The 56,774-nt window shown below is 35.2% G+C and overlaps 3 protein-coding genes across 3 annotated transcripts; 2 read left to right on the top strand and 1 right to left on the bottom strand.

Moving 5' to 3' along the window:
• Nucleotides 1-7,753: 7,753 nt before the first annotated feature.
• On the top strand, nucleotides 7,754-10,245 carry LOC133297551 (early nodulin-like protein 4). Its single transcript, XM_061496719.1, has 3 exons — nucleotides 7,754-7,943; nucleotides 8,058-8,399; nucleotides 10,232-10,245. Exons 1-3 carry the CDS (start codon nucleotides 7,754-7,756, stop codon nucleotides 10,243-10,245), a joined length of 546 nt encoding a protein of 181 aa, XP_061352703.1.
• A 4,212-nt stretch (nucleotides 10,246-14,457) lies between these two features.
• On the bottom strand, nucleotides 14,458-26,462 carry LOC133297550 (uncharacterized). Its single transcript, XM_061496718.1, has 6 exons — nucleotides 25,417-26,462; nucleotides 25,212-25,272; nucleotides 24,078-25,049; nucleotides 23,242-23,882; nucleotides 19,570-19,723; nucleotides 14,458-14,535 (listed from the first exon to the last, which is right to left on the bottom strand). Exons 1-6 carry the CDS (start codon nucleotides 26,460-26,462, stop codon nucleotides 14,458-14,460), a joined length of 2,952 nt encoding a protein of 983 aa, XP_061352702.1.
• A 6,250-nt stretch (nucleotides 26,463-32,712) lies between these two features.
• On the top strand, nucleotides 32,713-43,520 carry LOC133297549 (early nodulin-like protein 4). Its single transcript, XM_061496717.1, has 3 exons — nucleotides 32,713-32,782; nucleotides 42,883-43,080; nucleotides 43,258-43,520. Exons 1-3 carry the CDS (start codon nucleotides 32,713-32,715, stop codon nucleotides 43,518-43,520), a joined length of 531 nt encoding a protein of 176 aa, XP_061352701.1.
• Nucleotides 43,521-56,774: the final 13,254 nt, after the last annotated feature.

The raw sequence follows: 56,774 nt of genomic DNA, 5'->3' as shown, positions 1-56,774 counted from the left end.
CCAGTGAGTTTAGGGGCTACTGACAGAGCACAAGCAAGTGGCGAACCCTGATCGACAACAGGGTGACACGCTTGGAGGCTGGATACAGACTGGGTGACCACACTAGTGAGGCGGCTGATGCTGCTGGTGAGGATGACGATGATGAGGATGAGGACGATGATGATGGGAGGAGACACAATCGGATTCTAGGCAGTAGGGTATGGAGGGTTGATTTTACTAGATGTATTTTGGGTTTGTTAGGCTGTACCTTGAAGTGGTGACATGGCTGGGGTACCCAGGCTTACAGCGCTCGTGTCTGCGTCAAAATTTTCGTCCACGTAAGTGTCTGACGAATCACCTTGTGGAATAGCACTTTCAAGTTCTTCCTCATCTTCGCTGTCCACACACTCCTCATCTTCATCCTCATCATCCTCATCCAATGTTATCTGGCTTAACACTTGAGCAGGTGCAGATGAACGTACAACTGTATCTTCTTGAACAGTACACTATGCAGTGGTTGTATGCACCGGTAAAGATGAAGATTGACCAGCATCAACTTCAACATATATCTCAATCAATTTTAATATTTTCCAGCCAACAAACGCTTCTGTTACGAACTCCACATCTTCATAATCATTGATATCGTTACCAATGTAGTATATTGTATCCATATCCGCTACAGTCTATAACCTGGCTATCATTCGGTGAATGGATTGGATGCCTTCTAACCCAAATTTTTGATGAATTTTCTCATTTAGTTCATTGCATGTAGTGCCCACTTTGATTTTCATCGTTTTTGTTTTTCCTTCAAATCGGACACCGTTGGGACCTTCAAAATTCATTCGATTGTAGTAAATAACTACAGGAAACATGTTTGGACTTGAACTCATATTTCACACAAAAATTGGGTCTAGGGTTTCAGTTTGGGTTTAGATTCAGATTTTTGCAAAAAAAAAATGGGAATATGGAGGTGTGATGCCAATGGGCTTTTTGACTATTATTTAATAATTAATTACCAAATTGACCTTGATTAGAAACTATTTCAAAAAATTAACCTCTCCAAAAAACATAACACCAATCTGCCCCTGTTTGACCGTTGACCAAGAAACCTACCCGGGTAGCCCCCTCTCTACCCGGGTATTTTTTGAAAATTTTACCCTACCCGGGTAGGGAGGAGGATACCCGGGTATATTTCATAAATCTGGAAAAATGCTTGAATTATTTACCCGGGTAGGGAGGCGGCTACCCAGGTAGTCAATGAAATATTCTCAGGACCCATAATTCAACTCAGACTTAAATGGGTTCTGCTAAAGTTTAAAACTTTGGGGGATGTTTGGAAAGTTTGAAGGAAAATGAGGAGGTTAGAAGTAGGGAGAGAATGCCATGGGAGAAGGATGAGAGTGTTGTTCCTCTGAGAATGAAAAAGGAAAAGGCTTTAACAGCTGCGGATTTGACTCTTGATAAGGTGTTGCTGACAAGGTTGAGGGATGAGGCTGCAACAATGAGAATTTGGGTCAAGGTTAAGAAAGCTGGTGTTACACAAGCTGTTGTGGATGAAATTAAACGGACTTGGAGGAAAAATGAACTTGCCATAGTTAAATTTGATATACCTTTATGCCTGAATATGGATAGAGCTCGAGAAATTGTTGAGGTTAGACTTGTCCCTATTGTTGTCCTTTTTAGTATTCTCATGAAGGGAGTATAGATTTCATTTTAACTGTTGCTTCTTGAAGTAGAATTTTGTTTTTCTTCCATGTTAGACATATACTCTAGTATTTTTTTGGCTACTTAAACATTTGTTATTGTTTAATAGAATTTCCAACTTTTAGAAACTAAGGATTCAAAGCACACTGATTTTGCTAGTATGTTTATGGATGTTGTTGAATATTGAAAATTGATACGAGCCTGTTTGACTAATTCCTGGTATCTAATATTTTATAGTGTCTTGTTACTGCTATATAAAGCAGATATACTGCTATATGTGTATTACTTGTATGAATCTTTTTATATTAATCAAAGCGCTTTGACTTGTTGATAATTGTTACTGTTACATGTTATATATGTTTCATTATATTATCCTTCCATGTTATTTGATGGCTACATTGGTGTCCATTTCCTGTTAAGAAATCTACCCGGGTAGCCGCCTCCCTACCCGGGTAAATAATTCAAGTATTTTCCCAGATGTATGAAATATACCCGGGTATCTCCCTCCCTACCTGGGTAGGAAAAAATTTTCAAAAAATACCCGGGTAGAGAGGGTGCTACCCGGGTAGGTTTCTTGGTCAACGGTCAAACAAGGGCAGATTGGTGTTATGTTTTTTGGAGAGGTTAATTTTTTGAAATAGTTTCCAATCAAAGTCAATTTGGTAATTAATTATTAAATAAGGGCTACAGTGGTAAAAATCTGATGCCAATGTCCTCCCAAGATTACGCTTTTTGAGATGATGGGATGAAATACATGTATGATGCTTCAGAATAGAGGAGCTGAGGAAGAGAGATTTTGGGGAAAAAAAACTTACAACTCGTAACAATGGCCGAAACCCATTGATATTGGGGTTTCTGGCTGACAAATACCATGGTACCCCCTGCCTACCCGGGTAAATAACTGCGCGTACCCGAGTATCCCCTTCCTTACCTGGGTAAATATTCAACATGTGTATGAACAGATGAATTTTGCGAAATATACCCGGGTAAGGATGGGGATACCCGGGTATCATAATGGTCAACGGTCAAACAGGGGCAGATTAGTGTTTAGTTTGTTTAAAAGGTTAAATTTTTGCAATAGTTTATAATCAAGGTCAATTTAGTAATTAATTATTAAATAAGGGCTAGTGGTCAAAAAGCCCGAAGCTAAGTCCAAGATCACATCAGAAAATATATTTAGGATTGTGAACAATATGTAAAGGTGTATACTAGATAGCATTGCATGAGCTCAAGTCATTCATATCTTTGCATAATCATAAAGTTCTTGAAAATCCTGGTTTAATAATTCAAAATAACATCAAAAGGTTTTTAACATGATCTAAGGACACAAACAGCCTTGCCAACGTATATACACATGTTCACACTCTTGAAAATCCATTTGAACTTGAAAAAATGCATCTTGAACACTAAGCATTGAAAAATGACAAATTGAATGGTTTAATATGTCAAAATTGGTTTGGAAATGTAACACCCCGTGTATACCCGGTTTGTTAACATGTCATCGTATTAAGCCACGCTTAATTAAAAATGCGGAATATTCTTTTTCTTTTCAAATATGACATCATTATCATTACCAAGTTGAATTACTAAATTCATTTCCAAAACATTGCCTGTATGTAAATGCAAAAGACAGATATCTATACTGAATAACCTCATATCATAAATAAGATCATTAACTGAGTCTCTAGTCACGACACTACAACACGTAAGCCAGACAACCCTGATAGTTTATACAACTCAAATCTAAACAACGATACATAATCGAATGTGGCATGGACAATTCCCATGCTGACCAAATAAGGCAACAAGGCTCAACAAAGTCTCAATTCAATAACATAACATGAAACTAAAAGCATAATAGCAACAGGCATAATCCAGCATCCAACATAAGCAGCAAAACAACATATAAATCAGCTAAGCTCCGGCCTCCTACCGCTAGATGTCTCAACCTCCGCATTACCTGAACCTGAAATATGTGCCCCAAACATGGGGCGAGATCTCTAAACAAAAATCTCAGTAAGACAAGGGGTCCTCAAGGATCTTCCACCCCAAGCTCACTTACATGTGCAATATAAGTTCTAAAAGCAGTAATTCAATATCAGTTCCAAAATCAGTGCAATGCAGCAAATAATCATGTCATGTGTGTTATAACTAATCTACTACCCAGAGAAATACAGGAATACGTCTATTACCCACACTAGTGCAAGACGCCACTTGCACCCACCCATAGTGTCACCGTCTTGTATGACGTCACATACTCAGGATTAGCGTCTAAGTGGAACAACACATACATATTATAAGTCATTGCACATAAAGCTCAATATCATTTTCAATTATCAAAGCATGTAAACACATCATGCATATAAACCATCCCCCCATGGGGTATGGTGGAACCACACAATGGCTAAACCGAGGACACGAAAGCTTACCTTACAAGCTAGCTATCCAAGCCAAAAGTCCACACAAGCTCAAGTCTAAACACAGTAGAATCACAATCTGTTTTGGACCAGCAATCATATCAACAACCATAGCTCATAAGCATATACATAAAGACAACGCTTCTCTTTTACGTTTCATGTCTTAAGGCTTCTCACAAAGCCACAAGCCCTTAATCACTCGATTCTGACTTAGATACGTTATTACAGAAGTCCCACTTCATCAATCTAGGGTCCACAAACCCATAACACCATTCTGTATGAACAGTACCATTACTGTTCACGCAAACCCAGAATATCCGGATATATGTCGGGGCCATATTCGGATATCAATATTCGGATATCATATCCGGATATGCATATCCGGATATCTACAGAGCCCATATCCGGATACCAATATCCGGATATTTCGCGACAGAATGCAGTTTCTGCATTTCGCGAGATATCACTTCCAAGGTTCCATTTTTAACACTTCTAAACGTTAAAGCATGCATCTTTAAACCCCTCTAGGTCAGTTATCACATTGGTTACTTATTTATCTCATTAAACATGCCAAGACTCCACTTTTACTCATTAAACTCATGATCAAAGTGATGGTGAAACTTACCCAAGCTAAAACCAGAGCAACAATGGCTCTTGGAGCTCTCACAACAGCTCCTCAAGTCTTACTTCACAAGGCAAACGAAAATGGCACCCCAAAAGTTGGTCCTTTGCACCCAAAGATGGCTCTTTGAAGCTCAAAGAGTGATCACCCAAGGCTCTCACAACACTACTACAAAGTCAGCACCTAGACTCCACCAAAACAATAACTAGAACTCAGAAATGGTGGTTCTTTTCCCCACACAATGCAAGCTCACACAAGGCCAAGGTATTTTGTGAAGAAACTATGAGCAAAGGTGCTCACTTTGGCTCACCAAGTGGAGAAGAAGGGGTGGCAAGGTGGCTGGAGATGTTTCTGAAAAATGGAGGCACGTAGGGTTGTGATTCCAGACCTAGGATCATGTGCCTCTTAATATTTATAGCCGGTTTAAACTTAATCACACAGTATTAGCACTAATAGCTACGCTTAGTATTTTAATCCCAAACTTAGGATTCTGAACCTACTCATTTTTCTAAGATTTTTCATATTTTTATTTTATTTTTCGCAGCACCTTTCTGGTACGCGCTTTTCCATAGCCAGTATCAGTTCTGACACCAGTTCTCATTATTTTAACTTGAAACTTGTTATACAAGTCCTATATATTATTCTAGTGACATATACACGCTTTTCATAATTTTCCAGGATACTTCATCAGTACGCATTTATACCGAGTAGCAGAACCGGTATCTGCACTTTTCGTCAGAAAAGCGACTTTCAGCATTATTAATCACTTACCATATTTATTTAAGCCATATCATAATTATTAGGGTCAATTATAGAATTATTTTCTAATTCTCATATTTATTTAATTAATTTCCTAAATTAACGGTGCAGGTTCTTATAGGAAAGATATTTACATGACTTAAATACATAGAAATAGTTTCCATACCCAATTACATATGACCAAAATGATAGAAGCCATTTTGTATGGAAAGAACTCAAGATTTCGTGTGAAAGAGCTGCTGCCATGAAATATTCGGATATTGGATTTTTAATATTCATATATCAATATCCGGATATAGCCCCGAAAAATATCCGGATATGTACAGTGTCCAACCGCTATAAACGACTAGTTTTTGTTGGAAATGTCATTATATATACTTGTAGCTACAGTAATCAATGTTAGACAAATATAGATCAATTTTTGAACCATTATTATTCCTTCTAACTAATTATTGCTCATTGATTACATACTTTGATAATCTTGAGCTCATCTTTGATTAAAAGCTATACATTTATTAGTTCTTCAACTTGTATAATTTGTACTTCGAGAGTACTTAGTCATTGTTAAACACATCCATTTGATTTCTTGAATTGAGAGGGGAGTGAACCCTTTATATTTGAGAGGATACCGAATTCCTAAGCAAATTTGGAGTGAAATGTAAAGGAATCCAAGAGCCTGAAGTCTTGAAAGATTATAGTGGTTTATCAAGAACCCTTGAAGCGTGATGGTTAGTGAAAAGGATTGATCAAGCAACTTCAGTCTGGACATAGGTCATGGTGATTCTGACTAAACCAGGATACATCTAGTTTGTAATTTCTGTAACCTTGAACTCTTTACTTTTGTCTTGAAATCGCATTTTTAGATTGTGGTTATTTATTTACTAGCTTGTATTTATTGATCAGACACTAGTACCTGCACTTAGAATTTTTCTCGTTAAATCATTTAATTGGAGAAATACTCTTCAAAATATCAAAGGAGAATTTTTAGATTGTTAAACAATGAAGTGTCCCTTCGTTTTCAGACGTAAACTAATCGGGCTCAATTGTGCCACAATAATTGTCCTTATACAGTGGAGGAGAAAGAGAAGTAAATTATAGAAAATTTTGTTGAAAAATTAATTAATTAAAAAAAATTATAAAAAAATATGGAAGTGTCTTATCGTTTTCAGATTTAACTATTATCTTCCCTTCATCCATTCTAATTCCTACAGTATTCAAAGAAATTTTTCAAAGGTTGAAATAAGTTAATTTGTCTTAATTGTTGAATTATTTTACAAAGTTTGCTATTTCACTATGTTGCATAATATACATACTATTTATTTAGTTTTATTTTATACTTTTTACTTATTACCATTCCATACGGAGATACGGTCATAGACTAGTATATATATACAGCTGAGTTTTGCAAACTAGGTATGGGAGGCCTGCTTCAGGCAAGGATGTGCATGGGTCGAACCGAATTGAATTTTTTGAAAAATTGAACCGAATTGGTTTAAATGGTTCGGTTCGATTCAAAAGTGGTTCGGTTCAAAAGTGGTTCGGTTAGGTTGGAAATTGTTCGGTTCGGTTCAGAACCAGTTCGGGTTGATCCTATTTTGAAAAGAAAAATAATTAAAAAATTTAAAAAATAAAGTTATAAAAATCAATTTGGTTCGGTTTGAAAACGGTTCGGTTCGGTTCGGTTCTTTAAAAATAGGTTCGGTTCTTTAAAAATCGGTTCAGTTCATTAACTGATTTTTAAAAGTCAATTATTTTAAGGACGATTCGATTCGGTTCGGTTCGGTTCATGATTCAGTTTAATTTTTTGGTTATTTTACGTACCTTGATTTCACGCCATACAGGCCTTGGTGAGGCGACACACAGCAGTGACTTGTTACCAACAACAAAGCCTTGGGGGCTGCTCCATTAATACCTCTTCAGTTACGTCTCCATTTAGAAACACATTATTGACGTCAACTTGATGAACAGGCCACTGTTTTTCTCATTAAAATGTGATGACACGTATATAAATCATTGACTACTTTAGTCATGAACTACAAATTGGCGAAGGAGCTGATATTTTCAATTTAATAAAAAATATAATTTTTTATTCAATTATATCTTATACTTCATTAATAAGTTTGACTATATTAACAACTACATAAATGTCAAGTCATCAATGACGTAACATGTACTTGAACGTAGAACTTTTTTATATCACAAGCTTCACACATTCGCTTCTCTAACTCTCTGAATATCAATTTAGCTATCACAGTTTCATTGCAAAATGCAAATGGCAGGGTATAGGTTTTTCGGCCTTTTGCTTTTGATGATAGCGATGTTGTTTCTTAGGTCGTCATCATCATCTCAAGCAATAGCAATGAAATTTGATGTTGATGGCAAAGATGAATGGGTGGTGAAACCTTCCGAAGATTACAATTATTGGGCTCAAAGAAACAAGTTTCATGTCAATGATATTCTCTGTGAGTCCAATATTAACTTAATATAATATTTATATTGATTTTATTTTATTCTTACATAAAAATAATGATACATAAAGAGTTATTATATTGTTATTTTATTTTGGATACATGCAGATTTCAAGTATAAGAAAGAAAATGATTCGATTCTTGTGGTGAAGAAGGATGACTACTATTCGTGTAACGTCAATAATCCCATGCATAAGATGGACGATGGGGATTCAACATTTCATCTCAACAAATTGGGTTATTTTTTCTTCATCAGTGGCAACGTTGACAGTTGCAAAAAGGGTCAAAAGCTGATCGTCCAAGTCATTGCCGTCAAAAACCGACTTCATCAGGCTGAGCCACCGTCCGAGTCACCAGAAAGTGCCCTGCCACCTCAACAAATTCACTCTTCCGATTTGGCTTCTTCCAAAGTTTATGTCTCAGCAAGGCTTCAAGGCTCAGTTGGTGTGGGTGAGTTTACGGTTTTTTTATTTTATTTTATTTTTTTATTATTAATTCTAATAATTTAAAAATAATATTACTAGATAAATACTAATAAAATTACGTAATATATAAATATTTATATATTAATGTTATTATTTAAATTAATAATTAGAGTTGAATTCCTTTATAAGACAAGTTATTACTGGTGGAATAATCCATTCAGATTAAAGATATGTTATAGTTATACAGTTTAAGGAAGCCTAGCCGGATTTCTGTGCTAATAGGTTTTGCTATTTAAATTGTGATCATATTTTTTTTTTTCATATTTTGGTTATGATATAAAAGTTGTTATATGTAATTCATGTTTTACAAAAATATATATTAAAATATTAGCTTGATACCACTAATCTTAATATTAATATTAAAGAAATTATATTAAAATATTGCCTCGAAGTCAGTTTTATTTATATAATCGAATATATAATTTAATTTTGTACTAGAAATATTGTAAGCGTGATGACGGAAATAAATTCAAGTTTATTATATTATTATAATAATATTTAAATTGATATTATTTTAAGTTTTATAACTTTATTCTCTCTCGTTATTAATGTTAGCATTCAATTATCTCTATATTTCCTTACTAAATTAGATTATTTTGTTTAAAATAAAATATTGTTACCATATATGTTCCTTTTGAAGTTATTGTTTTGAGAAAGAGAAGATTGAGTTTTAGCTCAAAAATAAAAAGTGGAGATTCCCTTTCTTTTTTGTTCCTTATTCTTATCAAACAGATAATATACAATGAATACAATATTTACATTTTTTTCTAATCCCACCTAAACTTTTTATGTGTCCAAAAAAAATGTTAACCATTATTTTTCTAAGAAAAATGGAGATTAGAATTTGAAGGTTGAATCTTCATCAAATTACTTGGAAATTTTATGTGTTGTTTTGGTTCTGGCTTCATTTAATAAAACTGAATTCATGATCTTTTAAGTTTTATTTTCAATGCAAAATTAACAAAAGTAATAAGGTGAAAAATGATATTTTGTGTTCTTACTTCTTAGTGTGCTTATTAAAAAGAAAAAGGAAAACACTGGCGCGCGTGTTGGGTAAGTAAAACTTAATTAGTAATGTTTACCAACAAAAAAAAAAACTTAATTAGTAACAATTTTTTTATATATGAATTTCCAATGTGATTTTTTATAAATTTTTGAAAGCGTAATTTTTGTGGATGTCAAGATCAATAAGACTTTTGTAGGTATATATTGGTAGTTAATTTAAAAATCTATCATATCAATGATATGCTGAAATTTTACAAAATAAAGCAAGGAACCATACGTATAAAATTGTAAACTTTGTTCTCATTGCATTTATAGGTGCAGCAACAGGTTTTGAGGATGAAACGTTGGTCTGCCTTGGGCCTTGCAATACAATTTTAAAATGCTACCAACAATGCATGAAAAAAAAGTATAAGGGGTCTTCCTGTCAGCCTCGAAAAGGGTTTGACTATACGTGCTGCTGCAATAAGGATTGAGATATATTGTACCCATAGTTATGAAACTAAAATAAAGCACATACCAAAACTATTCTTTGGTCATGATTGTAAAGTATATCACATAATAAAGCATAAATGGTTCTCTATTGATTCAAACACTTTATCTACGGTATAGGGATAGAAAAAGAGGAAACAACCCGAAGATTTTACATATTTTTTTATTATTATTAATGAGTCAAATTCTACGAGATGAAACATATAATATTGGGTCTCAAACTTTGTCTGATTGTGACGATAACAAATAAATGAAATTATTTTATTTAACAGAGTTATTCATATTTTTAAAAGTGTGTTGCAGGGTCTAACAAGTGATAATTTATATATAAAAAAAATACAATAATCAAAGAATGATTAAAAGTTAGAGTTTAAACTCTAAGAGTATAATGAAGTCACGAATTAAGACTGAAGAACAATTAAATAAATCCTGAATAATGCAGAGGGTTGATTAGATGAATTTTGTTATTACTTTGATTATGATACATAGTTCCGTAATCTAGTTTGTAAATTTATAAAAGGATTTCTCCAATTGAGATGTGGGTCTTTGTTATTTTTGTTGTGGTTGGGATTCAACACATTTTGACTCCTCCATGAAAAATGAGGGTGATCCCTAAAGCTTGGATTATAGGTGTTGCCTTAAGGATGGTAGCTTCCCTTTTGTGGATTTCCCACATTGTTGACTTGGTATGAAGCTGATGTAAAATTTGGTTCAGTGCGTGTTCTTTCTCCAGCGATTGTGTTACGGATTCAAGAATTTGTAAAGGATAAAAGAGAGAAACTAAAGAAACTAACACAAAAACTTCATTATTTAGATATCCTTCTTTGTACATCAAGCTCCCTTTTATATCAGACTACACACAAGTCTACCTACACACTACCCAGGCTTCTGAGTAACTAACTCCTAACGTAATAGGCTCAACCAACTCTCTAACAACCCTCCTTATTTCATGCCACAGCTCTAACTGTATTTCCTCTAGCATGTGACTTATGCAATTTCCAACTAATTACTTACAGAGACACATAACTCCATAATTGCGTTCACGTTCCGTAACATCACTCATCCCTTCAAAAGGGACCTTGTCCTCAAGGTCCAAAACAATGAAAACTCTCTCAGCCATACCCAACGGGCGAAGGTTGTAACACCCCATGTTAACCCGGTTTGTTAACATGTCATCGTATTAAGCCACGCTTAATTAAAATTGCGGAATATTTTTTTTTCTCAATCATGACGTCATTATCATTACCAAGTTGAATTACTTAATTCATTTTCAAAATATTGCCTATATGTAATTTGCAAAAGATAGCTAACTGAAATACCTCTATAGATAAAATAAGTGAGTGTATCTAAATAACGGAACTACAACACGTAGTCCAGACCATAATCCTGATTTATTAATACAACTCGAAACTAAAAAGGACATCGACAATCAATGTGGCATGGACAATCCTCATGCTCACCAACTAAGGCAACATGGCCCAACAGAGTCTCAAACCAAATAACATAACAATAATATAAAGCATGTCAGCATCTATAGCATATCATCATACACAACATATTTCTCAGCTAAGCTCCGGCCTCCTGCCGCTAGAGGTCTCAACCTCAGCATTACCTGAACCTGAAATGTGTGCCCCAAACGTGGGGTGAGATCTCTAAAAAGAAATCTTAGTAAGAGAAGGGGTCCTCAAGGACTCTTCCGCCCCAAGCTCACTTACAAGTATAACATAAGTTCAAAAGCAGTAATTTCAATGCATGTTCATGTTAAGGCATTTATATCATGACAGTATAATTTCTTGCTCAACGAGCTAAATACTACAACTCATTAATCATGTGATGTATGTAGATGCGGTTCGACTGGCCAGGGAACAAGATAGGGATTATGCACGTATGCGACCCATCTAAACATAAGAATCGTAGTCTTATGCCTTACACACCAGAGTCGCAGTCTGATTGTGTATGTAATCAACAGACATATTCACATATCTCAGGCATATATCAATGCATATAATATTTTCATAAAAACATACCATGCATATAAACCAACCTCCTTGGAGGTCGGTGGAACAAACAACAGATCAATCTGAGGACGCGAACGCTTACCTTGCAAGCTAGCTATCCAAAACAAGAGTCCACACAAGCTCAAAGTCCACAAACAGCAAGATCACAATCTGTTTGGACCAATAATCACATCAATATTCATACTCTACACGCACATGACATAAAGACAATGTCTTTCCTTTACGTTTCATGTCTTTAGGCTTCTCACAAAGCCACAAGCCCTTAATCACTTAGATTCTGACTTAGTTTAATTATTACAAAGGCTCAACTTAGCCAATCTAGGGTCCACAAACCCCAAACATCATTCTGTATGAATAGTGCAGCTACTGTTCTTCGAAAATTCAGAATATTTGGATATATGTCGGGGCCATATCCAGATATCCATATTCGAATATCACAAGATCCCATATTCGGATATCAATATCCGGATATCCATATCCGGATATCAATATCCGGATATCCATATCCGGATATTTCGTGACAGAATGCAGTTTTTGCATTTCGCGAGATATCACTTCAAAGGTTGGGTTTTTAAACCATTCCAATGTTAAAGCATGCATATTTATTCTGTTTTAAGTTCATATACAGATTACCTACTTGTTTAACTCATTAACATGCCAAGAATTCACCTTTACACCAAGAAAACTCATGATCAAGGTTGGGGAAGTTTACCCAAGGTTCAAAACTTAGAAAAGGTTTCTCTTGGAGCTCACCACACAATTGCAAGCTTATTTCTCCCAAGGCACACGAAAATGACAAGCAAGGAAGGTTCTTTTTCACCAAAGGTGGCTCCTTGAAGCTCAACAAACAAGGAACAAAGGCTTCCCAACACTCAAACCACCAAGTCAGCCCCCTACACCTCACACTCAGAAGCTGGAACTCAGAAAAGGGAAGTCTCACCCACTCACAAGACCACTTCACACTAATTCAAAGTGCAAAGGTGAAAGTTTAAAGGAAGAAAAGGTCTTTTTGCTCACAAAAATGGAGGAGAAGAGAAGGTGACAAGCTTGGGAGGCAACCAGCTTCAGAAAGGAGGCACAACATGCAATAAAATCTGACCTAGGGACATGTGCCCTCAAATTTATAGGGGTATCAATTTTAATCACACTGTATTAGCGCTAATAGCTAAGCTTAGCATTTTAATCCCAAACTTAGGATTTTGAACCTACTCATTTTTCTAAGATTTATCATATTTTTATTTTATTTTTCGCAGCACCTTTCCGGTACGCGCTTTTCCATAGCCAGTATCAGTTCTGGCACCAGTTCTCATTATTTTAACTTGAAACTTGTTTTACAAGTCCTATATATTATTCTAGTGACATATACACACTTTTCATAATTTTTCGGGATACTTTACCGATACTCATTTATACCGAGTAGCAGAACCGATATCTGCACTTTTCGTCCGAAAAGCGACTTTCAGCATTATTACTCACTTACTATAATCATTAAAGCCTCATAATAATTATTAGGGTCAATTATGGAATTACTTCCTAATTTCTCTTAATTAATTAATTAACTTCCTTAATTAACGGTGCGGGTTCTTACAAAGTTAGCAGGTTAAGCCTTGTGTTGAAGCACCTGCAACTAAACATATGGAAATCTAAATGGCCAACGCCTCCTGGGTCCCAAGTAAAACTCAGAAGAACATGGTGAATGACATTCCAATTACTCTCAATTGCATGTTGCGTTGAACCAAAAAAAAGTCTACAAATGCACTCTGTGACGAACGAAAAATAAAAGTACAAACAGGGATGCCTCTTGGCTGAGTTGATGCACCAAAAACTAATTTTACAGCCACATTTCCCCTAGTGTCAACAATGGGGTACAAGATTTGCGCAGCAGCCTTGTGTGCACCTGGTACATTGTCGTACTTGAGAGGAGAATTCTCCATGGGAATGAACATGAATGCAAAACGCGGATCTGCATCAATGCTCTCAATGGACTTCAACAGCGGACGCGGACCAACTGAAGTTGTCCTTCCGTGGTGTAATGAAGCAAACTCTATTTGCATTAAAGAAATTGAAGATCCTGCAAAGTCAGAGCTATGTTGTTTTTCTGGAAAAAGAAAATGAACAAGAAGTTGAATCTTTATCGATGAAAATGAACTGTAATAGCGGATGCAGACCAACTACTTCAGTCCTTTCATCGTTGCTTGTGGTTGAACGAAGTGGGGAAATTTTGGAAGCACCAAGAACAGCTGTAGTGAGATTCCAAGGGTCATTGTGATCAGCACAATGAGGATTCAAAGACGATGCAGTATCAACATTGGAGTGAAACACAAGTCCACGAAAATTAGGATCTCGAAAATGATCATCAATTGCAAGCACCATGGTGTTGAGTTGCTGCAACTGATTCACTATCATAGACATATGATTCTAGGAATCAGCCAACCTTGATTCCACCGTTAACAACTGCGCTTGATTGTCATCGAGGCGAGAATCAATACGCTGCTACAAGGCTTAGAATTCCTAGGTGAAATCTTGAACTTGCAACATGAAGATGGTAATGTTCAAGAATGAAAGCACCAATGTTACGGATTCAAGAATCTGTAAAGGATAAAAGAAAGAAACTAACACAAGAACTTCATTATTCAGATATCCTTCTTTGTACATCAAGCTCCCTTTTATATCAGACTACACACAAGTCTACCTACACACTATCCAGGCTTCTGAGTAACTAACTCCGAACGTAATAGGCTCAACCAACTTTCTAACAACCCTCCTTATTTCACGCCATAGCTGTAACTGTATTTTCTCTAGCATTTGACCTATGCAATTTCCAACTAACTACTTACAGAGACACAGAACTCCATAATTGCTTTCACATTCCGTAACACACTGCTTGATGAATTGGATTAGTTGGTTGATTCTCGATCACATTTACTTGATTTAAAGTCAATTGTTTTTATTATGGCTGACAATTGTTGAGACATCACTTTGTTTTGTGGAAACGAGGTGTCATTGACATTTAGCTACAAGACTCCTTTCTTCACCGATGGCTTCTCTACATTTGCATTGGCTTGATATTCATTGGGAAGGCATGGTGTCCATTAGTTCTAGTTCTTCTTATGAGGTTTTATTGTTGATTGACATTAATCATCATTCAAAGATGTACAGATATTATCGTAGAAAATTTGCACTTTATGCCAATATTCAAAATGGTGATTTAGCCATCTTACAATGATATCCTTAAACCTTGCCCATTCTTACACATCTAGATCATATAAGTATGGTCCCGTGTAAGTCCATTGCCTAATAAACCAAAAGCAAAGGAAAGAACGCAGAATTCAATTAGTTAGAGATGGAAGGTGTGAAAGACACCACAAGCATGTGGATCAGGTGGTAATGAGTTGTTTCAGTTTAATTAGTAATTTTGAGTTCAAATTCTTAAAAATGCAACTGTGTTCCTACCCAGTTCAAATCGCACTAATCAATGAATCGAAGGATAATAAAAATAAAAAAAAAATGAGATGGAATCGGACTAGTCACTGAATCGAAGGATAATATAAAAAAAAAAGGTGAGATGGAAGGTGAAAGACAATCATAATAGGATTTGTGAATAGCAAAAGAGAGCTAAAGAAAGTAAAAAGAATGCGAAGAGATTTAAAGAGAGTTAAGAGTGGATCAATTAAAAACAAAAAATCACTATGCGTGAGGAAAGTGGGTGGAAGTAATTATGCTGTTAGAAAAGAGAGGAAACTAATTAAGGCTTTCAATGGGAGAGTTATGATACCCGGACACAAATTTTTGTAAATATGCGTGTCGGACGGTGATACGTTCTGACACGTGATCAATATTTTGAGACACGCGGTCAACTCTTTGACATGTTTCGATACGTTTTTTCGGCACACAGTCAACTTTTTTCTACATGCAGTCAACGCTCTGATACGTGTCCGACACGTTTTTTTTTAGTCTTCATTTTATTTTATTAACTAAAGATAAAAAAAAATTTATAAATCAATTTTTTCTGTTATGAAAAATTAACAAGGTACAATTTTTTTTTTTTATATTTACGTTATGAAATTTGAATATTTGATTGATTATATGACTTATTATGGATTGTGATATGTATTAAATTTAAATTATATTATATATTAAAATATTATTTAATATCAAAACGTGTCCCAACGTGTCGAAATATGACATTTTTTAAAATTAACGTTTTGGCGTGTCGTGTCACGTGTTCTGTGTCAGAGTCAGTGTAATCTAGTGGGAGAGTATTCGAAATGATTATTAAATAGGTTGTTTAAAATTTGGTAAGGAGCGCTTTGCCATGAAAGGGAATTAGTCATCTAAATTGGAGGGAACATCTATGGGAAATTAAAAAAAAAAAAAAAAGTTCTTTAAAACTTGGCAGGGAGCGCTTTGTTGTTCATGAGGTCTTATCCGGCTTAAATCAATTTAGTTAAGCAATTAATGACCCATAGATAATATCAAAAAAAATAAAATTCTTTAAAACATTTTTTCTAATGGACAAATAACATGTAATTAAAAGAAAATCATAACAAAAAAAAGCACAATCTTGACTTAAAACAAAAATAGGGTCTAATAAGCTATTAGGGTTGGTCTAAGTGTGAAGGGTTTGGTTTGGGTAGTAACATTTTATGTAATGGACTGATAACATAAAAGAAAACCGTAAAAAAAAAACACAAAACAAAAATAGAATTGAATAAGCTATTAGGATGGGTCTAACGGTGAGAGTTTGAATAATTTGTATGAGGGCGTAAATTCAAATCTTAGTGCTCCCATTATATATATATATATATATATATATATATATATATATATATATATATATATATATAATGGGAGCACTAAGATTTGAATTTACGCCCTCATACAATAATATATATATATATATATATATATTGGTTTATTTTTATTTTTTTTAGTTATTGCAGATAAGTTATTTGCAGTAAGCCCAATACGACATCGTTTTGGGGCAAAAATCATGGTGTTTTTGTAATTTTAATTTATTTCAGAGTTATTATAGTCTTTATAATTAAATTTTTTAATATTTCAATCCCAAAACGACGTCGTTTTGAGAAAAAATGCAGATAACTTATCTGCAGTAACTGCAAAAATATTTTTTTGTATATATATATAGGTTGGATCCTTTGACACCAGTGTCAAATTTAAAATTTGACACCTTATCTAAGAGCCGTTAGATGAAAAAAATTAATGGTGTCACATGCTTACAAATCAGAGTCGCTGGTTTTTTTTTTATCTAATAGCTCTCAGACGATGTGTCAAATTTAAAATTTGACACTGTTATCAAAGGATCATACTTCACACATATATATATATATATATATATATATATATATATATATATATATATATTCGAATTAGTTAAAACAGAAACAACGTCAAAAGCATAATGTGGCCCCAACTTACATAACTGATGGATAATATCCAAAAAGAAGAATAGAGTTTTCAAAAAATTAAATTATTTCCATGTCAAAGGAATAAACTCAACTAACCTCCTTCTATGACAATGATTTGTGGGAAAATCTAATTACTGACAAATTGAATCTTTATTGATTACAAATCAAATCAGAAAACATAAAATGACGATAAAAAAAATCAGAATTTCCTGCAAGAAAAGCACTTTAAATATTGGGTTCTATTTTTCTACTGTTGATGTAGATAAATTATCCACATTTAGTTCAAAATAATGTCATTTTAAGACAAAAAATATGATATTTTTGTAATTATAATTTATTTCAAGATTATAATATTCTTTTTTTAAATTTTTTAATCTAAAATAACATCATTTTAAGAATAAATATAAATAATTTATCTACATCACTATAAAAACATTAAAACCTTAAATATTAGAGAATAAAATTAAAAGACCATATATCATCATTGCAAATAAAGGATATTCTATTCAACATCATTCATATGTGTTTTTCTGGGGTACAATTTTCATGTGTTTTTTATGTTTGTCATTTTTTTTATGGGTTCGTTTTTTTTTTGTAGTTAATGTAGATAATTTATCTGTCATAAGTCTAATACGACGTCGTTTTAGGACAAAAATTATGATATTTTTGTAATTTTAATTTATTTTAAAATTATTATAGTCTTTATAATTATAATTATTTAATTTTTCAATCCCAAAATGACATAATTTTGAGAGTAAAAATAAATAAATTATCTGCAGTAACTGCAGAAATATTATTTATGTTTGTCATTTTTTTATACATATGTTTGTCATTTATATGTGTATTTTATATTTGTCAATTATTGTATTTGAATATATTATTTTTATTTATGTTTATGGTTAATTACTCGAGGAAAAACTATCATTGTCTTATAGATTAATTTTATTTCATTTTTTATTTATTTAAAAAAAAATAAAAACGAATATTTAAAATATATTAAGAAAGAGATAATAGAAATAGAGCACCCATTAACAAATCTATTAACTTTTAAAAAATTAAGGAATTTATATTATCTAATCCTAATTTAATTACATTGCAAAATTGGCAAAAAAAAGTATTATAATATGTTCATCTCAATTCTAATTTTTTTTACAGGGCATTAAATTTTTTTTCCCTAGACAACTAATTCCAGCGGATGTTGAACAAAACACCCTTTATTTGCAACGGTCATATATATCAATCAGCTTGTTAAGTTCGATATTATTTCTCACATCAAGCTTTTTTTTCATTTTTTTTATTGTTGTAAGGGAAAAGTTTAAAAAAAACTTTCCTATGATTTAATATTTTACCACTTACCCCTTTCATTGCTTATCTCTCTTGTGTGTTTTTTATTTTTTAAATTGTTCATAAGTGGAAAATGGATGAATTAGTACAATATTTAATAGCGTTAAAAGTCAACTTGGATGAAAAAACCATAAGGAAGATAAATTATAGAAAAAAAGTATAGGGGTTAAATAATTACGAAGCAAATCACATGGGACTTTTTAAATTTCCCCTTTAAATTAAGCATTAGGATAGCGAACGACTAAGGATTTGATTAATTTGTACGAGTTGGTTCTCGACATTAGCAGGAAAAGAAGAGACCCGAGAATTTCATTATTGGCCCATATTTACTTTCACACTCTTCTTTTCGGGAAAGAAGATTAAGGAAAGTCTATTAATTGCAGTTTTCTTTAGACCCCGAGAAAAGCATGAAAAACAGAACTAGGACGCACACATTCTCGGGAGACCCACTCCATGGTTATTAACAGTGTGGATGACAATCTTTTCGAAATTAATTTTTTTTAAATTTATGTTTTCGGGAATAGAAATGGATATAAAATTCCTGGTAAAATTAGTTTATTTTTTGTTCTCGAGATGAACCGATTTAATTTTTGTGATGGGGAACAGAGAAAAGAATAAAGAAATTCTGTTTTTTTGTTCTCGGGCATAAAATGAGAAACACTTGTTTCTCTCAATCACGCTTCACTACCATCACCATCATCACAACCACCATCATCCTGACACGACCACCGCCATCATCGTTGTTGCCGTGGTTGTACCATCAATGTCATCGCCACCACCACAACGATGTCACCGCCACTATCACCGCCACCATCACGAAGATGCCATCGCCACCACCTCCACCCATCACCACCATGCCACAATCATCATTACCACCGCCACCACTACCACCACCATCACTACCATCATTGACATTGCAGCCATTGCTGTCATCACCACCACCACCATCGTCATAGCCACCGCCACTGTCACTAACCACCACCACCTTCGTCGTTATAACAACCCTAATTTTATAATTTTGAAAGTAGAGGATTATTATGAAGACCTTAGGGTCATAAATTGAATGAGGATGTAATTCTAAGAAGTTTGATATCCTTATTGAAGGTATTTCACACAGATGGATTTTTATCTGTTATTTTTGACTGCTGATGCAGTACAGTCAGTAGAATAGCTCCAATTTGGCAAATTTGAGTTAGAAAGCTATTTTGATGATATGATTATCATTGATGAGGCTAATATATGATTTGATGAAGTTTGATACCCATATTGGGATATTTTGAAAAAGTCACTTTTGCCGGATATTTTGTACTCTGTAGCAGCAACCGCTAGAATCTCAGAACGATAAAAAGATGAGAAAATGGAAAGAAAGACCCATATATGCCTAACAAGTTATAATTAGACCAATAATGTTAAAATTAAGAAGATTATCAAATATGGGTACAGTTAAGAATACCGGTAAAGACTACAGTGCAATTAAGCAGCAGTAAGTGGATCGGTGATCTACTAATCAAAATTTTAAGTTATGAACATGATAATTAGACAAACTTAATATTAAAAACTTAAATTTTGAGTCTTGGAGGTTCCGGGTATAATAACCCTAATTATATGACTTTTAAATTAGAAGGTTATGATGAAGACCTTATGATCATAAATGGAATGATGATGAAATTCTAAAAATCTTGATATCCATATTGAGGGTATTTTACACAGGTGAATTTTCACCTGCTATTTTTGACTGCTGACGCAGTAACAGTTAGTAGAATAGCTCCAAGTAGTAAATTATAGTTAGAGAGCTAATCTAATGATATAAACATCATGAATGAGGTTAGTATATGATTTGATGAAGTTTGATATCGATATTGGAGTATTTTGGAAAAGTCACTTCTGCCGGGTATTTTGTACTGCTGTAGAAGCAGCCGGTAGAATCCCGGAACGAGAAAAAGATGAGAAAATGGAAATGAAGACCAATATATGCCTAATAATTCATAATTAGACCAATAATGTTAAAGTTAATAAGATTATGAAATCCGGGTACAGTTAAGAACACCGGTAAACACTACAGTGTAATTAAACGACTGTTAGTGGATCTGTGATCGACTAATCAAATTTTAAGTTATGAACATGATAATTAGACAAAATTAATGTTAAGTACTTAAAGTTATAGTCTTGGGAGTTTCTGGGTAAAAATTTGACAACGGTTCATATAAAAATTACACCGGGTCTCACTAAAGGATAAAGTGCCACTAAAGTGACATGGCAACCCTAATTAGGGCACCTTCTCCCTCCCTTCTTATTCTAATTCAGCGCCTCCCTTCTCCTCCCTCTCTCTAAAATTCAAATTCCAAAATTTGCTCTCACTTCTCTCTAGGATTTCTCCTCCAAAACCTCTCCAAATCACTAAACCACCGTCACATAGATTGTTCCCTTCACTCTCCTCTTCACAACCATACCATTTTCATGGTGTGAATTGTAAGAACCCGCACCGTTAATTTAGGAATTTAATTAAATTAAATATAAGATTAAAGAGATAATTCCCTAATTGACGTAAAATAAATATGGGAAGACTTGAATAATTATTATAAGGGCTTAATAATGTTGAAAGTCATTTTTCTGATGAAAAGTGAAGATACCGATTCTGCTTCACAGCATAAGAGCGTACCAATGAAGTATCTCGAAAAATTATAATAAGTATGTGAATATTCCTAGAATAATATATAGGACTGATATAACAAGTCTGGAGTCAAAATAATGAGAACTGGCGTCAGGACTGATACCGACTACGTAAAAGCGCGTACCGGCAAAGTGATGCGAAAATTATAATAAAAATATGATAAATCCTAGAAAAATGGCTAGATTCTGAATCCAAAGTTTGAGATTAAAAGGATTAGCGGAGCTATTAGTGCTAATATCGACGCTTATAACTTAATGAGACTATATATAGTGATTTGCACACTACCCTAGGATGATCCTTAGCTTCCTACGTGAATGTGGCTGCTGCATTTTCTCTCCAAGCTTGTCACCTTCCTCCCTTCCTCTTGTGAGCCAAAGTGATCACCTTTTTGTTCAAATTTCTTCATCTAATCACCATAACTTGGTGTGAGCAACCTTATGAGGGTGAGAGTTAGCCCATTTTTGAGTTACGGTCTCTGTTTAGTGGTGGTTTAGGGGCTGAGTTCTTGAGTTTCATGGAAGGAGCCATTGTCTTGGCATTTGGAGCTTCAAGAAGCAACCTTTGAAGAGAAAGAACCTTGCTTGATAGCCATTTTTGTGGACCTTTGAAGTCAGAACCTTGGGGCTGGTTTGAGAGCTCCAAGAGCACTTGTGGTTTCTGTTTTGAGCCTTTGGGGTATGTTCCTCACCTTTGATCATGAGTTTCCTTGTTAAAGATCAAGTCTTGGAATGAAAAATGATGGGATTAAGTAGCTAACATGATCACTGGTCTAAATGGGTTTAAAGATGCATGCTTTAACGTGTATATGTGTTAAAAATGGAACCTTGGTTGGATACCTTCGCGAAATGCAGAAACTGCATTCTGTCGCGGAATATCCGAATATGTTATCCGGATATTGATATCCGGATATGGGGTTGGTTATATCCGGATATGGCCCCGTGAAATATCTGAATATTCTGGAAATTTTGAGTTGGGTACTGTTCTGTTCATACATAATGGTATATTGGGTTTATGGACCCATGATTAGTTAATGTGAACCTCTGTAATAATTGAACTAAGTCAGAATCACTTAGATTAAGGACTTATGGCTTTGGGAGAAGCCTAAAGAGCAATAAATGAAAAAGAAAATGTTGTCATAACGAAATGAACCTTTAGAGTATGAATATTGATAATGTTTCTGTTATAAACAGACTGTGAGTGTGTTGCTTGTGGACCTTGGGCTAGTGTGGACTTTGGCTTGGGTTGTTAGCTGGCGAGGTAAGTTTTCGTGTCCTCTGTTTTTCCCATTATTGGTTACACCATACCTCATGGAGGGATGATTTATATGCATTATGTGTTTTGTGAAATTATGTGATGATTATTTGAAACGCTATTGAGCTGTTAAGTGCAAGTGCCTTATGATATGTATGTGGTGTACCACCTAGACGGTAAGCCTGAGTATGTGGAGACATACAAGATGGTGAATCTGTGGGTGAGGTACAAGTGGTGTTCCTTGTACTGTAGGTTGTAGACTTATGTAATCCCTACATGTTTATTCTCTGTCCAGTAGGATTATTACACACATGACATGATTATATACTGCATTGCACGGATTTGGAACTTATACTATTATATTGCTTTTTGAACTTATATTGCACATGCAAGTGAGCTTGGGGTGGAGAGATCTGTAACACCCCGTGTATACCCGGTAATGTTATCATACTATCGTATTAAGCTGCGCTTAATTAAAAATGCGGAATATCTTTTTCTTTTCAATTATGACGTCACTATACTTAGCCAAGTTGATTACTTAATCAATTTCATAAAATATTGTCTGTATGTAAATTGCAATAAGACATCTAACTGAAATACCTACAACGCTGAAAAGTACCTGGTGCGTTGCAAAGTCCAAAGGGCATCCGCCTGTATGCATATGTGCCAAAGGGGCATGTGAAGGTCGTCTTCTCCTGATCCTCAGGTGCAATGTGGATCTGGAAGTAGCCTGAGTATCCATCCAAAAAACAGTAGTGCGATTTACCAGCCAACCGCTCCAACATCTGATCAATAAATGGAAGAGGGTAGTGATCTTTGCGGGTTGCCTGGTTGAGCCTACGGTAGTCTATACATACTCTCCAACTGTTTTGAGCTCTTGTTGTGATCAGCTCATTATTTTGGTTGGCAATCACAGTGACTCCCGACTTTTTAGGGACCACCTGAACAGGACTCACCCATTGGCTATCAGAGATGGGGTAAATCATGCCAGCTTGCAAGAGTTTTGTTACTTCCTTCTTCACCATATCTAGAATCAGTGGGTTCAAACGCCTTTGGGGTTGTCTCACTGGTTTAGCTCCTTCTTCGAGTAGAATACGGTGCATGCATGTCGAAGGACTAATACCAATAATGTCAGCCATTGTCCACCCAATTGCCCTCTTATTTTCCTTCAGCAAGGTTAACAGTTTATCCTCCTGCTCAGGTAGAAGGTTCTTTGCCACAATGACTGGTAGCTGCTCATTCTCTTCAAGAAATGCATATTTCAAGTGGTCGGGCAGAACCTTCAACTCCAATTTCGGAGGCTGCTCAATGGATGGAAGAGGTGTAGTTGGTGGTGCAAATTCTGCAGAAAACAAGTCAGCAGCAATGCCTGTAAACAAATTCTCAGAAACAGGATTAGGATCATCAATAATATCAGCAGGCAATTCAGAAAATGCAGATTCACACTCATAATCAGAATCATCAATTAGTGCATCATTGAAACCAGAAAGATGAGATGTTATTTCATCACATACAATGCACTCTCGACTATCACCACAACCACAGAAATCAGAATCAAAATCAGTAGAAAACTCAGCAAGGAATGTAGCAGAAATATCCTCAACAACGTCATCTATCACATCTACGCAGAAGACAGAATGCTCTTCCCTGGGATGTTTCATTGCATCAAATATATTAAAATGCACAATGCTATCACCAAATTCCATGGAAAGAGTACCAGAATGAACATCTATCTTGGTCCTAGCTGTCCTCATGAAAGGCCTACCAAGTATGATTGGGGATCTATTAGTAGCAGTCTCACTCTCCATTTCTAAAATGTAGAAATCAGCAGGAAAAATCAGATTATTAATTCTGACTAATACATCCTCAATCAAACCAGATGGGTGAATACTACTCCTATTAGCTAACGTAACCACAATACCAGTGGCACGCAAAGGACCAAGACCAAGAGACTTAAACACAGATGCAGGCATAACATTGATGGAAGCTCCTAAGTCTAGCATGCAATCATGAAAAACAGAATTGCCAATCACGCAAGGGATAGTAAATGTCCCTGGATCTTGACACTTTTTAGGCATGGGCTGGATGAGTGCCGATACATTCTGACTCAGGTTAACCTGCTCATCTCCCTTCAGTCTCCTCTTGTTGGTGCACAGCTCCTTTAGAAACTTGGCATATCGCGGAATCTGCTGTATTGCATCCAAAAGAGGGATGTTCACCTCAACTTTCCGGAAGGTGTCAAGTATCTCTTTATCTTGAACCTTTGCTGACTGCTTCTTTGACTGAGTGGCTCTCTGAGGAAATGACAAAGGGATATGGACATCAGATGTATCAGTGCTCTGCTTCTTGGAGCTAGTGTCACCTCCATTGGATGTCTCAGCAGCAGTGTGGGTTGGCTCCTCCATTTGCTTTCCAGACCGCAAAGTAATAGCACTCACATTTCCGCTTCCTTTTGGATTTGGAACTGTTTGGGATGGAAGGGAGCTGCCACTTGCTTGTTGATTTTGATTTACTGACGTTGCAAGCTGGCCAATCTGTGTTTGCAGATTCTGAATAGAAGACTCAGTCCTCTGCTGGAACTGCAGATTGCTAGTGGCCATCTGTTTCATTAAGTCCTCCAAAGAAGGACCACTGCCACTGTTTTGCTGCTGCACTGGTGGTTGTTGTTGCAACTGTTGGGGAGCAGGTTGCTGGAAGTTTTGTCTCTGCTGTGGAATGAACTGCTGCTTCTGCTGGTATGGAAAATTTTGTTGACTTTGATATGGAACATTTTGCTGATTCTGGTTCCATCTGAGGTTGGGATGATTCTTCCAGCCAGGATTGTAAGTGTTGGAGAATGGATTATTTTGCTGCTGCTGGTACTGTTGTTGCTGCTGCTGTTGGTACTGTGGCTTTCCAGGAAAAATTGCAGCAACAGACTGATCATCTTGGAAATCGTTGTCTTGATGAAAGGAAGGACATGCATCCGTGGGGTGAGAAGGATCACAGCAGATGCCACACAAGTTGCTTATCTGTTGAGCAGAAGGTTGCACAGTCTGTGTCACTGCCAACTGCCTCACCATTGATGTCAGCTCATCAAGTCTGTTCTCCATTCTCTGGTTATCTGTGCTTGATGCTCCTGTTGCTGCTACTGTTGGATTTTGCATTGGAGGAGTTTGCACTTGGAAGACTGCACTGCTGTTGGCTCTAGTTCCAAATTGTTGAGCATTAGCAGCTATTTCAGCAATCAGCTCCTTGGCTTCATTAGGTGTTTTATTGCTCAGGACTCCTCCACTAGCTGCATCCAGAAGGTTCCTATCCATAGGCAGCAGCCCTTTATAGAAGTAAACAAGCAGGAGATTGTCTGGAATTTGATGGTGTGGGCAGCTTGAACAAAGCCTTTTAAATCGCTCCCAATACTCATGCATGTTCTCCCCATTAGCTTGCCTTATGCCACTGATCTCCTTTCTGATTGAAGTGGCCCTGGATGAAGGGAAGAATTTCTCCAGAAACAATCTGGCCATGTCATTCCAGCTTACAATGGAGGAAGGTGGCAGGTAGTACAACCAGTCCTTAGCTCCACTGTCCAAAGAGAAAGGGAAAGCACGCAGCTTGATTTGTTCCTCATCCACCCCTGTTGGCTTCATAGTGCTGCAGACTATATGAAATTCCTTCAGATATTTGTGGGGATCCTCACCTGCAAGACCATGAAACTTGGGCAGCAAGTGTATTAGTCCAGACTTAAGCTCAAAAGGTACAACAGGATTAGTATAACGAATACACAAGGGCTGCTCATTATCAACATTAGGAGCAGCCAATTGCTTAAGTGTTCTATCACCCATGATTTCAGAATCAAATAAATGACCAAACGAATAAACACTATGTAAAGGACTCGAACAAACAGACTCTAAGGTATGCTCAGGAACAACTCTACTGTAAGTCAACCTACGAGCTCTACTAGCAGCATGCAATGATCTATCTATCTCAGGGTCATATGCATATAAATCATCAACACTGGTATTACTCCTAGTCATGCATCATAGGCAAAGCATACAACAGTAAAATCACGAAACGTACGATAAGACACAAAAAAAAAAAAAATTAAATTTTTTTTTATTATTTTTTATTTTTTTTTCAGAAACGAAAATTAAAGAAAAAGAAGATGAAGATGAAAAAGAAGATGATCAAGAATCAGAAAACGATTTAGACCGATGCAATGTCCCCGGCAACGGCGCCAAATTTGACACGAGTTGTCGAACTCGCGCAAATTAAAAATTAATTCTTTAGGGTTCAGAAAATTTGCAGTAAAGTGGAAACCCTAAGTCGTCTCTCAAGGAAATTGTTTTGGTTAAAATCGCTTATGAGAACAGAAAATTAAAAGGGGGATTTTGGATTTTGATTCAATAATTAAAAAGGCAGAATATAAATTTGGAATAAATATTTGTAATTAAAAATAACCAACCTAAGGTTTGGGTTCCATGGACGTCTTTCCTCGGATAAGAAGATATCAGAATCGTGATTGATTTGTCAATCGGATCAGAATCCTTATTTCCAATTGACAACCCTCTCTAAGCGATCGCTTAGCATTTGATCAAAGACGATGCTTCTACTCATACAATCGCAGAGTATCAGCCCGCTTGATTTAAGGTCATAGGGTCAATCAACCTAATCATCAAATCTGATGATTAATCCCTTTCCATAATCGCAATCGCGAACCTCAGATTGAATATCCACGATCGCACGATATCAATCTGAGTTGGGAAGGGAAACAAAACTGATTTGAAATAAACGCAGATCCTCAAGACCAATCCATGGAATCCATTACCCTTAGGTTGATTAAAAGGTTCTTAGCCTCGCATGGCTAAGGTAAACATAATTGAAATAAAAAGAAGAAGAAGAAAAAAGATGAAGAACACAATTGAATAAAAACTCAGAGAGAACTTCTCTGTTGTAAAAACTGACTACCAAGGGTTTCCTAGAGTCCCCTTTAAATAGTCGTCACGCAGGACGGCTAGGGTTTCATCGCTTCAGCCCAAACATAAAATAAAAAAACCGAATAAAATAAAATGAAACAATAAAACTTGGCTTTGGGCCACTTAAGTAATTGGGTTTTAATTTAAATTACAAGCCCAATAGTCAAACAAAACTTCAGCAAAACGCGTCCAACTTGGTGTCCGAAATCGACCAGCTTCTAGTCCGAATTGGGCTTAGAGCTCTGCATAAGAATTGTAGCTCTCTGTGTTATCTGAAAAACCCAACAAGAACGGAGTCAATCCGACAACTATGGACCGAGATATGGCCAAAATACAGAAGTAACGTAAAGCTGAAAAATTCTGACGAAAATAAATTAAACCCAATTAAAAACTAAAAACCTAAATTAACTCTAACAATCATTATTTTATTCAAATAAATCCTAAAAATACTAATCAAGAGTAACAAATAAGTGTAACAAAATATGTGTTATCAGTACGGCTGGAAAATTCGGTTCATGTAATCCATGAACACAGCAGGTGCATTGGTGAGACCGAATGGAATCACCAAGTACTCAAAATGACCGTATCTCGAGCGAAATGCGGTCTTCGGGACATCCTCCGGCTTCACCCGAATCTGATGGTATCCGGACCGGAGATCAATCTGGGAATACACACAAGCACCCCTGAGCTGATCCAACAGATCATCAATCCGAGGAAGGGGATACTTGTTCTTGATTGTCACCTTGTTCAGCTGCCTGTAATTGGTGCACAATCGCATTGTTCCGTCCTTCTTCTTCACAAAGATAACCGGTGCTCCCCAAGGAGACACACTCGGTCTAATGAAATCTTTCGCTGAAAGATCCTCAATATGCTTCTTCAGCTCTGCCAACTCCGGTGGCGACATCCGGTATTGAGCTAAAGAAATCGGCCCCACACTAGGCAACAAATCTATGGAGAACTTTATCTCCCTCTGTGGTGAAAACTCAGGGATCTCCTTAGGAAACACCTCGAGGAACTCCCTCACCACAGGAATGCTGGTGATATCCTCCTGTGTACCACTCACCAAACCTCCCAACATGACATAACCAAATGCCCCTGCTCTCAAGGCTCTCCTAGCCTGCAGCAACGAAATGTACGACGAGGAACTGGCTGTGGAATCACACGGAGACAACACTACACGCTTGGCACAACAGTCAATCATCACACAATTTCTGGACAGCCAATCTATGCCCAGAATAACCTCCAAGTTGGCCATCGGCAATCCTATCAGATCCACCGAGAACTCACGGCCATCCCACTGAAACGCCACATTGCGATGAACAGTGGTAGCATCACATCTTTCTCCGGTGGCGGTGGTCACCCGCAGCGATGGAGAAAGCACAGACATGGGCAACTCAAGCCCCACAACAATCGGGGTAGCAACAAAAGAATGCGTAGCCCCAGAGTCAAACAAAACATCAACAGCTGATGTACCAATCGTAACAGTACCTCTGACAAGGTTCGGAGCTCGATCCGACTGCTAACGATCTAGAGTATAAACTCTCCCAGAAGATGGTGGCACGGCCGGTGCCGAAGTAGGTGGAAGGGGAACCATCTGAAGTGGCACTGCCTGCACAGCAGTAGCCCTCGTCGTCGCCGACAGACAGTCTCTGGAGAAGTGGCCCTCCTTGCCACACTGAAAGCAAATCAACTGGCCGGTAGAACACGGCCCAAAATGAGTCTTCCCGCATCCCGAACACCTGGGAGCAGGAGGTCTCACTGCACTCCCCGGAGCAGAAGTCCTCTTGAACTAATTCGGCGCCTGCCGAGCTGCCATCTGTTTACCCTTTCCCTTGTTTCCAAACTTCCTGTCTCGCCAAGAAGTGGAACTACCAGCTGCAACCTTCGTCGCCTCAGCAACCTTGGCCTTCTTGGCCTTACTCGAGCTGTAGTAATCTTCAATATCACGACACTACTGAACCAGTATCCCAAAATCTCTAGAAGCAGAACCAGCTAGGTAACCAGAAATATCCTCACTAAGTCCCCTGCGGAACTTAGCAGCCAGAAATGTAGGAGTAGGCCTCACCATCCTGAAGTGCGCAAACTTCACCAACTGGTTGAACTTGGCCTATGGAGCAAGGGGTAGATGTCTCACCCGACGTTTGGGGCACACATTTCAGGTTCAGGTAACGCTGGGGGTTGAGACCTCTAGCGGCAGGAGGCCGGAGCTGAGTTAGATGTTTGCTGTTATGATTATATGCTGGATGTTGTTATGTTATCTTTATGATTATGCTGTTATTGTTGAGACTGTTGTTGGGCCTTGTTGCCTTATTTGGTGAGCATGGGGATTGTCTATGCCACATGGGATTATGTTGTTGATTAGATTTGGGCTGTATAAACTATTAGGGCTGTCCGGCTTACGTGTAGTAGTGCCGTGACTAGAAACTCAGTTAATGATCTTAATTATGTTATGAGGTTATTTCAGTATATATGTCTATCTTTTGCATTTACATACAGACAATGTTTTGGAACTGAATTAAGTAATTCAACTTGGTAAGAATAATGACGTCATAATTGAAAAGAAAAAGAATATTTCGCATTTTTAATTAAGCGTGGCTTAATACGATGACATGTTAACAAACCGGGTTAACACGAGGTGTGTAAGAACCCGCACCGTTAAATAAGGAATTTAACTGATTACTTATGAGAAAATAGGAAATGATTCCATAATTGACCGTAATATTTATTAACAGGATTTAATAATTATAGTAAGTGATTCAGAATGCTGAAAGTCGCTTTTCGGAAAAAAATGCATATACCGGTTCTGCTAGTCAGTATAAATGTGTACCGAAAAAGTATCCTGGAAGATTATAATAAGTGCATGATAATTACTAGAATGATATGTAAGACTTGTAAAATGAGTTTCAAGTCAAAATAATAAGCGTAGCAATTAAAGTTAATATTGTGTGTTTAAGTGTGTTTGGGCTATAAATACTCTTATTTTGGGCACAAAACCCTAGGATCAGATTTCTATACATGAGTTTGGGGCTGACCATCTGCTGGTTACTGTTCCATTGGCCTTCCCTTCCATTTCTTGAGCCAAGTTGTGATCTTTCTTGATTTTCTTCACATTTCCTCCTTGTAAACACTTGGGGGTGGCTTTGTGAGGGTGAGAGATAGCTTTGTCTTGGTGTTCCAGCTACTGTGTTTGAGGGTGGTAGGCTGAGTTGGTGAGCTTGAGTTGGTTGAGCCTTTTTTAAGGCATTTTGAGCTACAGAGTATCACCTTTGGGGAAGAAAGAACTCATCTTGTTGAGCCATTTTCGTTTTCCTTGGAAGTCAGAAGTGTTGGAGCTGTTTGGAGAGCTCCAAGAGCCCTTGTCTTTCTGTTTTGAGCTTTGGTATGTTGTACCAACCTTTGATCATGAGTTTAATGCTTAAAGATGGAACCTTGATGCATGTAAAGGTTAAAAGATGATAACTTAATGTTGGGAAATGCTTAACACACTTAAAAATGCATGTTTAGGCTTCTGTAATTGATAAAAATGGAACCTTGGAAGGATATCTTCGCGAAATGTAGAAACTGCATTCTGTCGCGAAATATCCGGATATTTGCCCGTGAAATATCCGGATATGGGAATTTGGATATCCGGATATTGATATCCGGATATTTCCAGAGAAATATCAGGATATTCTGGGATTTCGAAGAATAATAGTTGTGTTGTGTGTACAGTAGGCTATTGGGGGTTTGTGGACCCTAGATTGATGAAGTTGAACTTCTATAATTATTGAACTAAGTCAGAATCATGTGATTAAGGGCTTGTGGCTTCGTTGGAAGCCTTAAGACGTAAAACGTTAAAGGAGAACGTAGTCTTTATGTTAATGCTTTTGAGCTATGTTTGTTGATACACTTGCTGGTCCTAAATCAGATTGTGATCTACTGTGTGTTGGACTTGAGCTATGAGGACTTTTGGCATTGGATAGTGAGCTTGCAAGGTAAGCTTTCGTGTCCTCGGTTTAGCCATGTTGTGGTTCCACCATGTCCCATGGGGGTATGGTTATATGCATGCTGTGTTACATGCTTTTGATGTTTTGGAAATGCTGTTGAGATGTTATATGCTAGTGCCTTTATGATATGCATGTGGTGTTCCACCTATACGGTAAGCCTGAGTATGTGGTACATACAAGATGGTGAGGCTGTGGGTGAGGTGCAAGCGGTGTTCCTTGTACTACATGTAGGTATAGACGTATTCCTGCATTTCTCTGACCAGTAGATAGTGATAAACACACATTGCATGAATATCTGTTGCACTGTATAGTTTTGGAACTGATATTGATATAAATGCTTTTAGAACTTATATTGCACATATAAGTGAGTTTGGGGTGGAAGATCCTTGAGGACCCCTTGTCTTACTGAGATTTCTTGTTTAAAGATCTCACCCCACGTTTGGGGAATGCTTATTTCAGGGTCAGGTAATGTTGAGACCTCAGGCGGCAGGAGGCCGGAGCTGAGTTAGATATTGATGATATTATATGCTGACTTGTTGGATGCTGGATATGCATGCTGTTTTTATGCTTTGAGCTTCATTTTATGTTTATGACTATCTTGTTGAGAGTTGAGACACTGTTGATTTGGTGAGCATGGGGATTGTCCATGACACATAGACTAGTTATGTCTTAGTTTGATTTGGAGTTGTAATAATGTATCAGGATATTTTCCGGACTACGTGATGTAGATCTGTGATTTAGATACTCACTTTATTTATATATTGAGGTATTTCAGTATATGTCTTATTGCAATTTACATTCAGGCGATATTTTATGAAATTGATTAAGTAATCAAGTTGGTAATTGATAATGACGTCATAATTGAAAAGAAAAAGAATATTCCGCATTTTAATTAAGCGTAGCTTAATACGATGTAATGATAACACTATACCGGATATATACGAGGTGTTACAGGGTGTTACATGCCACACAAGACGGTTTCCTTGTGTGAGGCATACCTTGTTGTATACTGCATAAGATGGTTTTCTAATACTTTGTATAAGATGGTTTCCTTATACTTTGTATGTTACAAGATGGTTTTCTTGCGTAATGAATACTTTATGTTTTCTCTGGCCAGTAGAACTATTTGTAATATGGGTTTTCCAATGATGGCTGATGGACCAGATGAATGGCTTGACACTGGTGATGTTGGAGCATCACGAGGCAAGAGACCGTCATTGTGATTTATTTCTTGGCATGATCATTTTGGTGTAGTGTGAGACTGTGATGATCATTTTGCTATACATATTCTCACATGATGATTATGCATTTATGAAGAGCATGATGTGTACCTAAGCATATTTTGTATATAATTGTATATTCTGTTTAGAGGAACACACATAGGGTGTTATTATTATGATCATTCGAATGGCATGGTGCATTGAGAGACCATTATGAGATGTCACTTTGAGATGCATGTATATGGACTTTATGTAAACCTTTAAGTATTTATGATGTTGTCAAGGTTGAATCAATGAGATTACTTAGTATTTATTATCTCATGTTACCTTTTTTGAAAATTATGTATAATTATACAATGATTATAAAGTAAAGGCACAAAGCCCATTATGTACAATCCATGGATGGGTTCTAGGTTGGACTAGTTGATAGTTGAATTTTTTTTTTTTTTTTGATAACAGATAGTTGAATTTCATGTATGAAATTGGATAACTCTCTATTAGGTACATTTTGCTAACGAGGGAAAATCCCTAATGTCTCCAAATACAAACGAGATGTTGTTTGTTTTATTCTAAAAAGATGTGAGTGCAAGAAAGTATCATATAGTTTTGCTTGGTCACAAAATAAATGGTACAATGCAATACATTAGGAAATTGAAAAAATTTATTCACGTTTTGGCATAAGTCTAAATGTGATTCAATATGTTTAGCTTCTGCATTTATTTGATTAAAATATATTGCGCTTAATACCATATGCATTATAGTACACTAGCGGCCGACTGGGTGTTACACTTTGTACCCAAAAGTCCTCTCCATTATGCTAGCCGAATATAAAGGTAACTACGAAATAATCAAAGTTAAAGTAAGTAAAAAGAAAATGATTAAATAGAAAAAAAAAAGAGAAAGGTAAAAGAATCATTTGAGCTGAATCGTCACGCGAGCGAAATCGTGCTGATAACGTGTTGTAAAATAAAAGATATAGTAAACACTCTTTTTGGTCCCTGGCAATATCTACGAAATCCTTTTTAGTCTCTGGCAATAAAAAAGGACCAATTTGGTCCTTAACAGTATGTAAAAAGGGCCACGTTAGTGATGGAGGAGTTGACATAAGGACTAATGTGGCCCTTTTTGCATAATTTTAGGGACCAATTTGGTCCTTTTTTATTGCCAGGGACTAAAAAGGATTTCGTAGATATTGCCAGGGACCAAAAAAGGTGTTTACTCTAAAAGATAATTAGGAGAAAAATATAGAGATAAGAGAGAGATATGAGAATGTATTCTTCGTGTATTATGGTTTGCCTTGAAGCTTTGTACGTGTCTATCTTTATAGGCTCACAAGACAAGGTATGTCACAATAGGATAAATGACCAGTATTGCACTTCATCAGTGGTTACAATTTGGGATTAAATATCCAATGGTCATACCAACAGTCATATCCAAAAGTCATATCCAATAGTCATATTATTTTGGGGTTATGGATATCCAATAGTCATTATATTTATAACAACTTCTAAATAAATTTTTATCACGTGTAACCCCACATAATCTTTGAATAGTAAATTTAAAATATTTTTATAATACTATTCAATTTTGTAAAAAAATATTTCTGCCTTCAATTTTATCTTATACTTCGTCAATAAGTTTGAATATTAATAACTTGAAAATGTTAACATGTTATTGAGTATAAATGTATAAAGAATCTTTTTCATACCTACAATCTTTGTACATTCACTTTCTAACCCTCTGAATAAAAGAGACAGGGGTCTTTGGCCTGGCCTGTCCTGCCTTGTCTATTTTGGTTGTTGGATACAAACTTGGATTTGTGTAAAAGTTTATTTAATAAAAAGGTCTTAGACTTCAATTCAAAAACCTGGCCTTAGAGCCTATCAAGCTGGCCTGGTATACTAATTATTTATTTTATTTTATTGTTTTTATACTACTAATTTATATCTTATGATATTATAACTGAATGTCAAAAATAATCTGAATGTTTTTTTATGTAGGAGGAGGCAACATCGCAATATATTAAATTATTGATATCAATATATTAAATTGTTTATGCAGAATTTAGTCTTTTGTTCTTTTTGATATGCAAAATTTATTACTACTTTAGTTTATTAGTTAAGCAGATTTTTTGAATGATTTTGTTCTACATTATGCTGTTTGAATATACATTGAATTTATGAATCTTTGTGAAATTATTAATGTTGTTAATCGTATATTTTGTTTAGATAAATTTTTATTGTTATATATTTTTTTAATAGGCTAACAATCTAAGCTAGACTTTTATATTTTATAAATAAGTCAGGCCACAAACGATAATTATATTCATAACAGATTACGGACTAAGCCAGTCTAACAAATTTAAACATATGCTTAACATTTTTAGACCAAAGTCTAGCCCGTCCCAACCCATTAATACCCCCTACCTTTGAATATCAAAATATAATACTCTTTGAAATTATAGCTGATTAAATAATATAATTTGAAAAAATAATATAATTTAACTATTTTTAACCATTCAACCCCATAAATATGATCTGATCCTAAACCTTTACTCACTTTCTCATTTTTTAAATTATATTATTTTAATAATTTCTTTTTTCAATTATACTATATTCATCTATCAGCATACATATAGTATATCTTTCAAAAAACTAAATTTTTCTGACACTGCTTCCAATTATATCATGACATTAATTGCCAGCAAATATTTGGCCCATTAATGAAAAGCATTTATACAATATATCTTTGACCCATCTATATTATTCTAAAGTAAAATCGTTTATTGAAAACTTTGATGATGTGTCGCATTCTCCTTGAATCTGAGGTTTGTGTTCACACTTAAAGGAATTTGAAATGTTTCCTGTTATAGTAACTTTTTAAATTGTTTTTTAGGCTTATAATTTTTAAAAAATAAATTGAAAACCGATTAAAAAAATAATTTTTGACACACATAATTAGATTTCCACTATCTCTTTATTGGAAGCTGCGAAAGTTGGAAGCTGCAACAATTTATTGAATCTTATTGGGAGCTGAAAAGTTTTTTAAATTATTGAATCTTATTGGGAGTTGAGAAGTTTTTCAGAGTTATGCCTTAGTGGAAACTGATAGGTTTTTTTGCAATAATTTTTTTTTCAAATCTTTAATACGCAAAATTAAGTTTAATTTACGAAATTATTTTGTGTATAAATAAGATATGTTTCTGTCGCATTCTCCTTGAATCTGAGGTTTGTGTTCACACTTAAAGGAATTTGAAATGTTTCCTGTTATAGTAACTTTTTAAATTGTTTTTTAGGCTTATAATTTTAAAAAAATAAATTGAAAACCGATTAAAAAAATAATTTTTGACACACATAATTAGATTTCCACTATCTCTTTATTGGAAGCTGCGAAAGTTGGAAGCTGCAACAATTTATTGAATCTTATTGGGAGCTGAAAAGTTTTTTAAATTATTGAATCTTATTGGGAGTTGAGAAGTTTTTCAGAGTTATGCCTTAGTGGAAACTGATAGGTTTTTTTGCAATAATTTCTTTTTCAAATCTTTAATACGCAAAATTAAGTTTAATTTACGAAATTATTTTGTGTATAAATAAGATATGTTTCTGGATATTTTCCTGTGCTAATCGTGCACATATTTTTTCCATTCTCTGTCTTTTTATCTTCTTCGTCTTCTAATATTGTGCTAACTAACGCTCTGGCAAACAACTCTTCTCCACCTTGCAATCATAGGGCTTCGAACAACATCTTGGAATCGTAAGCGCCGGATCGGTCGCTCTCACTCTGAAATCCTCAAGGATCTCGAAGCTTCTCATTCGCGTCTCCACAAGCATTTCAAGGTTTCTTCTTCTCACGCTTTCTTGCTCTCCTTGGTTGCATCAGTTCAATAGGGTTTGTGAAATTCTTTGTGTGTGGTTACTGATGACAAATTTTTGATGGAATCTTTTTTGTAGGGTTGAACCCCTAATAGAAGATATATTGCATGAGAGTTGAACCCCCAAGTCCGACGACATCGTTGAACTCCCTCTCTTCCCTCTCCCTCTGGTCCTTTTCCCCGTCGCCATTCTTCCTCTCCAGATCTTCGAGTTATGGTACCGGATAATGATGCACATAGATCTCATCTTCAATGCTCTCTATAGCAATGTTGTTTCGCGAATAAATGATATTGTAATTTGATGATTCATGTTTTGGGTATTGGGGTATTTCTTTTTTCTTTTTCTTGTGTGTTTGTAAGTTGTGAGTTATTGGTTTTATACTTGCTGTAAACTTTGATTACGCCAGAGTTTTGTCTTCCTTCACTTTCATGTTTACACAAAAGCAACCGATTTGCTACAAAAATTATCATTAGATACTCAGCCCAAGGCCTGGGAAATTCCCGAGCCTGCCAAGAAGGTAAATTTTTTGGTTTTTATGTGAATCACTATTCATGATTGAACTTCATCCCTCTTGATGTTAGTGTAGCATTTGAAACATTATAAATTAGCAGCTGAGAATAAAATGAGATCTTTTTACCTGGCTATATGCATTTTCAGTTCTTTCCGTGGTATTAAATTAATTTTTCAAATTCCGTGTAGGCTACTATAGCAATCAATATGGTTCAATTGAATGGCCAGATCCCTCCATATGAACGGTCTGTAACCCAAGTGTTACAAGATTTCATTGATCCCAACATGTGTTATCTTCCGAATGGTTACCCGTCCACTGCCTATTATTACGGTGGTAAGTAATCTGATCTTTTTTTCCCCAAAGGCAACTTAGAGGAAAATCTACATGGTAATGTTTCAGTGGTTTTTTGCTTTCCCTTTTCACCCATCATTTGAATTGCTGGAAGATGGAAATGATGCTAATATGAATTTTGAAATGAATGTAGGAAAGAACAAGGATGGATCTATCTTAACATGGGAAATGAGATTTAATATAGCTGTTGGGATCGCAGAAGCCCTTGATTACCTACACGGGGAAGCTTTGAAGCCTGTTATACATAGAGATGTCAAGTCTTCAAACATTCTTCTTTCCTAAGGGAGCATGTCGTCAATTTTTGATTAGTTTTTTTTTGAATTATAACGCCTCTATAGTCTATATCATTAGTTTGTGCGATTATAGTTACATTAAGGGGCAAAAAAAGAAAAAAAAGAGCTGCGCCCTTTAATGAGGTGGTTTGTTGATTTAGAAAGGCAAAGTTTTTTTTTTAATTTATCCTATAAATAATGCACTAATTATGGAATTGTGTTTATTATAATGCATGCATCGTTGGCAATGGTTGAATATGTGAATAATTTTTGCTTAGCCATTATGTATCATTGACTGAAACCGACTATTAGACATAATTGCATGATTAATTGTTAACCCTATTAATGTCCCACTATTGAGCTTAATTAGTAAAAAAATAAAATTATTTTGTTTATAAATAGTGGCTAGTGACTCAAAACCCAGAATTCAAGTCAAAAGCCTCATAAAACAAATTAGCTAATTACAAAGTCAAACTAAAGGAATTATAGATTAAACAAAAAAATATTTAAAATTATATATAATGTATAGTTGATTAAAAATAATTTAAATTCAAAATTTAAATAAAAAATATGAAATGACATATCTTCTATATCTATACTAAATAAAAATCATTCTTTGGCAAGTTGCTGTCTGTTGCTCTCTCCTCCAATATCCACATTCATATATAGACCACTTTAATTTTTTCAACTTTTAGAAACGTTGCAAATTTGAATTTTTATTTGATAAGTGAGAAAATATTTAAGCATTCATTACAAAATATTTCACTTTTCATATTTGAATTTTGAAATTTGAACTTGATGTGTGGAAAAATAGGTCATCATTTATTACAAATATAAAATTACACTACTTTCTACCTTTGAAATTGAGTCTATTAATTTCGCTACATTCAAGAAAAACTATAATAACAATGAAATCACTCTAAAATGTTTCCTATTTAATAAGTTTCAAATTTCATTTAATTTTGATTGAGCCATGCGTTGCAAATTTAATAAAAATATAATTATAGTATTATACCATTGTGAGAAATAGTGTATTTAGAGCTTAAATATCTTACCTCGAAAGCGTAGTCTAACTTTGTACTTTGTCTATACTTTCAAATAAAGTATATTATTTTACAAAGCAAAAAATAAAATATTTTCATATAAGGGTGGCCATTCATATTAAATTTGGAACATGTGTATATTTAAGCTAACATGTTACGTGTATATTTAACCCGAATAAAGTATATTATTTTACTGTGTAATATAACTAATATAACTCCTTTCAAGTTATGTGTAAATAATAATATATTATTATAATAAATTAATCTCAATTTTCATTAAAAACTTTAAGTGGATTCAAGACGAGAATTCACCAGAAATTAGGAGTACAAGGCATTTTACTTAAATGTACACGAATTAAATAGGGTTAATTCTTATACATGTTATGATTAATAATTCATAAAAAAAAAACCCAATAGTTATACATGAAGTTCAATCGACGGAAGGCAAAGAAAACATTTGGTTCGTTTTGCTGAAAAAGAAAACAGTCATGTCTACAATTGATGCCTCTCATGTTCGATATAATCAACGGAGTTAAAATTTAACAAAAGTCTGTATTAAATTTCAAAATAATCATGTTCGATATAATCATGTTCGATATAAATCCCACTTCTTTTTTAAATTTCGAAATTTGAAGTTGAAATAGGTGAAAAAAGAATTTAACATCTTTTAGTAGGAGACAACTATATTAAATTTTCACTATTTTTTACATAGGAATTGTTAACCCTCATTTTAAAAAATATTGAATACTTTTTTACCATATTTATCTAAAAAGAAAAAGACCCAAAGAAAATAGTTCAACATTAATTAGTGGCAGACATGTGCATTAGTATCCCACTTCTTTTTTAAATTTTGAAAAATTTTACTATTTTCTAAACGGGAATTGTTAACTCTCATTTTAAAAAATATTTAATGCTTTTTCCATATTTATCGAAAAATCAAAAGACCCAGAGAAAATAGTTAAGCATTAATTAGTGGCTGACATATGCATTAATATCCCACTTCTTTTATCAATTTAAAATTTGAAGTTGATATAGGTGGGAAAAGAATTTAACATCTTTTAGTGGGAGACAACTGTATTAAATTTCTACTATTTTCTACATTGAAATTGTTAATCCTCATTTTAAAAATCATTTAATGTTTTTTTTCATATTTATCGAAAAGCCAAAAGACCGAAAGAAAAGAGTTCAGCATTAATTACGCTTTTATACGAGATATAGAATTTAAAATCACATATGAATGAAAAACATTTTATTTTAATTCAAAATTTAAAATATTTAAACTAAATAGTTAGTGCGAGAAGAGTTTAGCATTAATTAGTGGCAAGCAAGTGTATTAATATCCTACTTTTTTTTTTAAATTCAAATTTCATTTGAATTTGAATTTTGAATTTTAAACTTTGTAGTGGTGGGAAAATATTTGGACAATTATTGGTGGCAGACAGCTCATTTATTATCTCATTACTTTCAACATGGATAATTGTTAACCATATCAATGCTGCATAAAAAAATTTATTTTGTTAAAAAATAATTATTAGAAAAACGAAAATGTTTTTAATAAAACGCAAATAATTTAAAATAAATAAATATAAAATAAAATCAAAATTTGTAAATAAATACAATAGAAAATTATGTGAACAATTTTTCGTGGCAAACAACTAATTTAATATCCCACTGCTTTCTACATTCAAATTTTCAAATTAATAATAAATCATTGCTTTTTGAAATATTTGTTTTAAATTTTGAATTTCATTTGATTTTGAATTTTGAATTTTAAACTTTGTAGTGGTGGGAAAACATTTGGACAATTATTGGTGGCAGACAACTCATTTATTATCTCATTACTTTCTATATCGGTAATTGTTAACCATATCAATGCTCCATAAAAAAACTATTTTGTTAAAAATAATCATTTAAAAAACAAAATATTTTGTAAAAAAACGCAAATATTTTAAATTAAATAAATATAAAATGAAATCGAAATTTGTAAATAAATAATAATAACTCATTTAATATCTTACTGCTTTCTACATTGGAATTTTCATATTAATAATAACTCATTGCTTTCTGAAATATTTATTTTAAATTTTGAATTTCATTTGAATTTGAATTTTGAATTTTAAAATTTGTAGTGGTGGGAAAATATTTGGAGAATTATTGGTGGCAGACAGCTCATTTATTATCTCATTACTTTCTTTATGGGTAATTGTTAACCATATCAATGCTGCATATAAAACAAACTATTTTGTTAAAAAATAATCATTAAAAAAACCAAAATATTTTGTAAAATAACACAAATATTTTAAATTAAATAAATATAAAAAAAAATCAAAATTTGTAAATAAATAAAATAGAAAATTATGTGAACAATTTTTTGTGGCAGACAATTCATTTAATATCCCACTGCTTTCTACATTAGAATTTTCAAATTAATAATAACTCATTGTTTTCTGAAATATTTATTTTCAATTTCGAATTTCATTTAAATTTAAATTTAAATTTTGAATTTGAATTTTGAATTTTGAATTTTAAACTTTGTATTGGTGGGAAGACATTTGGACAATAATTTTGGTGGCACAGAGCTCACTTAATGTCCCACTACTTTTTTTTTGTTGTATATTATGAGTAAAAAAGACCTTTACTTTTCTTTTGTTGTATATTCCACTATTTTTTGCATGGATAATTGTTAGCCCTATCAATGCTGCATAAAAAAAACAAAAAATTTAAAAAAATATTGCAAAATAACAAAATTATTTAAGATGAACATTTTAAATATACATGTATAACCAATTTTAAAAAACGTATAAAAATCATAAATTAAAAGAGAAAAAGTCATATAAATATGTATAATTAATACAAAAGAATTTAAATTTTAAATTTAAATAAAATTAAAATGACCTCTATCATTCTGTAAAAAATAGATTATAAAAATTTAATCACTATAAAAATAAATTTTTTAATTTAGTATGTGAGAAAGAAATTAAACTTTCAATTTTTTATTGAAAGAGTATAATTAACACGGAAAAAATATGTCATGAATGAATAACTAAAAGCTATTATTTGGAGAAAGTACACAACCTTTTATGGATATTTTTCACTACTTTTTATATGAAAAATTATTATGTCTATTAATAATACTTACTATTGGGTGAGAAAATATGTACTATTTAAAATTTAAACTTTTCAATTTGAATTTTGAACTTGATAGATGGGAAAAGAGTTCAGCATTTAATATTTCTGTCGTGGGAAAAAGATATATATAATAAATTCGAATTTAATATAAAATTATAGATTAAACAAAAAATGTATTAGAAATTATAAAAATATATTTATAGTTGATAAAAAACAATCTAAATTTTAAATTTAAACTTCATAGGTGGGGGAAAAAATTTAAAATTGAAAGTCAAACAGCTATATTAATATATCACTGCTTTTTGCATAGGTGATTGTTAAGCCTATTAATAATACCACAACTTTCGGCATCGTAAATTGTTAAGCCTATTAATAATTGATGTTTTTTAATTGCAGAGTTTTGCTTGTGGTAGATACTTACAAAATTCTATAGCTTTTTCACCTCCCTAAATAGCACAAAATATTAACACGATTCTTTCTTTTAGCAATTAAGCGACGACAGATGCCGACAAATTTTTTGATCTTTTTCCTCCGTGCATCGCACGGGTACTGCTCTAGTTATATTATATTCATCAGCCAGCATATATATTTAGTATATCTCTCAAAACGGCCAATGTTTTGGACACTGCTTTCAATTTAATGCCATTTCCAACAAATGTTTGACCCATTAGAAAGCATTTTCCAACAAATGTTTGACCCATTCGAAAGCATTTTCCTTGCTCTAGTCAACAACGACTATGTCCTCTCAATCCTCATTCCTAGTACATTATTATATCCCTCACCCTCACCCCTATATATCACCTTTCAATCTTCATACATTATCACCTCTCTAACTCTCTCTCTCTCTCTCTCTCTCTTAATATCAATTTAGGTAGCTCACTTTTTTTGTTGTGTGCAAATGGCAGGGTGTGGCCATATATCTGACAGGTTCCTCGGCTTTATGTTTTTCATGATACCATTGTTGCTTCTTAGCTTATCATTCTCACTTCACGCAGTAGCAACTGAATTTCAAGTTGGTGGGGAGGATGGTTGGGTGGTGAAACCATCAGAAGAATATAATCATTGGGCTCGAAGACAAATGTTTCATGTCAATGACATTCTATGTGAGTTCAATATTTTTTTTTTGTATGTTATTATTTTTAATTTTTTTTTGTATATTCTGTGAGTTCAATATTAACTCAACATAAAATATATGTATTAACTTTATTTTTACAAAGAAACAATGGTACTAAAGGGTTAATATATATAATATATTTTCATTCTATTTTGCATTAATGCAGATTTTGAATATAAGAAAGGGAATGATTCAGTTTTGGTTGTGAAGGAGGAGGACTACTATTCGTGTAACATTACTAACCCCATTCATAAGATAGACGACGGAAATTCAACTTTCCGTTTACATAAACCGAGTATCTTTTTCTTCATTAGTGGCAACGTTAGCAACTGCGAAAATGGTCAAAAGCTAATCATTGCTGTCATGTCCGCTTCTCCGGCGCCATCTCCATCCAAAGTTTCGGACTCAGCAAGGCTACTTCAAGGTTAAGTTGGTGTGTGTTTGGGGTTGAAGTTTTGAAGTTTTTATTGTTAATTATAACAATTTAAAATATTATTATATGCTACATTATATATATATAAGGAAAAAATATTTCTCATGTGACATAAGAAAATATTATTATATGCTTGGAGATTTGTTAAAAAAGTAAAGGATATTTTAATAATTTAACCTTCTCTTTGTATCGTGTAATTTTATTAAAATACCCTTTATTTTTTATCCCAACTTTCAAAATGTTGATATTTTGGGATTTAATGAGATAAAATTATCTTACATTACAGGAGAAGCATTTATCCCAATATATAAATATTATATATATATATATATATATATATATATATATATTAATATTAGGGTTTATCGTTTTTCCATCAATATAAAATAAAATTATTTTTATTAAACCCAAAACTACATCATTTTGGAGTTGAGAGAATTAATAAAAGGTATTTTAAGAACTTTGATTTTTTTCTTGTTATATGAATTTTACCGAAACATCTTTCATTAATTTTTTTAATTCCCAAAATAATGTAATTTTGTGATTGATGGAGATAACTTTATCCAAACCCTTAATACTATTAATATTAGATATATAAAAAAAACAAACTTGGATATATTCAAGGTGTCAGCTCATATTATCTATTAATATTTAATTTTAATATAATAAATTTAGTATAAAATTAATAAAATAATGTTATAAAACGTGAATCCATTTTTTTTAAAAAGAAAATAAAGAAAAAAAATCCGTATGTCGGCATACGTTTTACTATTTTTCTGATAGTATTGCGTTTTTTATATTTTGGTTAGATAAAAAAGTTGTTGTATGTAAGTCACGTTTTAGAAATAATACTAGAATATACTTTGATACCGTTAATATTTGTATTAATATCATATTAAACTTGAATTTAAAATATTCAGTAAAAAAATTATATTAAAAAATTGCCTTAACATCACTAGTTTTAATAAAATTGAATATAGAATTCAATGTTAATAAAAATAATATAACCGTGATGTCATTAATAAATTTAAGTTTATTATATTATTATATTCAATTTCAATAATATTTATTTTAAAAAGTATTATGGTATAAACGCTTGTGACCTTTCCCTCTATGCCCTGCAGTAATTATTCTTCTGGCATTACAAGTTTTATTTTTAGTGTATAAATAACAAACGCAAAGTGAAAAATGATATATTATAATTTTACTTCTTAGTCTGCTTATTAAAAACAAAATACACGGGTGTTAGAGAGTTAGTTTTTTATTTTATTTTTGGATTAAAATGTGAGTTTTTATAAATTTTTAATAGCGTATCTTTGTTGATGTCTAGATCAAACAAAAAGTTTTTGGAGTCGTATACTGGGTAATTAATTTAAAATCTATGCAAAATTTCCAAAAAATAAAGCAAGGAATCATGAGTATAAAAGTTGTGAACTTTGTTCTCATTGCAGGTCCGTCAACAAGTTTTCTAGGTTCTGTCCTTCCTTCGGGGTACGTCTGTACATCGTCATGCATAAATTTGGACGTTTGTAACCAAAATTGCAATAAGGAAGGGTATCAGCCAGGGAAGGCCATGTGTTTTGGACCTCCTACAGGTGATAATAAGGTTTGTTGTTGTAAGTATTGAGATATAATGTATCCTTTTTAAGTGTATGAAACTAAAATAATACATATAAGTAAACTATGTTTTGGTCATGATTAGAGTCAATATGAGTTTATCTAATATACTTGAACTGGCCGGATTCTCAGTCTATGCAATTTGAAATCAAAGTCATCCCCGTGCTTAAGTTTCAAAATATAAAAGTAGAAATGCAAAGAATTAACCTAATGTCGAAAGAAAATTGCGTATGCACTTGTATTAACATAAATTAAACTATTATTGGTTTGTTTAAAGTTAAGTTTACAAAAAATTGCCGTGTCAATATTACATAGCTAAAATAGTTTAAATGTCACAAATACATTATTAATATGACTTATACGTAAGAAAATTTATAAGTGTGCTTGGACTTGCTTGGCAGTTGTCGTGGTTGAGTAATGTTGAAGTGTATGCATGATTGAGTACTAAACAAAACCAATAGGACTAAGAGCACCCACAATTCTCAATAATATCTCTATTGAATAAAAAATAACTAAATAAACTAAGGTTCACAAGTCCCTTTACTATAGTAAGGACTTCATTAACTATTTCTCATCATGATCATAAAAGTATCTTCATAAAACATTAAAATATAGACTATTGACCTGGCAAAACAGGTATCCCGCCTCGTCCCACCCCACCGCTAATCCACCTAAAAATAAATCAACCCGCTTTGTTCTGCTTTTGAAAATGGGTTGTAAAACTGAACTCACCTCTCCCTACCAACCCACCTATGTATTAAAATAATGAATGTTTTGAGATTTTGTTCAATTTTCTTTGTTTAAATTCTCATTACGAATTCTGCAGAATTATAGGTATTAAGGTTTGTATTCATGATTCGGTTTTGATATAAAAAATAATAATCCATTGTAAATAAGTATTTATCTTACTAAATATATATTTTTCTCTCTTTATCTTTTTCTTTAATGTTATCTTAAAAAAAAAAAAGGGTTATACGGCCCAACTCGCCCAGCGTTGGGTTCAACTCACTTTGACTCGCACTTATACGGGGCAGTTTTAAATGAGTTGGCGAGTTGCAAGTCCTAATCCAACTTGCCACACAAGATGGTACGAGCCGACTCGACGGGCCAGACCTCATTTGCTAGATCCATAGGCCAACAACCTTTTTCGTGCCTTGATTTACACTTGATTAAGCTTACAACATGATTTCCACACAACCATCACAAAAATTCTTGTACATTATCTTACTCGAGTAAATACTCCAGTAGGATCTGTTACTCCAATAAATGCATGGCATTTACTTGTGTAACTTACAGGAAAACAACATAACAACAACTTACTTTCTTTCCAACCAACAATAGACCATATCCCAATTGATACTATTATTTCAACATATGAAACATACAAATACATCTCAAAAGACCAAATCCTAGTGCAGCAAAATCATTTTCCCATTTACCATTAGTATAGAACATACATGCTTGTGATCAAATAAACAAATTTCATAAAAACCAATATTATTTTTGTTGGAGGTTATGGGTTTGAGAGAAAAGGGTATAGAGTTGCTTGAAGTATTACACCATCGTCATTATAATATCATGTCCGTAAACATCGACTCAGTTTCGTAAATTATGAACAAGACCTAAAAAGTTTGATTTAAAAAGAGCCATCAACTTAAGTTTATTTGTAAGAGAATAACCATTGTCTAGTTTCAAAGAACATGATGAATATTCAAGTCAATTACAATAATATAGTCGTGTAATGTCAAGTTTCAATTAAGAACAATACCAACATGCTTCATATGCAAACAATTATTTATGTGTTTCAATTTGAAATGTCACATTACAAATTCCTTAAAGACAAATAATCTAGCATCAAGTTTGGAATGAGATCATTTAACCAAAAGGATTATCCAACCTAGTTACATTGCATCATCAAGTTTGAAATGACACAAGTTTCCCAAGCAGAACCTTTGATTTATGTTCAAGTCATCTTCATTAAGTTTGGAATGATATAACTAATCTTTTTCAAATTAGTCAACAATTGTAAGCATCGATGAAACATATAAACTGTACTTATCATTTTGGCTAACAAAAAGAATATTCGATAATTCAAAAGACAAACAATTAGAAGGTGAGTAAATGATAATTGAGACTTGTCGCATAGTCTTTAACCTTTTTTCCTCCACTGTTTTAAATAATCAATCTTTATGTATATCTTTTGTGAGAGCATCAACCAAGTTATCCTTCAAATTCACACCGATTAAGGTGATAACTCCTTGTTCTCTTAGATAATTCAGCAATGCATGTCTCATTTTCACATATCTTCTCTTTGACTTAATGAGAGCATTTCAAATGATTTAGAGAGTTGCTTGATTATTACGAAATAGACTTAGAGAATTAATCTTTAGTTTAGTCAAAGGAATATCCATAATCAAATTCTTTATCCATTCAGCCTCTTCGCTAGCTGAGGCTAAATCAAAAAGTTCTGATTACATAAACGACAATGCAATATAAATCAATCTTTTGGATTTTCAAATAATAACAACTCCTTCCAAAGTGAATACATGCCTATTGGTGGATAACCAGAATAATATAGAGCATAATCTTTAGTATATTTAAGGTTACTTACCAGCCTATTGAGGACATCACAATGCTCTTTACTAGGATTACTAGTATACATGAGTTTACTAATCAATTTTGAGTACTTTAACTGATCCACAGATGTTCCTTCATAAGGACTCAATCTTTTGTTATAATCACATAGTGTCTTACTCAGTTTACACTTGTAACACCTCGTGTGCACCCGGTGTATTAAACATACATATGGTAATAGCGCAGCTCAATAAATACGGAAGCTAAATTTTTCCAATTATGAACATTACCAATTTAACCAAGTGGATTTACTTAATTCTTTTTCAAAGCCGTCGGTATGTAAATTGCAATAAATAACTACACTGAATAATCTCATATCATAAACAATGTATCAAGTCACGGAACTACAACACGTAGACCAGACATGTTCAGATACAAATAATACAACTCAAGTCTTAATACGCATAACTTATACCAATGTGACATGGACAATCCCCATGCTCACCAAATAAACAACAAAATCATCATGTCCCAAATACAATAGTCATATAATAACAGGGCATATTATATCCTAACATAAGAGTCAAAGCATGCAACATATCATCAGCTCAACTTCGGCCTCCTGCTGCCAGAGGTGTCAACCTCAGGAACACCTGTACCTGAAAATGTACCCCACACGAGGTGAGATTTCTAACAAGAAATCTCAGTAAGACAAGGGGTCCTCAAGGACTCTTTCGCCCCAAGCTCACTTACAAGTATATAATAAGTTCAAAAAGCTAAGTACAATGCATGATCATGTTGAAGCAGTATAATGATGACAATATATCCAAATACTCCAAAAATCATGTACCACGTTCATATCTTATGTGATGTATGCAAGTGCGGTTCAACTGGCCAAAGAACAGGATATGGTTTATGCACATCTGCTACCTACCAAACATGAGGGATGCTGCCCCATGCCTTGCACACCAGGGTTGCTGCCCGATCGTAGAAGTACTAACATCACATTCATACATTACATCAACAGGTATATCCACAAATCTTAGGCATATATCAATGCATATATCATTTTCATAAAAGCATACCATGCATATAAACCACCCTCCCATGGAGGTTGGTGGAACAAGCAACAGATCAATCCGAGGACATGAAAACTTATATGTAATGCCAAAATCCCAATCCAAAGGCTCGGTATACACAGGCACCCCAACCGTCACACAATTTGACAATTGCAATCTGTTTTGTATGAACACATAATTTAATATTCAGAAATCCCAATTTCATATCCATTAAGCAATGTTTTCACTTTCGTTTACATCCTTTGTAATTCATAATTATCGCATTTTAACCTTCACTATTAGTAATATTAATCTTTTCCAACAGTAATACTGACTTCCTAGGGTACCATGTTCAATTGGAAATTTCTCACGCATTAAAACTAGTTTCTAGTCGTTCTGACTAAGGGTAATCGATTACCATATAGTGGGTAATCGATTACTCCACATGGTAACCGATTACCAAAAACAGGGTAACCGATTACTCAACATGGTAATCGATTACCAAAAACAGGATAATCGATGGTCCAAGGTCCAATTTTTATCAAAACAGAAGTTCATTATCACTTATCATGCATAGATTATCAACCCTTAACTTGAATAATCAAAGTTCCTCTAAAAATCATGAAATTTCAAGGGAAATGGTCAAAGGTTAATTTAAGGCTTGTGAAAACAGAAAAAGGAAGTGGCTTGGTGATTTCTATATCACTCTACTATGCTGCAAGTGTGAGGCCACAAAAATGATCCACAAGCTTGGTTCTTTACACCAAAAGATAGCTTTTTGAAGCCACAAGTGCCAAGAAAGTGGCTCCCTCAGCACAAACCAAAGAAGTCAGCCCTTAATTCACTCTACTCAGTGGCTACAACTCAGAAATGGACTGCCTTTCTCCCTCACAATGCTTGCTCACACCTAGCTATGGTGTTTTGGTGAAGAAAACATGGAGAAAAGTGGTTCTTTTTGGTGAGTTTCTTGAAGAAGGAGGAGGGTGGCAAGTGAGGAACACAAGGCTGCAGCAAGGAGGCACATAGGAAGTGTAATAATCTGACCTAGGTTAATGTGTCATCATATATATATGTACACTTAACTTAATCCGCCGATATTAGCTCTAATAGCTCCGCTAATCATTTTAATCTCAAACTTCATATCTTGAACCTAGCCATTTTTCTAGGAATTTTCATATTTTTATTATAATTTTCCCAGCACTTTTGCGGTACGCGTTTTATACGTAGCCGGTGTAAGTTCCGACATCAACACTCATTATTCTTACTCCAAACTTGATATAATTGACCTAGGTATTTTCTAAGAATATTCATGTACTTATTATAATTTTTTGGGATACTTCACCGGTACATATTTATACCGTGAAGCAGAACCGGTATCTGTACTTTTCGTCATAAAAGCGACTTTCAGCGTTATTAAACCCTTATGGCTAATTATTCTAATCTTTCCATATTTATTCAAGGTCAATTATGGAATTATTTCTTAAACTCACAGTTAATTTATTTAAATTCCTAATTTAACGGTGCGGGATCTTACATTCACCCCACCTTGTAAGAATTTTGTCCACAAAATTAGAAACATACTTGTCCCTAAACTCGGGGTATTGCCAGAGAAGCTCGTCCCCCCCACTCCCAAGTACACTCCTCTGGAGTTCTTCCTTCCCATTGCACTTTGACTATGGGAATGACCTTGCTTCTTAGTTTCTTCTCACCACGATCAAGTATCATGAGTGGTCCCACGGGAGTCTTTAAGTTCTCCCGAATTTCCACATCATTAGGTTGCACTATGTACGAAGGATCTGCTAAGTATCTTCGTAGCTAGGACATGTGCAACACGTAGTGGATGTTGGCCAAGTTCGGAGGCAAGGCAAGCCGGTAGGCAACAAGCCTTACCTTACCAAGTATCTGGTATGGCCTAATGAATCTCGGGCTGAGCTTCCTTACTCCGAGGGCACGATCAACACTGGTGACAGGGGAAAGTCTCACAAACACATGTTCACCCTCACTGAATTCTAGTGGCCGATGTTTGTTATCGTAGTAACTTTTCTGGTGATTCTGTGCTTGCTTCAGCTTTCCTCTGATCATCTGGATCTGCTGGGTAGTCTCTTGGACAAAATCCAAACCAAATAACTCTCGATCTCCAACCTTAGACCAACAAGCAGGAGTCTGACACCTCCTACCATACAGTGCTAGGCTAGCATGGAAACTGTTGTTGTACGAAAACTCAACCAACGGTAGGTACCGATCCCATGCTGGGCCCTGCTCCAAAGTGCAAGTCCTCAACATGTCCTCCAGTGCCTGGATGGTCCGTTCAGTCTGTCCATCAGTCTGAGGGTGATAGGCCATACTCAATCTCAACTGAGTACCAAAAGCTCCCTGCAGCGCCTCCCACAATCGAGATGTGAACTTCGATTCCCTATCACTAATGATACTCTCGGGCATCCCGTGAAGTCTCACGATCTCACGAACATATAGCTTGGCCAACTGCTCTGCAGTGAAGCTCACCTTTACTGGAAGAAAATGGACAGACTTAGTCAATCTATCCACAATGAACCAGATAGAGTCACATCTGGCCTGAGTCTTAGGCAGTCCCACTACGAAGTCCATGGAAATGTTCTCCCACTTCCATTGCTGAATCTCAAGAGGTTGAAGCTTACCAGACGATTTGTGGTGCTCAATCTTCACCTTCTGGCATATTAAACACTTGGACACATAAACAGCTATATCTTTCTTCATGCCCGGCCACCAGAAGTTTCTCCTTAATTCCTGGTACATCTTTGTAGCCCCAGGGTGGATAATGAATTGGCCCTTATGAGCCTCTGACATCACCTCCTCCGTCAACGGACCCCTAGGTACCATAATCCTTTTCTGAAACATTAACAATCCCTCATCATTCCAAGACACGTCATCTTGGTTCTTCACATAGTCAAGGCACTCTCTTTGCATCTGTGTCTCTTTGATCTTTTCCATTAGCTCATTTTTGACTCTCACTGTTTCCATTTCTAATAGTGCACCCCCAAACAAAGAGGTCACTGTCAAGTCTCGTAACTTCTCAATCACATCAAAGTCGTTAATCAACAAACTGGATAAACTCACAGATTTCTGACTCAAAGCATCAGCTACCACATTGGCCTTTCCTGGGTGGTACTTCAACTCAAAGTCGTAGTCCTTAAGAAATTCCATCTATCTCCTCTGTCGCATATTCAACTCCTTTTGGTCAACAGATACTTCAAGCTCTTATGGTCACCGAATACCGCAAATTTTAAAGGCAAAAACAATAGCAGCCAACTCCAAATCATGAGTCGGGTAGTTCTCCTCATGAGGCTTTAATTGCCTCGAAGCATAAGCAATAACTCTACCAGTTTGCATCAACACACAGCCTAGACCCTTCTTAGAAGCATCACAATAAAGTTCAAGCTACTCAGCAGGATCAAGAAGGATCAACACTGGTGCAGTGGTCAATCTCTCCTTCAACTCCTGAAAGTATTCATCAAACTCGTGAGTCAACACAAATGAAGTCTCCTTCCGGGTAAGACGAGTAAATGGCAACACCATCTTGGAGAATCCCTCAATGAACCTCCTATAGTAGCCTGCCAATCCCAGGAAACTCCTCACTTATGTAACTATTTTGGGTCTCTCCCAATCCAACACTGCCTCAATTTTGTTCGGATCTACTGCAACTCCTCTTGTAGAAATCACATGCCCAAGAAATTTCACTGAATTGAGCCAAAACTCACACTTCGAAGGTTGTGCATAAAGTTTCTTCTTCTTAAGTACTTGCAGTACAATCCTCAAGTGCTCATCATGCTCCTCCTCGCTCTTGGAGTAAATGAAAATGTCGTCAATGAAGATAATCACAAAACGATCCAAGTATGGCTGGAAAAAACGGTTCATGTAATCCATGAACACTGCTGATGCATTGGTGAGTCCAAACGGAATCACCAAATACTCATAATGACCATATCTCGAACAAAACGCGGTCTTGGGGACATCCTCCAGCTTAACCCGAATCTGATGGTATCCGGACCGAAGATCAATCTTGGAATACAAGCAAGCACCCCTAAGTTGATCCAAAAGATCATCAAAGCGTGGGAGGGGATACTTGTTCTTGATTGTGACCTTGTTCAGCTATCTGTAATTGGTGCACAATCGCATGGTCTCATCTTTCTTCTTAACAAAGATGACCGGTGCCCCCAGGGAGACACACTCGGTCGGATGAAGTTCTTCGTGGAAATATCCTCAATATGCTTCTTCAATTCCGCTAACTCAGGTGGAGACATCTGGTATGAAGCTAATGAAATAGGCCCCACACTAGGTAAAAGATCAATGGAGAACTCTATCTCTTGCTGTGGTGAAAATTCAGGGATATCCTCAGGAAACACCTCAAGGAATTCCCTCACCACAGGAATGCCGGTAACATCCTCCTGTGTCCCGCTCACCAAACCTCCCAACATAACATAGCCAAAAGATCATGCTCTCAAGGCCTTTCTTGCCTGAAGCACTGATAAATAAGGAGAAGAACTGGTAAGAGAATCACAAGGAGACATCACCACTTTCTTAGCACAACAGTCAATCATCACACAGTTCCTGGACAACCAGTCCATGCCCAGGATGATCTCAAAATTAGCCATACGCAAACCAATCAGGTCTATAGAATACTCACGACCATCCCACTGAAACAAAACATCACGGTGCACAGAGGAAGTATCACTTCTCCCCAGTGGCGATAGTAACCTGTAAAGGTGGAGAAAACACAGAAACGGGAAACTGAAGCCCTTTAGCAATCGGGGTCGCGATGAAAGAGTGCGTAGCCCCGGAATCAAATAACATGTCAAGAACACAACTACCAATGGAGACAGTACCTCTCACAAGGTTTGGAGCTTTGTCCGACTGCTGGAGGTCGAGAGTATACACTCGGCCCGTAAATAGTGGAACGACAGGTATCGCCATAGGTGGAATAGAAACCATCTGAAGAGGGGCCTCCTGAACTGCTGCAGTCCTAACAACTGATGTATAACAATCCTTGGCCACATGGCCACTCTCCCACACTTGTAGCATAGCAACTCACCAGTAGCACAACGCCCCAAATGCTCCTTTCTGCATCCCGCACATCTCGGAGTAAAAGGAGGTCTAGCAAAACCCTCTGCGGTGTAGAGGTCCTCTTGAACTTGTTGAACGGATGTCTGGCTTGCAACTGTTTTCCCTTGCCCTTGCCGTCATACCTCTTGTCCCTTGTTCGGTAGGAACCACTGACTCCCTTCTCCTCAGATACCTTGGTCCTTTTGGCCTTGCTGACCACACATACGTCCTCTATGTCACGGTACTGCTGAATCAATGTGCCAAAGTCTCTAAATACAGCTCCAGCTGTCCTGTCTACTATCTTCTCATTGAGTCCCCTACGAAACTTAGCTGCCAAAAACTCTGGTGTAGGTCTAACAGTCTGAAAGTGTGCAAATTTGGCTAGCTCATTAAACTTAGCCAAGTACTCATCAACAGTCAATGAGCCCTACACCAGGCGCTCAAACTCTTCTTGTTTGCGCTCCATGGTATCGTATAGGAAATACCTCCCCAGAAATAACTCCTTAAAGAATGGCCAAGAAACCATCTGGCCCTGCATCTCATATGCTAGAGAGGTACTTACCCACCACTCATGTGCATCCCCTTTAGCATGTAAGTAGCAAACAACAGCTTCTGCGGGTTGGTGCACTGCATAACTCTGAAGAACTTGTCCAACGACTGGAGCCATCTAGCCGCGATAATCGGATCATAAGATCCATCAGATGAAGGTGGCTTATGCTTACGGAAAGCATTCAGCCGACGGTCTCTCATCTCCTGATCTTCCACTGTCTCATAAAAGGGTTGCATAATCCCTGTGAGGTGACTAATACCCTCCATGTGACTCTGACTATTGTCCTCAGGAATGTGCGTCCACCTCCTCCATTCTCATCTTGGTGACTGGGTGGAGGCGGCAGTGGTGGCGACGGTGGAGGTGGTGGTGGAGGATGTTGGCCATCAATACGACCAGTCCTCATCTCCTACAACATGACCCGTATCTTGGTCATGTTCGCCAATCGGCTCGCCTCGAGTACATCCTCCGCATTTTTCCTATTTGCCTTTGTCATGGCATCCATCATGGCCTGGTTGGTCGCCCTAGTGTCCTCTTGATCGGCTTTTCTAGCCGCCTGCATCTCAGCCGATAGGATCAGGTTGACCCTGATCATTTGTCTCCTGAATCCTCCTAGGAAGTACCATAACTCTGCACATGTTAACAAAGAATGAGTTGTTCAGGCCCACACAATGTGGTCACGCATGCATCATCATTGGAAAACCTAAAAGAAACTTACAAGACAACTCACACAACAAGGCATCTTAAGTTATTGCAATACATACAGACTTTTTCCCTAGAAAGTGCTCTGATACCATAAAATGTAACACCCCGTGTGCACCCGGTGTATTAAACATACATATGGTAATATCGCAACTCAACAAATACGGAAGATAAATTTTTGCAATTATGAACATTACCAATTTAACCAAGTGGATTTACTTAATTCTTTTTCAAAGCCGCCGGTATGTAAAATGCAATAAATACTACAATGAATAATCTCATATCATAAACAATGTATCAAGTCACGAAACTACAACACGTAGACCGGACATGTTCAGATACAACTAATACAACTCAAGTCTGAATACGCATAACTTATACCAATGTGGCATGGACAACCCCCATGCTTACCAAATAAACAACAAAATCATCATGTCTCAAATACAATAGTCACATAATAACAGGGCATATTATATCCTAACATAAGAGTCAAAGCATGCAACATATCATCAGCTCAACTTCGGCCTCCTGCCGCCAGAGGTGTCAACCTCAGTAACACCTGTACCTGAAAATGTACCCCACACGAGGTGAGATTTCTAACAAGAAATCTCAGTAAGACAAAGGGTCCTCAAGGACTCTTCTGCCCCAAGCTCACTTACAAGAATATAGTAAGTTCAAAAAGCTAAGTACAATGCATGATCATGTTGAAGCAATATAATGATGACAATATATCCAAATACTCCAAAAATCATGGACCACAATTCATATCTTATGTGATGTATGCAGGTGCGATTCAACTGGCCAGGGAACACGATAGGGTTTATGCACGTCTACTACCTACCAAACATGAGGGATGCTGCCTCATGCCTTGCACTCCAGGGTTGCTGTCTGATCGCACAAGTACTAACTTCACATTCATACATTACATCAATAGGTATATGCACAAATCTCAGGCATATATCAATGCATATATCATTTTCATAAAAGCATACCTTGCATATAAACCACCCTCCCATGGAGGTCAGTGGAACAAGCAACAGATCAATCCTAGGACACGAAAGCTTATATGTAAGGCTAAAATCCCAATCCAAAGGCTCGGTATACACAAGCACCCAAACTGTCACATAATTTGACAATTGCAATCTATTTTGTATGACCACACAATTTAATATTCAGAAATTCCAATTTCATATCCATTAAGAAATGTTTTCACTTTCGTTTACATCCTTTCTAATTCATAATTATCGCATCTTAACCTTCATTATTATTAATATTAATCTTTTCCAACAGTAATGTAACGTTGGCAACTTGTAAGGATCAACGACTGTCCCCACACACTAACACGAGACTTTTCAGCGTGTTTTGTCCGCACTCGCACACTTCCCGGGAAAACTTCTCAGGAGGTCACCCATCCCAGAATTGCCTCAAGTCATCCGTTTCGGGTTACCGAAAAGTAGATGCATCTTATTAGTATAGGTAGTACAAATTAATTCTTATAAGTTATTTCCAACTGTATCGTCCCATACCAGCATAGTCTCTGGAATCCCTCTCTTTCGGGTGTTGATTCGATTCATTCATATACCCTCGTCGCTGGAAGCCTGCCAGGAGTCGTTCCTTGTGCATGCCATTTTGCATCGGCAATCACTCCCCACCCTCGTCAGCGCCCTGGATGTTAC

The sequence above is a fragment of the Gastrolobium bilobum genome, unplaced genomic scaffold (genome assembly GCF_033153095.1).
Source record: "Gastrolobium bilobum isolate Gb01-03AN ecotype WA unplaced genomic scaffold, APGP_CSIRO_Gbil_v1 utg4186, whole genome shotgun sequence".
In the NCBI taxonomy this organism is placed as follows: domain Eukaryota; kingdom Viridiplantae; phylum Streptophyta; class Magnoliopsida; order Fabales; family Fabaceae; genus Gastrolobium; species Gastrolobium bilobum.
This window is presented reverse-complemented; position numbering and strand designations above follow the sequence as displayed.

Coding starts and splice junctions, on each gene's coding strand:
- LOC133297551 (XM_061496719.1), top strand. CDS start 7,754: ATGGCAGGGTATAGGTTTTTCGGCCTTTTGCTTTTGATGATAGCGATG. Junction 7,944..8,057: donor TCATGTCAATGATATTCTCT/GTGAGTCCAATA, acceptor GGATACATGCAG/ATTTCAAGTATAAGAAAGAA.
- LOC133297549 (XM_061496717.1), top strand. CDS start 32,713: ATGGGTTTTCCAATGATGGCTGATGGACCAGATGAATGGCTTGACACT. Junction 32,783..42,882: donor TGATGTTGGAGCATCACGAG/GCAAGAGACCGT, acceptor TGCAAATGGCAG/GGTGTGGCCATATATCTGAC. Junction 43,081..43,257: donor TCATGTCAATGACATTCTAT/GTGAGTTCAATA, acceptor GCATTAATGCAG/ATTTTGAATATAAGAAAGGG.
- LOC133297550 (XM_061496718.1), bottom strand. CDS start 26,462: ATGGGTGATAGAACACTTAAGCAATTGGCTGCTCCTAATGTTGATAAT. Junction 25,050..25,211: donor GCAATCTGCAGTTCCAGCAG/AGGACTGAGTCT, acceptor CGGTCTGGAAAG/CAAATGGAGGAGCCAACCCA. Junction 23,883..24,077: donor CTGATTATGAGTGTGAATCT/GCATTTTCTGAA, acceptor TTTCTTGAAGAG/AATGAGCAGCTACCAGTCAT.